The sequence below is a fragment of the Strix aluco genome, chromosome W (genome assembly GCF_031877795.1).
Source record: "Strix aluco isolate bStrAlu1 chromosome W, bStrAlu1.hap1, whole genome shotgun sequence".
In the NCBI taxonomy this organism is placed as follows: Eukaryota; Metazoa; Chordata; class Aves; order Strigiformes; family Strigidae; genus Strix; species Strix aluco.
This window is the reverse complement of record NC_133970.1, coordinates 43405014-43477102: the sequence shown is the minus strand read 5'-3', so window position 1 is coordinate 43477102 and position 72089 is coordinate 43405014. Positions and strand designations below refer to the sequence as shown.

The following is a 72089-nucleotide window of genomic DNA, read 5'->3' as shown; positions in this document are numbered from 1 at the left end:
CACTCCTCCAGATGTTCAGTGACTTGGATGCCATCTGTCAAGATGGATGTTCAGGACAGGAGCAGTATGTTTGACTGTTGGACTCCAGCACTGGCTTGGTTTGGGTCATCATCGCAAGTATCTGGTTCACTCTTCGTCGTTCCTACTTCCTCCATCGCTTCCTGCAACATACAACTCAACCCACAGATTATTTCCCCCCCAAGGTTAAATCTCCTTGAGGCACACACTGAGTAGCCCCATTGTCCCGCATTACCCACCAAGTACATTCAGGTCCCTGAGCAAAAACAATCCCACGAGTGGGCTTTCCTTTTCCCAAGGGAGGAGCAATCCACACTGCCTTCCCCAGCCATTGCCCTGTGTGTACTACAGGGACCTTATCTCCTCCCACAGTATGAAGGGTTTTGGTTTGGGCAGGACCAGGACGGTTAACAGATCCTCTGGTGTTAATTAGCCAAGTGGCTTCTGCTAAATTTATATCCCAGTGCTTCCATCCCCCATTGTCCAATGCTCTCAACATAGTCTTCAACAGTTGTTCAATCTTTCCAGACGCTTGTGGGTAATAAGGGATGTGATACACCCACTCAATGTCGTGTTTCTTTTCCCAGGAGTTTATAAGATTATTTCAAAAATGGGTCCCATTGTCTGATTCGATTCTTTCAGGAGTACCATGTCGCCATAAAATTTGCCTTTCAAGACCTAAGATGGTATTTCGGGCAGTGGCATGATTTACAGGGTACGTCTCAAGCCAACCAGTAGTTGCTTCCACCATGGTGAGTATGTAGTGCTTGCCTTGGCGTGTTCGTGGCAGTGGTCCAATATAGTCAATTTGCCAGGCCTCGCCATATCGAAAACTCAGCCATCGCCCTCTGTTCCAGGGAGACTTTACTCGTGTGGCTCGCTTGATTGCAGCACATGTTTCACATTCATGAGTGACCTGTGAGATGGCCTCCATGGTCAGGTCCACCCCTCGATCACGAGCCCATCTGTACGTTGCATCTCTCCCGAGATGCCCGGATATTTCATGGGCCCATCGAGCTACAAATAGCTCACCCTTGCGCTCCCAGTCCAGGTCCAGCCGAGCTACTTCAATTTTGGCAGCCTTGTCTACTTGCTCATTGTTTTGATGTTCTTCGGTGGCATGGCTTTTGGGCACGTGAGCATCTACATGACGTACCTTTAGAGCCACGTTTTCCACTCGGGCAGCGATGTCCTGCCACAGTGCAGCAGCCCAGATGGGTTTACCTCTGCGCTGCCAATTGGTCTTCTTCCACTTCTGTAGCCACCCCCACAGGGCGTTAGCCACCATCCAGGAGTCAGTGTAGAGATACAGTACTGGCCACTTTTCTCGTTCAGCAATCTCTAGGGTAGTTGGATCGCTTTTACTTCTGCAAACTGACTTGACTCGCCCTCTCCTTCAGTGGCCTCAACGACTTGTCTTGTGGGGCTCCACACAGCAGCTTTCCACTTCCGATGGTTTCCTACCACACGACAGGATCCATCAGTAAACAGAGCATACCGCCTTTCATCTTCTGGTAACTCGTTATATGGCGGTGCCTCTTGGGCACGAGCCACGTCCTCAGGCAGTGCTCCAAAATCTCTACCTTCTGGCCAGTCCATGATCTCTTCCAGGATCCCTGGACGGTTGGGTTTTCCCAGTCGAGCTCGTTGCGTGATTAACGCTACCCATTTACTCCAGGTAGCACTGGTTGCATGGTGCGTAGAAGGGATGTTTCCTTTGAACATCCAATGTAGTACAGGCAATCGCGGTGCCAAGAGGAGCTGTGCTTCTGTACCAACAACTTCGGAAGCAGCTCGAATCCCCTCATATGCTGCCAGTATCTCCTTTTCAGTCGGAGTGTAGTGGGCTTCTGATCCTCGATATCCCCGGCTCCAAAATCCCTATGGTCGACCCCGAGTTTCACCTGGTATCTTCTGCCAGAGGCTCCATGTGAGGCCATGCTCCCCAGTTGATGTGTAAAGTACGTTTTGCACATCTGGTCCTGTCCGAACAGGCCCAAGAGCTACTGCCCCATCTATCTCCTGTTTGATGTGCTCAAAGGCTTGTTGTTGCTCAAGACCCCACTCAAAATTGTTCTTCTTTCGGGTTACTTGATAGAGAGGGCTCACCAGCTGACTGTAACCTGGAATGTGCATCCTCCAAAATCCCACAAGTCCTAAGAAAGCTTGTGTTTCCTTTTTGTTGGTCGGTGGAGACATAGCTGCTATCTTGTTGACAACCTCCATAAGCACATGGCGGCGTCCATCTTGCCATTTTATTCCCAAGAACTGAATCTCTTGTGCTGGTCCCTTGACCTTGCTTTTCTTTATGGCAAACCCAGCTCTCAGAAGAATCTCAATTACTTTTTGTCCTTTCTTGAACACTTCTTCTGCCTTGTTGCCCCACACAATGATGTCATCGATGTACTGTAGATGTTCAGGGACATCACCCTTTTCCAGTGCAGTTTGAATTAGTCCATGACAAATAGTGGGGCTGTGCTTCCACCCCTGGGGCAGTCGATTCCAGGTATACTGGACACCCCTCCACGTGAAACCAAACTGTGGCCTGCACTCTTCTGCCAAAGGAAGTGAAAAGAATGCATTGGTGTCCTGTTTTAGCCAGGATAGGGTTAAGTTTCCCCAGCAGTGGGGGGAAGCTCTAGACGGGTTATTCATGTACCATGCTGACGTCACATCCGGGCGCCAGAGCGCGGGAAGAATCGGTGATCGCGTGAGTTGGCGCAGCTGGTTCTCTCACTGCTGTGTTGGTAGATATCTTGCTCTGTTCATTGTTATTACTATTACTGTTATTGTTATTGTTGTTGTTTGTTGTGTTGCTGTTGCACTGTTTTATTAAACCTCTCTTTATCTCAGCCCCGGGGCTTTGTATTTCACTCCCTTTGTGGGGGAGGAGCAGAAGCCGCGTGTTCTCAGACCCCAGCAGGGCCTAAACCACCACAGTTGGCAATGTCGATTGTGGCATACCACTTGGCTGCCTTTGATTCCAGTTCATATTGGAGCTCTAACATATCTGGTACAGCAGCACTCAGTGGTGGCGTCACTTCGTTCAGGCCACGATAGTCTACTGTCAACCTCCACCCTCCGTCAGACTTTCGCACTGGCCATATGTGGTGGTGCAATTCTTACACACACTCCCCCCCCCCATCTTTGTTGATCTGCTTGGTGCTAGGTGCTATTCCACCCACATCCCCCAAGCTATACACCAGTCTGTGGAGATAAGGACTGACAATGTTAACGAGCCTGGCTCCTCCCCCTCCCGATTGCTCGGAAACAGCTATAACGGCCCATCAACTCCTAAGGGCCTGGCACACCTGTGCCTGGGATGTGGTCAAATGGGAACAATAACAGAGTCGCACATTAATCAAATTCTTGTGTAACTGCTGGAAGGCACCAGAAGGTATCTGACAAAAGTCAATTATCTTGGACCCTATAAATGGCGACCACCAGGGAGACCCTTTTGAGCTCTCCTGGATCGCAGCAGGCCTGTGACCAGCACCTCCCCTGAGCTGGGATGCCTCTCAGGTACCAAACCCTTAAGGTGTCGTCTGCTCCAGACGGAAGGCCAGGGCGAAGTCCCCCGCTCAAGTCTCAATCATCGCCCGTTGAGGTATGCCAAGGCATTGGGAGTATTTGCTCTAAACTCGAGAGGGAAATTTTCTTTGAGCTAGCTTCTCTTTACTCTCTGTGTGTGTGTCTGTGTGTGTGTGTGTACGTACCCTTGTTTCTGTGTGTGTATGTCCGTTCTGTGTTCATTCTACTGAATCCAAACACCTTTGTTTCTGTATGTTTGTCCATTTTGTTATGTGCATGCATGTATATATATAGGTACCGTTAAGTAAGTTAGTGTGAATCTTGTCATTTTAGAATTTGAATAAGTCGCTTTTCTTTCTTTTAGTATCTCTGAATTATTTTATAATAATAAATTGCTGTTAGTTATTAATAAACCTAGATTTCTTATTAAATATTACCGTGTCAATACTTTCATCCGCGACACCATATTGGGCTCTTAAAACGCGAATGTGTCTTACTGATGACACCTTGGGTCTCCAGTTGATGGATCAGTTCTTGGATGGGAGCCAGAGAGTCTGGGTTCGTGCGATACTGCCGTCGGTGCACGGTCCTCGTAGCAATTGGCACCTGTTGTTCTTCAACTCGCAACAGTCCTACAACAAAAGGATCTTCCGAGAGGCCAGGCAGATTAGACAACTGTTTGACCTTCTCTGTGTTCACACTGGCCACACCAAAAGCCCATGGGTATCCTTTTGGGTCTTTGAAATACCCCCTCTTGAGGTAGTCAATGCCCAAGATACAAGGGGCTTCTGGGGCAGTTACAATGGGATGTTTTTCCCACTTGTCCCCAGTCAAGTTAACCTCGGCCTCCAATACTGACAGTTCTTGACATCCGCCTGTTACTCCTGAGATCCAGATAGGTTCTGCCCCTCTATAACTTGATGGCATTAATGTACACTGAGCCCCGGTGTCGATTAAAGCCTGGTACTTCTGTGGATTTGATGTGCCAGGCCATCGAATCCACACTGTCCAATACACCAAATCATCCCTTTCCTCCTCCTGGCTGGAGGCAGGGGCCCTCTATTCCTGTTCTTGGTCAGAGTATTCACTGTCTGACCCTTGCCGTGCGAGGCCAGAGACTCCTTCGTCAGGGCCAAGGGAGGTGATCTCAGTCTTCCTGTATCTGGGAGATCGCTGATTACTTTCTTGTGGTTTCACACCAGCTACATTAACAACCTTCTTGGATGTCTTCTTCTTGGCAGGGGTCTTTCCTCGCAATTAATTCATGTACACGAGCTTCCAACTTGAAGGTGGGTTGACCATCCCACTTCCTCATGTCCTCCCCCTGGTCACGCAGGAAGAACCAAAGTTCGCCACGTGTCATGCGCCTGGGTTTCCCTTTCCCTCTGACTGGGGCGGAAGAGAACTGATTTCTTGGGGTGCTCCTGACATCTAAGGCACTCGCCCGTAGAGATGAGGAGGTACCAAGACTCTCTTCAAAGTTGTGAAGCCAGGAAGAGACTGCCTCCACAGTTGGTGTACATCTTAGTCCTTCTCACATATCCATTTCTGGATAGTACATCGCAGCCAAGCCCGCAGAATACGAGGATGGTGCACCTTTAATCACCTTCCTCCACATGGCCCGTGTGCACAGGACATCCTCTGGATTTTTAGGGGCTTCATCATTATCTGGATCACCATAGATGACTTCCAGCGCTGCTAATTCTCTCAGGTACTGGACACCTTCCTCTGCAGTAGCCCACTTCCCTGGGGAGTTTTCCGTAAGATCTTCCTTGAAAGGATATCTTGCTTTAACACTTGAAAGGAGCCGTCTCCACAGACTGCAAATTCCTGTTTCTTTTCCAATTCCCCTTTCAATTCCTCGATCTCTAGCAAGGGAACCCAGCTGTTGGGCTTCCTTGCCTTCCAGCTGCTGAGCATCAGCCCCATTATCCCAGCATCGAAGCAGCCAGGCAGCAATCCGCTCACCCGGCTGGCGGCGATAGTCTTTCCGCAGATCTCGCAGTTCTGATGACGTCAGGGACCGGGTAGTTTCCGCCTCCTGTTTGAGTTCTGTTATTCCCTCTTCTGACCCCTTTGCTGAAGGACCCGCTTCTTCCTCTTCTTTCTCCTCCCTTATTAATCGAGGGTATGGACCTGTTGTTCTCCTTGTCCACTGCTTCTTTTTTACTACTGGGGCAATCTCTGCTGTTGTTGTTTTTGTTTGAGTTCCCATCTCCACCACAGTCCTTTGAGAGCACTGAACTGCAGCTCGATAAGCACAGGCCAGGCCCCAGTACAGTGCTAGGAGTTGCTGATTTTCATCGGGATAGACAAGGCACCCTTCTATCAGGTGTTGTGTCACTTTTGTGGGGTTGCTTGCCTGTTCAGGGGTAAGATCCCAGGCTACAGGAGGTGATAACCGTCCTAGAAATCTGCCCAAATCCTTCCACTCCCCCTGCCACCCAGGGACAGGCCGCCTCAGGGCACATTTTGGTATTCTCTCACCCAAAATTTGCTTTCTCTTACACCAAAAACCTACCGAGCTCCACACAGCCCACAATAGGCGAATAGCATTAATGAACAGTATCAAAGAGCTAACATAAGGATTAATAAGTACTTCGGGAGCTTGCAGAATAAAACCACTCATGATGTTCCCAATTTCTTCAGGCATGTTCCTGAGCTTAGCAAAATAATGATAAGCAGAGCAATAAACAAACCCGTGACAAGCACAAGAGCTTGTCGCTTACTAACTGCTATAGCTATAGCACAATTAATATAAAACTGCCGTTGTCATGCCCCACGTTAGGTGCCAAAAAAGACTGTGGTGGTTTGACCTTGGCTATATGCCAGGCACCCACCAAGTTGCTCTATCACTTCCCCCCCTTCCCCTTTTTTCTCAACAGGGCAAAGAGGGGAAAGAAAATAAGATAGGAAAAAAAAAAACCAACCAACTCTTGTGGGTAAATCAAAAGCAGTTTTAATATAAGCAAAGCGAAGCAAAGATCCGCGCGCGGAAGCAAAATAAAGAAAACAGATTTATTCTCTACTTCCCATGAACAGGCAATGTCGGGCCTTCTCAGGAAGCAGGGCTCCCATACGCGGAGGGGTTGCCTCGGAGGACCAAGGGTGACCCCACCCCCTTCCTCCTTTCTCCCAGCTTTATACTGAGCAGCCGTCAGATGGTCTGGAATATCCCTTTGGTCAGTTGGGGTCAGCTGTCCTGGCTGTGTCCCCTCCCAAGATCTTGCCCACCCCGTCCCACTGTGGGGGGGGGGAAATGTCGGAAAGAGCCTTGGTGCTGTGTAAGCACCACTCAGCAGTAGCCACACCACCAGGGTGCTATCAACACCCTGCCAGCTCCCAACATCAAACACAGCACCATGAGGGCTGCTACAGGGGAAAACCAATTCCGGCTCAGCCAGACCCAGTACACTGGGGGAGAAGTAAAGATCGCAGTGGGAGATCGAGACCACTGACTCAATTCAAGACTGAAAAAACCTGCCCCCACACACCTGTAAGGAGCATGCGTGCTAATTTACACAGCAAGCGAGGCTAATTTAAATATAACTAACCAATAGCAGATGGAACAGTAATTATAGACCAATGAGTGTAAACTTAGATAGGTTTTTAGTAATCACGTAACAAGATAAATAGGCTGTAGTTCCTTTGTGTAGCATACTAGCTTTGTGGAATTACCACCTAGCACACATCATTGCACAACTATGGAATAAAACTGATATCTCGGCTCTGTGTGTGAGATTGGCTTTTGCACACTGGATAATGAACCCTGTTTGAGGGACACACTGACTCTGGAAGCAACCGGTCTCTCAGAAAATCATCACACTGAAGCTAATGGAAATATCACTGAGTAAGAACAACAGAGAGAGTTCCCAATATTGATGTTTGTATTGGCTTTCATGAACCTAAGATAGCAGATACCTGTAAAACTTTGTAGAAAGTTTGCCAAGTTATCTGTGAAGCTTTGTAACAGCATACCATCCCAAGATATACAATATGGATTTTTTAAAAGAAGCTGCGCTGCAAATTACATTTTTGATGTTTCTTTCCAGCCTAAAAACTGATGATAACCTGTGAATTTGGAATTCTTTCACACCTTCCCTCGTTTACTCACCTCTACATTCCTAAATGGCTGCACTCTATTTCAGTTTGCTGATTAATATTGTTTATTTTTTTTCACTTTGCCTGCAGAAAAGCGGTGTAAATATAACTCCATACTGAGACAGTTTAAGTTCCAGGAACCAATTCAGCAAAAAACTTGCATGTGTCTAAGTATGCTAATCAACCCTGCTTTAAAGTCAATGTTTCACTGCTTTGCTGAATTGAGATGCTAAATGTAATCTTCAGAGGAACTTCCTTTAAGATCACACACATCATTGTGCTTCAGAATCTTACTAACTATGGAGAGCTCAGAGATGTAGGCAAGAACATGGTACAGTACCCCATGCTTTTCCTTGCTGAAGAAGATAGAGGTCTATGTATGATCCACACAAAGACTTCACAAAAATCAAAGCAAATGTGACTGTCTTCCAATGATTTTAAAAGGAGCCTGATATAAATAAAATACGTCAGTTTGCATTTTTGTCCCAGATTACAGCCCCAAGTTTTCAGAACTTTTTTCCTCACTGCTGAAGATGATTTTCAGATGGGTAAGTTCACAGTTCTGTTAATAATTGGTATACCTATTTTTCATGTGAGCTATTTCCTCTAAATTTATAACAAGTTATAAGTCTGCTCTGTGAAAGTATATTCATGAATGTCTCTTTCTGAACACAGAAGCCAAAGAAATACTTCTGATTCTGATGTCGGATTACTAAAAGAGATGTTCAAAGGTCAGAGGTCAGCTTTGTTAGGAACACTGTAGAACCAAATGATTAGCTGTTGGGATAATGGTAGAAACAAATTATTAAACTTGAAACAATCCACTATTGTATATGCCTGACAAAAAGCAGGAGCCTAGGTAGGATTAATGAGAAGTAGAGACAGTGAACTGCGACGACCTGTCTATGTCTGTCAAATTATGAGGAAACTAAGTAAAAGGTAATTCCGGCAGGGGGAGATCGCGACCACCAACCCATGGACCACCGACTCTAATTACACCCCAGACTCAAAAGAAGAAGGCAGAGAGGGCAAACTGGGCATGCGTGCTAATTTACTTGCTAAGTGTAGAGATTATGACCAATCATTTAGTAGAATATTAATACATATGTATCAGTATATTGAATATATAAAATTGTGTGTATAAATAGTTGTAGTTTTTGGGACCGCAGCGTGTTGTCTTGGGACAGGCACCCGTGCATGCGCATCCACGTAATAAAGGAAAATACCTCCATCCTGTGTGTGAATTGGGCATCTGCACACCAGTGAAAACGCCTGCTTTGGGACAACAGTTCCAGTAATAGTGAAGTTTTCCCAATGTAAGCCAGCATGTTTAAGCATTACAAGCTGATGGTAAGCACACATTATAACTGTTTTACAGAAAAAGATTTTATGCAAACATTGTCATAATTCCACATTCACAAGAAGGAGAGAAAGAGTATAACTTAATTGTCTCTGATATAATATACTTCACATTTGCTAGTAGCCATGGTTAATGATTATCCTAATAGCTATAGTTACTGCACATACAGGGAGTGATAAGAAATTCATAAAGAATAGGCTTTGATCTCCAAACCCTAGAAAATAGGTACAACGTCCTGGACCATAAAGACAATGTATAGAATTGTGTTGAGAATGAGTTATTTGACAACCTGGCAAAGTGACTATTCGATTACTTAACTTGGCAACAAAACTAACTTTTGAGTGTCCTAAAGTGAACTACCTTCATTATAATACTAAAAAACACACCCACAGGTCAAAAAGACCCCTGCCCAGGTTAAGACCCTTCCCCCGAGCATGCGTAGTAGTAGAAGCATTAGGTAAGCCCTATTATAATTGTATGTTAATCACTAACCAATCAGTATCTAATAGGCGTGTTCTGGAAAAGTACTAACTTCTGGGTTTTCTGTATAAAAGGAGCATGAAAACCTGCTGTTGGGGTGCTTGATTTGTGGAAAGGTCCACCGAGCACCCAAGCCTGAATAAATACAATATCTCTCCTGAGCGTGTTAAGATTGGTTCATTGCACGCCAGGCATGAATCCACTTTTTTGGGTAACAATACCACAGATTCCCCTGTGGTGTATACCGGTTCTCTCAGGCAGGGAAACACTTGCTCCTAATAGCTGAGGTACTAGTCAGTACAGGTGGGGAGTACCACATATTCTCTTTGAATTGCTGGAATTCTTGAGATAATTTCTCCACAGCCGCAGCGAGGGAGGAAGACAGACTTTCTTCATATTGTCGTAGTCGGTGAGCCAGTTCATCCACTGTTGGTCCCTCTTCGTCTCTCCAGTCCATTACTGCTGATGCATTGGCATATGATGATGGTGTGCTCCGTACAAACTTCCGCCACATGGGCCGGGTGCATCGGACTTCATCTGGATCTGTGGGTAACTGTGCATTATCTGGGTCATAGTAAACCATCTCCTGCATGACTAGTTACCTCAAGTATTGGATACCTCTCTCCATAGTGGTCCACTTATTTGGATGACATATAACATCTTCCTTGAAGGGATACCTCTCCCTCACACTTGACAGAAGTCACCTCCAGAGACTGAGATTTTATGTCCTTTTTCCAATGTCTTTGTCAATGCCCCCTTCCCTAGACAGGGATCCCAGCTGCCTGGCCTCCCTACCCTCTAATTCCACACTACTTTATTGCACGCCGGGCATGAATCCACTTTTCGGATAACATCTCTACATGACAAAGCACACATAAGCAAGGAGGAAATTTATAGACTAGTTGTTGTCATAACCAATCCCAATTACTATGTGTCTCTGCTTACTCTACCAGAAACATCTGCGTATAATCACCCAGGCTAGGGATAACCACTGCTATCTGACATTCCTGTGATTTACAAGGACAATGCAATTACAGCTGCAAGTCTGCCATAAGCACACAGTTGAATACTCTGCTGAATGTATCACAGTCATTCAGACTGCTAAAATGTTTCTTCCTATCCTCAGTAACAGGCTAGGAGGGAAATTTGGCCAGAAGAACCAAGCTTCTGCTTCACATCTTGGAAAATTTTATAGTTTTTATTACCAACTCAGCCTGGCCGAAGTTAAGTTTAACAAACTAATGAATATTTCTGAATGACCTTCCTTATGTCTTACACTAACAGCAGAATATAAATTCAGAAACATGGAAAAAACTCTTAGGAGAGAGAATCTAAATGGAAAAGCCCACTGGTTTTGCAAAATATCACTACTTGTTCCCATTGTCTCTCTGCATGACTCCTCTTAGCTGCTTTCAGCACACACATTAATGACCTTCAATCCTGACAAATATGTTGCCCTTATGCTTTTATGATCTCCTAATCTCTCAGAAGGTGACACATTCTGAGATTATAGTAAATACACCAGGATCCCAGTGGCAGCATAATACAGATGCAGCTGTGATGAATGCCAATTAAAACAGTAACAGCATGTGACAGCTGTTTACAATTACTTTTAATTATCAAGTTTTAAACATTCTGTTATCAGGCTCCTCTTTGAAGTATGCAGTTAGAATAGGCTTTGAGTTTGTGTTTCCTTAGTCTTTTGAGTAACCTTCTGCTAGAGAACTACTGCATGAAAAGCTTTAGTAGAAAAGCTTTACATGATCTGCTAGTATTTCCCTGAAAAATGCCTCCTAAAAGATAAAGAAACTTCAGCTATGGAGGGAATTTGGGCACGGGAAACTGCCCAGATGAACTGTTCAACACAATTTGCCTACAGTGTTCTCCATCCCCAATAATAAATGTTAAACTTATCTATAAATATATAAGCTAATACAAGCAGGTATCTACAATAAAGTTTTGCAAATATCTACCCAAATTGAAGAAAAGTTAAGGTTGCTTTTAAATCCCATTTGCCACATCTCATTAATTTTAGAAACAGGGTGTCTTCTCTCCTTGCACTTCAGCAAGAGAAGAGTCCCTGCTTAGGACTTGTTTCCATTGCACTGGGAGGTCTGCCTGAAGCATATGGAGACATGCTGGCTGCACCTATCCCAAGAAAATAAACACTGCCAGGGATGCTGCCAGGCCCAACCACTAATACTATCGTGCTGGGAGACCGGTCACTGGTGTGCTGGGGCCTGTGCTGTCCCAAGCAATCTCATCCCCACAAGGGTGCAGGAGTCTACAGGGACCAGGAGCCACCCCCAAGGCTATGTGTGTGCAGCCACCCTCTCTGGGAGGGAGGGGGAAGGATGTAGTCAAACGGCAGCAGTTGGCTCCCAGGCTAAAGAACAGACCTTGGCACTGGCTCACAACAATTCTAAAAAGCACAGCAATTATGGCCAGTTTTAACTAGATTGCTTGAGCAATGCAGGTAGTGAAGGGAAGCTGCTACAAGTATACCTGAAATTGCTAATGTACAGGGACCTGTAATATAAGCCATTTAGTTTTAACGTTAGACATCACTTGAGTTTTACTAGCTTTTATTTTTCCTGTATTTTTCCTGTATTTTACTGTAATGTATATAATTTCATTTATACTTTTTCCTAACTACCCTCTGTAGTTATTACCCACTTGTAAGATGTTTTGAAACCTTTAACTCCTTGCCTAGTAAAGATAAGACAGACCTTGGACAGTCTGAAAAACTCCCTGAGTACATCCCTAATAGCAGGAACCTAAAGAAAACAAGTGCCTAAGAAGATGCCAGTGTTGAGATAAGTGCTGAAAGCTGGAACAAACAGGAGCTGAAGGACGGATGAAGTAACTCTATGACCACGTATGGACACAAGAAACCTAAAGTTCACTAAGGGACAGTGTGAGAAAGGCTGTGTGGACCCCTAAGGAGGGGAGAAGACCCTCACTCTATTTTTACTATGCATGCTCAGACTATGTAAATGAATTCTGAGAACCCATTAGCATAAGACTGCCTTTTCTAAGAAATCTAACGCATATGTATGCTTTTTGTGTATATTAGTCAGAGAGTTTTGTTAGTAAGTGTGGCACTTGTGGTGGAGCGATCCCCAGTGCTGCCCAGCGCTGCGAATAAAGAATACCTGCTTAACACTTATACTCAATTCTGACTGTTGAGTGAACCTCTTTGTTTCAGTAGTCTGAGCTCCAGCACAGTCTGGGCGCCTGAGCAAATCTGCATGGGCCCCAACAGACCTGCACTGCCCAGGGGGATATCTATACTGCCACATTTTCATTCTGGTTCTTATCTAAATTAAGTTCTCACCTCTTGCCCAACAGTTGAGTCACCATAATACACATACCACAGGATGCAGAAATGGCAGGTCCAGAGTTGGATGCCAGTGCAGAGCAGAATGGCCACCCATGTCCCCAAAACACATGAATTCATACAAACCTTAATCATCTTGAATCAAAGAAAGGGAATGAATGCTCAAAACTGAGTTTCATGCAATGGCCCAATCCTGCAGGGACCTCCTGCAGGTCCAGGGATGACCAAGGACATTCGACATCACACAGGATCGAGTGGCTGTAGCCCAAAACTGCTTTTCCAGAGGTGCAGCAACTTGGCACATTTCCCTGGTACTCAAGATGACTTCCAAGGGAACTTGCTTCAACAACAGCGCAATCTCCTCTGTTACTAATACCAAAGAAACAACCACTTATTGCCTGAGCAGTCATACTGTGACTAAGAAATCATGTTTCATATTTCAAAGGTAACTTAGAAATTACAATATGGAGTGCTCAACATCATGTTGACACATATAAACAAAATTGAGACCATACTGCATAATGTCAAGCAGCTTTTTAGCTTGTTTTAAATAAGGCAACCTTTACAATGTAAAGACACACTTTATTTAGGTCTGAACGGGTCATTTTTCTCTTTCTGTTTTTTTTCCTGACAGCAGTTCTTTTTTTTTCTTCACCAAAAACTGTTTTATCTCAAGCAGCTCCTAATCACTTCTGCTTAAAAATTTATGACCTCTATAGAAAAATATAATCAATTCTTAAGTTTTTGTAATTTTTTAGCTTTTAATAGAACTATGGAAATTTTATAGTGGCTACTTACATTTCCACAAAATAAGAGTGCACAGGGCTATCAGTAACCCTCCTTACGAAGAGACTTGCAATAGTGGTGCAGGGAGAGACAGGTACGTTATTTTTGTGATTAAGAACTAGCAGGATGTCCTGGTTCAGCTAGGATAGGGTTAAGTTTCCCCAGCAGTGGGGAGGGAGCTCTAGCCGGGTTATTCAATACCATGCTGACATCACCTCCGGGCGCCCAAGTGCAGGAAGATCAGTAAACGCGTGGTGTGCAGTCGCTCTCCTCACTGCTGTATCGGTATATCCCTTGTTCTGTTCATTGTTATTACTGTTATTGTTATCGTTCTTGTTGTTGTTCGGTTTGTTGCTGTTACACTGTTGTATTAAAACTTTCCTTATCTCAACCCCGGGGTTTGTATTTCACTCCCTGCCCTGTCCGGTATGAGGGTGGGGGACAGGCAGCAGCAGCGTGGTCTTGGGTCCCGGCAGGGCCTAAACCACCACAGCCTTTTTGGCGCCCAACGTAGGGCACGAGAGGGTTTAGATAAGGACAAAAGGAGAAGGTGTGTTAGAGCAATCTGTTAAGTGCAATTTTTCTGGTTTTATTTGTATTGTTTGATAAGGAACATTTGCAATGCTGGCCAATTTGCTTGCGTGGTGGGGCTGGATTAATCCTTATATCCCCTGTGTGTTCCCAGTGCTGGTGTTTGTTATCGGTGGAAAATGTGTCAAGAGTCTTGTTTTGCTGTACTGGCTACTGACTGCTTGTAATGTGCTTGCATCACTGCTTGTGGGGGTGAACCGGTACCTGTTTGCTGCCTGGGCTTTTGTTAGGGGTCTCACCCCCTCTATGGGTGAGCCAGGGGAAGAGATCCTCTCGGTTTTTGAGAGTTTCAGCTATCCCTGGAGCATCCTGGCCAGTGGGCTTGCGGCTCTGTGCTTTCTGAATGTCTGCCAGATCTTGTTTTGGGCCATGTGGTACTTCTCCAATAATAGCACCACCCAGAAACCTGCCCCGAGGGCAGATAGCTATGAATGGCAAGGTGTGTGGGAAAAGATGGGCAAGTGCCTGAGTCAGTGGTCACCACCGACGTTTTGGAATTTCACTCCTGAACAAGTGCAGAGTCCTGATGAACTGGTGCAGTGTTTGGAAAAGGTGTGTTGCCAATCTGACAAACGCCGGGAGACACAACTCGCTGCGATGTGCTGGGGACTGGCCTATGCTTACCGTGTCATCCTTAACGCTACTCATTGCCCTCAAGGGGGAGAAAGGGCTGCAGGATCTGAAAGTGAACTTACTGGTACAGCAGCTGGGCCAGGGGGACAGGCAGTGCCAGTATCAGTCGCCCCGATACAGAATACACCAAAAAGTCAGCTCGCATAGTAGGGGATGGAGATGAGCCAGGGCCAGCACGAGAACAGGGGAAAGAACCGGAGGTAATCATCCGATCTCTATCCCTGAGTGAGTTGCGAGATATGCGGAAGGATTTCAGCCGCCTTCCAGGTGAGCAGATTTTCACCTGGCTGCTCCGATGCTGGGATAGTGGAGCTGCTGGTTTGGAATTGGAGGGGAGAGAGGCCAAGCAGCTGGGATCATTGTCCAGGGAGGCAGGCATTGAGAAGGCGATAGGGAAACAGACTCAAACCCTCAGCCTTTGGAGGCGACTCCCGCTCAGTGTGAGGGAGAGGTACCCCTACAAGGATGATGCTCTATGTCGGTTAGGCAAGTGGACTGACATGGAGAAAGGCATTCAGAACCTCAGGGAATTGGCTGTGTTTGACATGATCTATGGTGATCTGAATGATGAGCGGTCACCCATGGATCCAGATCAGGCCCCTTGCACACAGTCGATGTGGTGGAAGTTCCTGCAAAGTGCACCAGAAGCACATTCCAAAGCATTAGCAGTAGCGTCCTGGTGGCGAGACACCCAGACTCAAACAGTGGACGAAGTGATTGGCCAGCTCCGGCAACATGAGGGAAATCTCCCTTCCTCCCTACATGCCTGGGTTTCAGCTGTAAGGGAACTGTCTCAGAGGCTCCAGAAAGTGGAAGAGGACATGTCCTACATTCCACCTGCACGGGCCGACGTCTCAGCCATTAGAAGCAGACGTTTCCCCACCCAAGAGAAGGGCAGTGGAAGACACACACCACAGGGCACCCTGTGGTTCTTCCTCCGCGACCATGGAGAAGACATGAGGAGGTGGCATGGGCAGCCCACTTCCACCCTAGCTGCACGAGTACAGCAGCTGAAAGGGAAGACCACCATGAAAGGGGAGTCTTCCAAGAGAAATGCAGCTCCAGTGTCCAGTCGGAAATCCCCCAGACAGAATAGAATGGCCAACATTATGCCTGACGCTCTTGAGGGGACCTGTGAGTCATTCCCGCAGGAGTCATTCTTACAACAAGTGAGTGATGATGAACAGGATTAGAGGGGCCCTGCCTCCAGCCAGGTGGAGGAAAGGGATAATCGGATTTACTGGAAGGTGTGGATCCGATGGCCTGGCACATCAGAACCACAAGAATATAAGGCCTTGGTAGACACTGGCACACAGTGCACCCTGATGCCATCAAGCCACAGTGGGGTCAAATCCATCTGCATCTCCGGAGTGACAGGGGGGTCCCAACAGCTGACCCTATTAGAAGCTGAAGTAAGCTTAACTGGGAAGGACTGGCATAAGCACCCCATTGTGACTGGCCCAGATGCCCCGTGCATCCTAGGTATAGATTACCTCAGGAGAGGGTACTTTAAAGACCCAAAAGGGTACTGGTGGGCCTTTGGTATAGCTGCCCTGGAGGAGGTTGAACAATTGTCCACCTTACCCAGCCTCTCAGAGGATCCTTCAGTCGTGGGGTTGCTTAAGGTTGAAGAACAGCGAGTGCCAACTGCTACCAAGACGGTGCACCGGCGGCAGTACCGTACTAACCAAGATTCCCTGGTCCCCATCTATCAGCTGATCCGTCGACTAGAAAGCCAGAAGGTGATTAGCAAAACTCATTCACCCTTCAACAGCCCTATATGGCCAGTGAGAAAGCCTAATGGCGAATGGAGACTGACCGTGGACTACCGTGGCCTGAATGAAGTTACGCCAGCGATGAGTGCTGCAGTGCCGGACATGCTAGAGCTCCAGTATGAGCTGGAGTCGAAGGCAGCCAAGTGGTACGCCACGATTGACATCGCTAACGCGTTCTTCTCCATTCCAATAGCACCAGAGTGCAGGCCACAGTTTGCATTCACTTAGAGGGGTATCCAGTACACCTGTTATCGATTGCCCCAGGGGTGGAAACACAGCTCCACCATTTGCCATAGACTGGTCCGTACTGCACTGGAGAAAGATGGGGGCTCCAGACACCTGCAGTTCATTGAAGATATCATTGTATGGGGGGACACAGCTGAGGAAGTCTTTGAGAAAGGAAAGAAGATAATTGAAATCCTCCTGAAGGCTGGTTTTGCCATCAAGTGACAGAAAGTTAAGGAGCCTGGAAGGGAGACTCAGATCCTAGGAATAAAATGGCAAGATGGGCATCGCCACATCCCAATGGAAATGATAAACAAGATAACAGCCATGGCCCCACCAACCACTAAAAAGGAGACTCAGTCTTTCCTGGGTGCTGTGGGGTTCTGGAGGATGCACATCCCAAACTACAGCCTGATTGTGAGCCCTCTCTACCATGTAACCCCCAAGAAGAACGATTTTAAATGGGGCCCTGAGCAACAACAAGCCTTTGAAAAAATTAAGCAGGATATTACCCAGGGAGCGGCCCTCGGGCCAGTCTGGGCAGGGAAGGAGGTTAAAAACATGCTCTACGCTGCAGCCGGGGAGAATGGCCCTTCCTGGAGGTTCTGGCAGAGAGCACATGGGGAATCCCGAGGCCAACCTCTAGGCTTTTGGAGCTGGGGATACAAAGGCTCTGAAGCTAACTATACACTGACTGAGAAGGAGATACTGGCAGCGTACGAAGGAATTCGAGCTGCCTCAGAAGTGGTCGGCACTGAGACACAGCTCCTCCTGGCACCTCGACTGCCGGTGCTGGGATGGATGTTCAAAGAAAACGTTTCCTCCACACATCATGCAACAGATGCCACGTGGAGTAAATGGGTTGCATTGATAAGACAACGGGCTCGAATAGGGAACCCCAACCGCCCAGGATTAGTGGAAGTGATCATAAACTGGCCAGAGAGCAAAGATTCTGGGATGTCACCAGAACAGGAGGTGAAACGTGCTGAGGAGGCCCCACCATATAACGAGCTGCCAGATGAGGAGAAGCGATATGCCCTGTTTTCTGATGGGTCTTGTCACATTGTGGGAAAACATCGATGATGGAGGACTGCTGTGTGGAATCCCACACGACGAATCACTGAAGCTGCTGAGGGACAAGTTGAATCGAGCCAGTTCGCAGAGGTGAAAGCCATCCAATTGGCTTTGGAGATTGCTGAGCGAGAAAAGTGGCCAAGGCTCTATCTCTACACTGACTTGTGGGTGGTGGCAAGTGCCCTGTGGATGTGGTTGCAGCAATGGAAACAGAACAACTGGCAACGCAAGGGCAGACCCATCTGGGCCGCTGAAGTATGGCAGGATATTGCAGCCCGGGTGGAGAACCTCGTTGTGAAGGTGCACCATGTGGACACCCATATACCCAAGAGTCGGGCCACTGATGAACATCAACACAACCAGCAGGCGGATCAGGCTGTTAAAGATCAGAGTGGCTCAGGTGGACTTGGACTGGCAGCGTAAAGGTGAACTGTTCATAGCCCGGTGGGCCCATGAGACCTCAGGCCACCAAGGCAGAGATGCAACATACAGGTGGGCTCGAGATCGAGGGGTGGACCTCACCATTGACACCATCGCAGAGATCATCCACGGATGTGAGATGTGTGCTGCAATCAAACAAGCCAAATGGGTGAAACCCCAGCGGAATGGAGATCGATGGCTGAAATATAAATATGGAGAGGCCTGGCAGATCGACTACGTCACACTGCCACAGACCCGCCAAGGCAAGCGCCATGTGCTCACAATGGTGGAAGCAACCACTGGGTAGCTCGAAACTTATCCAGTGTCCCACGCCACCGCCCGGAACACCATCCTGGGCCTTGAAAACCAAGTCCTGTGGCGACACGGCACCCCAGAGAGGATTGAATCGGACAATGGGACTCATTTCCGAAATAACCTCATAGATGCCTGGGCAGAAGAACATGGCATCGAGTGGCTCTACCACATCCCCTACCACGCACCAGCCTCCGGGAAGATCGAGCGCTACAATGGACTGTTAAAAACTACGTTGAGAGCAATGGGGGGTGGAACCTTCAAACACTGGGACACACATCTGACAAAGGCCACTTGGTTAGTGAACACAAGAGGATCTGCCAATCGAGCTGGCCTGGCTCAGTCAAAACTTCCATGTGCTGTAGATGGGGATAAAGTCCCTGTGGTGCGCATGAGGGATCTGCTGGGAAAAATGGTCTGGGTTAGTCCTGCGCCGGGCAAAGGCAAACCCATCCACGGGATTGTTTTTGCTCAGGGACCTGGGTGCACCTGGTGGGTGATGCAGAAGGATGGAGAGGTCCGATGCGTGCCACAGGGGGACTTGATTTTGGGTGAGAACATAGCGTGAATTATATTGTGCTTTTGTTAGTTGTTTTTTTGTTATTGTTAATTGCTAAATGGCAGCTGGGCATGACACAGATGGTATAGAATAAAGGGGTGGATTATGTCCTGGTTCAGCTAGGATAGGGTTAAGTTTCCCCAGCAGTGGGGAGGGAGCTCTAGCCGGGTTATTCAATACCATGCTGACATCACCTCCGGGCTCCCAAGTGCAGGAAGATTGGTAGACGCCGTTTGTGTGCGGTCGCTCCCCTCGCTGCTGTATCTGTACGGTATATCTCTTCCTCTGTTCATTGTTATTACTGTTATTGTTATTGTTGTTGTTCGTTTTGTTGCTGTTACACTGTTGTATTAAAACTTTCCTTATCTCAACCCTGGGGTTTGTATTTCACTCCCTGCCCCGTCCGATCCACGGGTGGGGGAGGGGCAGCAGCAGTGTGGTCTCAGGTCCCTGCAGGGCCTAAACCACCACACAGGTTTACTCTCCATTTATTTCGACAGCTCCATTTATTAGTGCAGCTAAGACATCTGTATAACATTTCTTTTTGCTATGGTTCATGTGAGTGAATTGCTAAGGCTTGGACAACAGGCCCAAGCCAGAGTTGACCTATAGATGAATCCTGTATATTTTATAACTGATAACCATTGTGCTAGTAGGTATTGTACTAAGTTATAACAACCCACTTATGCTGGTGTAAAAAGTGCTAAAGTGTTGAAGTACTGAAGCCTGAACTACAGGCCCAGAGCTGAAGCTGCTAACTTAGTATGTAATCATTAACAAAGTAGGTAAGCTCACTAGTGAAAGATGCAGCTTAGACAGAATATAATCAGTAGTGAGGATGAAATGCTGAGAGAATGTATCCAGCTTCCCTTGTTTAGCCTTGTTCAAGGCTGAGAACCCAAGTGTTTGGCCTTGTTAGAAACTCTCTTGGTCTCCCTCTCCGAGCCCTGGCCAGGCTTTGGGTGGAATCCAATAGGAGAATGAAACCTGGAATTTTCCGCTCAAAATAAAGGTGCCAGCTATTCTGGCTTGCTGATTTTTAGCATATAAGGCTGGACCCGCTCACAGCGACTTTGGATGCCTCACCTACGGGTGGACGCACCGCGTAGGATTTCCCACTTGCCGGGACAGGCTCTCCAAATCCTCGCTGTAACCGGGGCTGCCCAGCGACTGCGGGTCTGGATGATGGTAACGTATGCAAGTGGTGATGGATCTTTCTTAATCACTATTCTCTCTCTCTCGTGTAGTAATGATTTGATGCATTACCCTGTATTTTCCTATTTGTTTGCTTTAAGTGCATTATTCTGCCTTTCTTACTGCATGTTTTCTGTATTGGTCTGTTACACTATTTAGTTATCCCCAGTAAAATATGCCTGCTCTTTTCACTCTGGTGTCCGAGTTTAATTGGTATCCTTAATCAGCAAAACAGTGAGCTAAATTAGGCATATGTTAAAAACTGGGCGTTCAGCAGCAGCTTTTAATACCAAGCAAAAATAAACTCCTGCAGTATTACAGATACACAATATCTGCCTTGGCTTCATCTCCTGATGTTATTTTAAGAAAATTAGTGACTTCACACTGACAAAACCTGTGCAAAGGAATAACACATTGAGCTCATTTTATCCAATATGTGCAGTAAAGTTTTAGTTAAGGGTCTTTTAGTTAAAATACTAGGACTCCATCTCACTGCATGTTAACAAGGTAACCAAGACATTAATTTCAAAGTTTCTCAGTCCCCGACCCCTAATAGAGGTACCACGTTGCATCCATTCCTCTAACCTTTCTGCCTTCTCTGTTAAGTCTGGGAGCTGGGAATGGCTTTTTGTGCATACGGCACTTGGTGCATACAGCACTTTGTGCATATGGCATTGTATTGGGTTTGCATGGCCAGGTTTTGGTAGCAGGGGGGCTACAGAGGTGGCTTCTGTGAGAAAATGCCAGAAGCTTCCCCCATGTCCAACAGAGCCAGTGCCAGCCGGCTCCAAGACAGACCTGCCGCTGGCCAAGGCTGAGCCAATCTGCAATGGTGATAGCACCTCTGGGATAACATATTTAAGAAAGGGGAAAAAAAAACCTGTGCAACAGCAATTGCAGCCAGAGAGAGGAGTGAGAATATGTGAGAGAAACAACTCTGCAGCCACCAAGGTCAGTGAAGAAGGAGGGGGAGGAGGTGCTCCAGGCACCAGAGCAGAGATTCCCCTGCAGCCCCTGGTGCAGCCCATGGTGAGGCAGGGTGTGCCCCTGCAGCCCAGGGAGGTCCATGGTGGAGCAGATCTCCACCTGCAGCCCGTGGGGGACCCCATGCTGGAGCAGGGGGATGCACCCGAAGGGGGCTGTGACCCCGTGGGAAGCCCACACTGGAGCAGGCTCCTGGCAGGACCTGTGGAGCCATGGAGAGAGGAGCCCACGCTGGAGCAGGTTTGCTGGCAGGACTTGTGACCCCGTGGGGGACCCACGCTGGAGCAGCCTGTTCCTGAAGGACTGCACCCTGTGGGAGGGACCCATGCTGGAGCAGTTCGTGAAGAACTGCAGCCCATGGGAAGGACCCACGTTGGAGAAGTTCATGGAGGACTGTCTCCGGTGGGAGGGACCCCACACTGGAGCAGGGGCAGAGTGTGAGGAGGAGGGAGCGGCAGAGACAACATGTGATGAACTGACTGCAACCCCCATTCCCTGTCCCCCTGTGCCACTCAGGGCGAGGAGGTAGAGAAAATCAGAAGTGAAGTTGAGCCTGGGAAGAAGGGAGGGGTGGGGGGAAGGTGTTTTAAGATTTGGTTTTATTTCTCATTACCCTAGTTTTCTATAGAGGTCATAAATATTACCTACTTACCCTATTTGATTGGCAATAAATTAAATTAATTTCCCTGAGTCGAGTCTCTTTTGCCTGTGATGGTAATTGCTGATTGATCTCCCTGTCCTTATCTCGGCCCACGAGCCTTTTGTTATATTTTTTCTCCCCTGTTCAGCTAAGGAGGAGCTAATAGAGCAGCTTGGTGGGCACCTGGTGTCCAGCCAGGGTCAACTCACCACAGTCCTTTTTAAGCGCCCAACGTGCAGAAAGCCCTGGGCAGGGAGCCAGGAGATGGTCCCACCTGCCTCTGGGCTGGCCGGGACATACACATGGGAATGTGTCAGAGGGGAGAGGAAGTGAGGGTGTGATAAGAGACATATAGTATTTGTTGATCAGATAAAGGATGAGGTGATAAGAGACATATGGTATTTGTCAATCAGATAAAGGGTGGGAGCCTGGGTATGTGCATGTCTGTTTGATGTGATTTACGATTGCGATAAGAGGCAAATGGCATTTGTTGGTCAGATAGTTTACAAAGGGTGAAGGCCTGAGTGTGGGCATGTCTGTTTGATGTGATTTATGCCAAGTCTGCAATTAGTGATATCCTATAAAGTAGGCATAGAGATGAGCTATGCCATGTAAGGGAAAAACCCGAGAGGGTCAGCAGAAGATAAGGCAGAGGAAGACTACGAACCCCTAGTAACAAAAGGCGCAGCCGCAGATGAAACCAAAAAGGCCACGTCAGCCCAGAACCTGAAGATTATAAAAAGAGACTGCCAAAGAGGAGGGGCGCACGCCGTTGGTGGAGCAGTGACTCCCCGGCCGCCCAGCGCTGCTTAACTTGCTCAACCGCTTGCTGAATTTAATAAATTTTATAAGTCACTTGATTTGGCTTCTGAAAGTTATTTTCCCCAAGTTATAACAAGGGAGTATGCAGCAGACGAGGTGACCCAGGGGAGACAGAGTCGGGGAAAGGTAGCCCCCAGTGCCGCTGGCAGTGCCCGGGCGGGACGAGCCAGCAGAGACGGCCCCGGCTCGGCACCCACTCCCCGAGCTTCAGAACCCCCTAGCGGCAGCCGTGGCCTCCCCCGGGGGCTGCTTGCCTTTCTTGAGAGAGAGGGACGAGCCGGTGTACACACGTGTGAATGCACGACCATAACCACACACATACACACACCCGGGGGGGGAGTGTTGCTAGAAATCCGCAGCCAGGTTACAATTTTTCGGGGGCATCTCTGCCGCCGGCCTGGCCCAGCCATGCCCAGCGCGGGGCCTCCCGCCCCCCACGGCGGTGGGCTCCGGGCTCCAGTGCTCGGCGCTGTACCGGCGCGGTGCGTTCCGGGAGCGAGCTGGTCTCCTGAGGGTTTCGCTGTTCCATCCCTGACCCTCCTCCCCAATATCCAAAATAAAAATAAAATAAAATAAAATAAAAAAAAAAAAAAAAAAGCAGCACCCCAGAGCGGACGGAGCGCTTTTCTAGCCGCCGCACAAAACCCTGCGCGTTCCCCAGCCGCCCGCCCAGGCTGCGACGCGTTAATTTCATAGCACCGGCGACGTGAGGACCTAATACCTCCGGACAACTGGGTGAGTCATAAATACACGGCGCAGGGCTGAAAGCCGAGACTGTTTACAGACACTTTGCACCAGCCGGGCTGTGCAGCGCGGGTGCCGGTGGGGGGGACACCCGCTGCCGCGCCGGCGGCACCTGCGGGCGGCGAGGGACGAAAAGGGGGCGGCCTCTTCCTGCTGCTGTGCGTTCATCCATCCACGGTGGCGTGTGCCCCTCCGGGTCTGGCGGTGGCCGCGGCGGGAACGCGAAGGAGCGGTGCTGGGGAGGGGATGCGCCGCCGCAGCAGCGCGATGTTGGATTACCCCTGCCCGGCCCCGCCGCCGCGGGGCCAGCGGCTGCCGCGGGGCTGCGCCGGCGTCCGCACAGCGCACAGTATGTCGGGCCGGTGACTTCAGCCGGGAGATATTTGGAGGCTCCGCGGGGTCCGGTGCGGGGGGCCAGCGTGTGTTTGGGTCTGAAAGCGAATCAGCGGAGGGCGCGTCACTGCCAAAGGGCCCTATAAATCCATCTGCGGCGCCGAGTCGCCCTGGCAAAGCCCCTGCGTCCGAGAGTCCGGCTCCGCGCTCCCCTCTGCCCGCGGGTGCGGCGCTCCCCGCGCCTCGCCCAGCCCCGCCGGCGCCCCGGGAGCTGGGCAGGCCCAGCCGGGGCAGTCGGAGCGGGCGCTCCCCGGCACCGGCCCGGCCTCCCGCCACGCTCTCCGCTTGGATCTAAGCTTTCGCCGCGACGGGATCCCCCGATCTGGAGGAGGAAGCCTCGCTGCTGCTGCCGCCACCAGCTCTACAAATCCCAGCGCCGGCCTCTTGATTCTCCCATCAGGCTGAGGGGGGTGGTTTGATTTTTTTTTTTTAATTTTTATTTTTCCCTCCCCTCCTCAGCTGTGGTGGTTTTTTTTTTTGTTTTTTTTTTTTTTTTTTTTTTTCTTTCCTTCCCGCCGTTGCTTGCGTGTCCGAGCGGTGTGCGGCTCCCCGCGGTGCTGGACCAGCTGGCGTTACAGGAGCCCTGATGTCTTCATCTGACTCCCCGCAGTTGTTGATGGAGTGTCTTTCTCAGGTTTCCAGGCAGGGTCCCAAGAGCAGCACCCAGCGCCAGCTCCCGCTGCCAGGCGGCGCTCCCCGCGGTTCGGGCCGCTCCCGCCGCTGGTGAGCGGCTCAGGGGCCGGAGCGGGCAGAGACCCCCGCGGCGCCGCTCCTGCAGCGGCCACAGCACCTGCGGCGGCGGCCGCTGGGGCTTGTGCTGGTGGCTCCCCTCCGCCTCCATCCAGACTTGCGACCTTGGTCCCCCCGCATCCCCACACCTCCCCCTTCGCAAAGACAGTCCCAGCGGTCGGACCCTGACCCGGCCCACATGCAGCGCCCGTCCGGCCGCTCGGCTCCCCGGCGTTAATGTCCATCTCGGGTCCGGCGAGACCAGCTCCGAGGTGAGGGCGAGGCGGGGACCGTGACGGGGCTGCCGGGCCGGGGCGGGGACCCTCCCCGGGGACACAGGGCCGCCCGCAGCCCCCCGGCTCCGACGAGGTGTGAAGGCAGCGGCCAGCGGGGAAAGCGCGCAGCTGGCGGCAGGCGCCGGCGGGCCCCCTGGTGGCAGCCGCGCCCCGAGCCCCTCCGGGTCGCGTCGAACAGGGCTGGGGGCAGCTGTCATCCCTGGGCGGCGACCATCGGCGTGCGTGCCTTGGCTGACTGGGGGCGGGGCGACCGGAAAGCGAGAAGAGAGGTAATGTGAGAAGAGAAAGAAAAGGAGAGAAAAGAGAAGGAAAGGGAAAAGGAGAGGAAAAGGAGAGGAGAGGGAAAGGTGAAGAGAGGGAAAGGAAGGTTTGCCTGTAGCATGGCAAAGCTGTGCAGCACTGCACCCCAGATCAGCCCAGTACACCCTGTCCCAGCCTGGGGACAGGTACCCTGGTGCTGCCCGGGTGTTGGAGGTGACCTGTCTGCCAGCACAGGGACACGGTCACACCCCCACATCCCTGGGCGAAGGCTCCTGAGACCTGCCTACCCACATCCCCCAAAGCAGCTTGCTTGGGCATAGAGGGGCTGGAGGCCATCCTGCACCGCCCTCTTCCCACACCTCTCCCTCGCTGGGGAGAGCCCACCTCCCTTGCTCTGGGAGACGACGGGGATGGGAAGAGCTGGGCATAGGTTGTTTCCCCCTGCTCTGTCCCTGGGCCTGGCCAGGGTTGACCTGGCTGATCTGGGGTGTGAGGCTGCGCAACTTTGTCTCAGGGATGGCAGGGAAGGGGGACAGGACTGGGGGAGCTAACCCTGCCTCTCCTCTCTGCCAGGGGCCCATGTTGGAAGAAGATCTAAGATGAAGTTATGGGATGTTGTGGCTGTCTGCATGGTGCTGCTCAACACGGTGTCCACCTCACCCCTGCCCACCGGTAAGATGCCTCCCAAGGGGCCCTCTTCAGTGGTAGAGGGGCCTGAAGGTGATCTCTCTCCTATCAGCCTGCTGCCTCCCTATGCTGTGCACAGTGACCATAAGAAACATTCCCCTTTGTAGCTACTGCTGTCTGTCTTGCTAAACCTGCTCCCTTTTGCTGAGGCATCAGGATGAGGAAAGGACCCCTCACCTTCCCCCCCATTTTCTGCCCTCACTTCTCCCCCAGCACAGTCAGTAGTTCTGGTCTGGCTCCAGCAGCTCCCAACCAAGTCATCCTCCAAAGCTTGGGGTTGGCAATTGCAGCGGCAATGCCCCTCACACACACCTCCAGCCCTACCTTCCTGGTGGTCATAAGATCCCTTTGGTTGAAAAACCCAGAGAGATGGGAAAGTTAGTTGTATGCAAAGGATCTGGGAGGAGGATCAGGTACATACACATCCCAGTACAGGCACTGAAACTCCTTCCCTACTGCTTTAAGCTCCTCTCCCTGCTCAGACCTGCCAATGCAATTATTCACTGTCTGTAGTGGGTGCAAGTCCTGATGGAGATGGGGCTCCATGGTGGGAGGCACTGTACACATCCTGGAGTGCTGCTGAGTTTCATTAAATCCTCTTTGGATCCTGATCCCAAAATTAGTGTGTCTGTGTGAAAATTTACAGAAGAGTAGTAGTGGCAGGGTTAGGAGCTTAATGCAGAGCAATCCACATGAACCGACTCACAGTAAGACAGCTTACAGTCCAAATGACAGATAATAATAATGCCTCATTAATAATAGGTCTCCTACAGTAGCAGATACAGGATTTTCACAGCAGTATGTGAGTGTTATGCTAACACCTGTGGCTTTTTAAATTGAGAGTTATGACTCAGTAAGAAGTGGCAAAATACATGAATTGTGGAGATATTCACTTAGCAAAGGCACAGACGCAGCTTGGAGGTTGCTCCCTTTGCCTTTCCTCAGCCCTCTCTGTTCAGCTCATTGCAGGATGCAGACAGTATCCAGTAATTGGGATTCATTTTTATCTCCTTATCTGGAGTCATGTCCTTTCCCTGTGCCTGCTGCAGCTCCATCCATGGGCAGCTCCACTCTGGTTTTTCCAGGAGCAGCCGGACTAACGCAGTGTGGGGGCACCAAGCAGGGAATTGTATGTCGTGACTCTGCTTTGCATCCCCTCTCCAACATCCATCTCCTCTTCCATCTGTCCCCACGCACACATATCTATGTCCTTCCCCATTTAGTCTTCTCTATTTCCTTTCTCTTGGTTGTGTTTTCCTGTTTTGCTGATCAGGGATATCAATTAAACTCAGACACCAGAGTGAAAAGAGCAGGCGTATTTTACTAGAAATAAGTAAATAATATAACAGAATAATACAGAAAACATACAGTAAGAAAAGACAGAATAGTGCACTTAAACAAACAGGAAAATACAGGGTAATGCATCAAATCATTACTACTTGAGAGAGAGAATAGTGATTAAGAAAGATCCATCACCACTTGCATACGTTACCATCATCCAGATCTGCAGACGCTGGGCAGCCCCGGTTACAGCGAGGATTTGGAGAGCCTGTCCCGGCAAGTGGGAAATCCTACGCGGTGCGTCCACCCGTAGGTGAGGCTTCCAAAGTCGCTGTGAGCGGGTCCAGCCTTATATACCTAAAAATCAGTAAGCCAGAATAGCTGGCACCTTTGTTTTAAGCAGAAATATCTGGTTTTCATCTCAGGTTAGGTTCCCCCCAGAGCCTGGCCAGGGCTTAAGGGAGAAGCTAAGGGAGTTTCCCTGCTTATCTAGTTAATTTATGAGCAAGGTCACAAGGCCAGACAACTGTTTCCGTGGCTCCGTTATCTTGCTCACACATAAAGAAATATAAGGATACATTCAAGATAGACATGTTTTATGATGTTTAAGCTACATCTTCTATGCATATTTCACTAATGACTACATACAGAGTTAGCAGTTTCAGTTCAGGGCCTGTTGCTCAGGCTTCAGTACTCCCACCTTTTACATCAGAATAGTTGGTTTGCTATAACTTAGTATAATACCTATTAGCACAATGGTTATCAGTTATAAAATGTACAGGATTCATCTATAGGTCAACTCTGGCTTGGGCTTATTGTCCAAGCCTTAGCACTTCATTCGGTCCTTTGACCTACAGGTGAATCATGGCTCTCAAACCATCTCTATGGTTAGTGACATTAGTTTTCATTCATCAGTTGATGATGTTTTGTCAGGCGTGTCCCGATCCAATATCAGGGAGGGTTCTTAAACGATCTCAGTAGTGATCTTAAGACACAAATGAGGTTAGATACCATGCAACCTTGTAAACTCTATTTCCTGTAACAAGCAGTAATAGCGATAGGACAGAGGGAAGAAGAAAGAAAAAGTCAGAATACCTAAGCAAGCAAACAGAAGAGATGCAGCAAAATCAGTTACCACCACCACGAATCCAGTGATGTCCTGTTGGTTCAGTCTCTCCTGAAATCCCAGCTCTGAGCCCTGAGAGAGGAGTACGCAGTCTTTTTATTGTCCAAGTCCCCACAATTTCTCCAAAGAGTCCGCCCATTTCCACGGAGCTCATTGTCATACGTGCCGCTCCGTGTTCCTCCAGGTGCGCATGTCCAGGTGTTCTCAGTGGTCGTGCTGGAGGGGGGGTGTCGGCCTGTGGCGTCTACAGCTTCCGCACGCCTTCCTCGCCCTGATTTCTTCTCCACCTGGCTCGTGCGCAAGCGCAGCTTGGCAGGCGCTGCCAAGGATGTTGTTGTTCTGGCTTCAGGCAGATATGGTGGTTTCTTTGGGGACAATTCATCTCCTTCAGAGCGTACTCCTTCATGGCGACAGGATGTTGAGGCCAGGTAGTGGTAGTGGTGTGGCAGCAATGTCGAGGCAATACAGTCTCTCACACTGCCCCATGGCTTGACATTGCTGTCCTCGTGGTGGCACAGAGGATAGAGATATAAAGAGAGAGAGAAAGAAAGGACAGAAATAGCGTGCAACATGACAACTAACGATATTTTTGGCTAACATATAACTAATAACATCTTTAACAGATATATAAATTTTCCATTAATAAACATGTAACTAACAATATCTTTAACAAATATGAATATCTTCAGTTGACAAGCATATAGCTAACAACATCTCTAACAAACATGTCATGCTCAAAATTAACTAACTCTACAAAACCAAAACATTCTACAAACCGATTTTAAGGTTGCAAGGAATCAGTAGAAGAACACAACGGCAGTTTACATGATTGACATTCACAGGGACAAAAAAGATGTATTATAAGAACAAATAAGAAAATGATTATCAAGGCTAAGGCTATAAAGTGAATTGAAATTATTACTAACATATTATCCATTATTTTTCCGCGGTTCTGGTAATATACCACTGAGTGTTTGCGGCCCTGGCAGTCCACGCAGTCTGTTGCCCTGCTCTGCCGAAGTTGGGGTCAGCATACGCAGCAGGAAAATCGCTTTCCACGCCCCTTTATCCTAAAGCGTATGTGTCATCTGGGCCTAGAAACTTCTATCCCAGATTTAAACAAAGGTAAATGAGCAATGACACTACAAATAACAAATAAAACAATATTAACACTGACAATAGTTAGCAACATCCTAACCAAACATATAATAAAGGTAACAGTGACAATAACAATGTCAATTAACAATATTTTAACCAAACATATTTAACTAAAATGTGTCGCACGCTGGGCCTAATGGATGTACTCCCGGTCCTTGGGGACTGGGGGAAGAAGGTGGTTGTCTGCATGAACAAGTACAATTACAGGATGTTTTACATGGACACTTATAAGACCAACACATACATATCACAAGGGAAAATATTCTGGTTGTTGTTGTCAATTGTGGAGCTGAAGATGGTCTGGCTCGCTGGAGCTGGGGTCTGCCTTTGCAGCAGGAAAATGAATTTCCATGCCCCCAGCCCAGAGTGCATGTGTGGTTTAGGTCTTGGTATTTCCATCTTGCCTTCATGGGCCCAGTAATGACTTTTTAAAGCCCAGGCCCCATTAGCAAAGGGCCCTTCCCCTGATTTGGTGTCTGTTGTTTGCTCATAATACTGGTAACTGACTTAAATCCACAAATTCGTTTTCCTCCCATTCTTGGTTAACACTTAGGAAGCCGGTGCTTCCCCCAGAACCAAGGGAGAGGGGAACAGTCACCCAAAGCAATTTTTGCAATGATAGACAATACATCCTAGAAATATTAATAAGACAATGAACATCAACACTGTATAAAAATTTAAATTCACATAAGGATCCCCTGTCGTGACTCAGAATATCTTTCTCCGGGGGGGTTTACCTGCAAGAAAAAGGAAAGAAAAGCTTCTCGGTTCATTTTGAGAACCGCAAGTGGGTTATAATTAGAAAGATGGGATAATCCACCTTGTATTAATTTTGTGCTCCTTTCCATGAGCATCTTTGGCTTTCCAGGTGTACTTGTTTATTGGGGTATCCAATACCAATGGTACTGCTCCCACCACAGGGAGTTTGACTAAGACAGGTTGTCCTGGCAAAGGAGATGGATTTCTGGGGTGGTCAGGGCCACGTGGGGCTGGCTTGATGCCCGCAATGCCACTGAATTCCCAGAAACTTCACTGTCTCAGACGGTCCTTGGATTTTTGCAGAGTTAATTTCCCAACCCTTCTGTTTCATATGATCTACCACTAATTCAAGAACTTGTTGTATTTCCTCCTCATCATTTCCTTGAATCAAAATATCATCTATATAGTGGCTTAATTGTGTGTGAGGAGGCAGCTGTATTTCATCTAAGTGTTCAGCTACAATTCTGTAACAGATAGTGGGGCTGTGCAACCATCCTTGGGAAAGCAAATGCTTTTCTGCAATTGGGATAGTAAAAAAAGCACTAGTTAAATCTATTACAGCGTACCAAGTTCCTGGATGTTTCTGAACTTCTTCTATTAAAGTGACAGTGTCTGGCACAGCTGCTGCAAGCGGTGCAGTATGTTTGTTTACTTCTCTAAAATCCACTGTCATTCTCTAGGATCCATCACTTTTCTTGACAGGCCACACCAGATTGCCACCTCAAAACTTCTACATCTAATAAATCTCTAATTGTCTGTGATATCTCTTCATGTGCTCCCAGAATTCTATATTGCCTCATTGTGACTAACTTAGTTGCAGCCAGGATCTGCACAGGAGGCATTTTTTACTTTGCTGACCTTAACAGGTCTGGTACTAATACAGGGTTTAACTCCAAATCGATACTGACTATCAGAAAGATTTAAAGTTAGTCTTTTTAGAATGTCTATAATGATTTTATATTCAGGAATGGGGACAATCGTGACTGAATATAATAATTTTTGGAGGTTTCCTGTTTTCATTTCCATTTGTGTTTGTACAGTTTTAATTTATTTTCCTCCCAGACCTATAATAATTACAGGTTGTCTTTTAAATTTCCTGGGATTCCCATATATTAAGGAGGTCTCTGCTCCATCCTCAATTAGGGTATTTACAGTTTGTGGGGACTGGTTGTTCTAAATAAAAAACAAACAAACAACAACAAAAGGAAAAAAACCAAAAAAAACCCCCAAAACTTTAAGTTCTACATGGGGCCATCGGTCCTTCTGCACTCACTGCCCTGGAACTTGGCCATTAATTCATATGTGCTGATTATAATATTGATTCACCTCCCTTGCCTCCTGCAAAGGGTACAAGTCAGAAAATGCTGCCCAATCCTCTTTCACCCCCGGAACCAGTGATCCACTCACGGGGGGCCCTCCGTGGGCAGATGGAGGGTCCCGTTGAGGTTCGAGAAGGGGTGCCGTAGGCTGAGTTGTCCCTGGATTCTTAGTTTTAGCACTCTGCACTCTCTTGCTAGGTTTATTCAGCCCTCTCTGTGTATATATTCGCCACGGCTCGTTAGTTGGAACACCATAAATTTTTTCATGAGACATGCCATGTTTTAACAAAGCCGTAAACATTTCCTTACGAGAAATCCTGTTTTCACTGCCTTTAGGGCTGTCTCGAGTATCTCGATTCCCTGCACTCCCTCGGGGGCCCCACTCTTCAAGGTCACGTAGCTGTTGCACTTTTTCTATTACCTCATCGAGGGGATCCCCCATTTCATTAATGCAAAGGGGCATAATTACATTTTTATATGCCAGTGGAACGGTTTTAATCACTCTGTTTCTCATAGTGACCGACAAAGGATGTCACATCATAAAGTCAGCATCTCCTACAAAAATAGCTGCTTTCATCCCTTCCTCTTTCATTCGCTGTATACAATCTCGCAAAGTATACCACTGACGGTCAGATGGCAGCCAATCATTCTCTGGAGGATATTTGGTATTACATCCCAGAGCAGCCAGTGTTAACAAATTAATATCCTGAGTGTTGTTTTGAAATGCATCCTGCACAAAAGCATTTGAACTTAAAATCAAAAACTTTTTAGAATCTCCTGCGTCTAGGGTTACCCCTGCCACTCCCTGATCCTGCAAACGCACCATCCAAGAGAGCAAGGATTCCCCCGGTCTCTGCTTAAATCTTTCAATTATATCATTTACTTCATACTGTGTATAATCCTCTATCATATCCTTCCTCACAGCTTGCCCACTATTAGGATCTCTACCAGGATCCCACTGCACACCCGCTTCTGCAATCACCGCATGCCTTTTCTTACACTTTCTCCTTTTCCTATACTTATATTGTGCTACTCGCACTGTGGCTTTCTTTGCCACTGTCTGATAAGTATCCAGCTTATCAGCAAACACCTTATTCTGGCATTGCAACATCACTATTTGACTCTGCAAATCACATATCTGTCGCTCCATCTGGGAGCGCTCTAACAACAGCCTCTCTTTACTCTGGTGGTGTTTTCTACATGCAGTTAACGAAATCCACCCTCGTTTACTTGAATTTGTAGTTTCTTTTCCTTTTTCAATAGGTACCTTTTCATACAATTTAAAACATCCAATGGTCACTTTAAATAATGGCATTTTTGTCGGATCCCACTTCTGACACCAATTTATGTTTTGCTGATCAGGGATATCAATTAAACTCAGACACCAGAGTGAAAAGAGCAGGCATATTTTACTAGAAATAACTAAATAATATAACAGAATAATACAGAAAACATACAGTAAGAAAAGACAGAATAGTGCACTTAAACAGATAGGAAAATACAGGGTAATGCATCAAATCATTACTACCTGAGAGAGAGAATAGTGATTAAGAAAGATCCATCACCACTTGCATACGTTACCATCATCCAGACCCGCAGGCGCTGGGCAGCCCCGGTTACAGCGAGGATTTGGAGAGCCAGTCCCGGCAAGTGGGAAATCCTACGCGGTGCGTCCACCCGTAGGTGAGGCTTCCGAAGTCGCTGTGAGCGGGTCCAGCCTTATATACCTAAAAATCAGTAAGCCAGAATAGCTGGCACCTTTGTTTTAAGCAGAAATATCTGGTTTTCATCTCACGTTAGGTTCTCCCCAGAGCCTGGCCAGGGCTTAAGGGAGAAGCTAAGGGAGTTTCCCTGCTGGTCTAGTTAATTTATGAGCAAGGTCACAAGGCCAGACAACTGTTTCCGTGGCCTTGTTATCTTGCTCACACATAAAGAAATATAAGGATACATTCAAGATAGACATGTTTTATGATGTTTAAGCTACGTCTTCTATGCATATTTCACTAATGACTACATACAGAGTTAGCAGTTTCAGTTCAGGGCCTGTTGCTCAGGCTTCAGTATTCCCACCTTTTACATCAGAATAGTTGGTTTGCTATAACTTAGTATAATACCTATTAGCACAATGGTTATCAGTTATAAAATGTACAGGATTCATCTATAGGTCAACTCTGGCTTGGGCTTATTGTCCAAGCCTTAGCACTTCATTTCCCCCTGCTGGAATCTTTCCCAGGCTGCCACCTCCTCCCATCCCAGCCTGGTCTCCTGCCATTCGCAGACCAGCAGCCCCTGACATCCTTTCAGCCCCTCCATGCATGGTCAGCCAAAAGCGCTTCCTCCCAGGGCTCCAGTCTGCCAGGGCTGCGGGGCTGTTACACATGGTGATCGTCTTCTCCATGGCGAGCTGCATGGCAGGGAAGGTACCAGGGCACTGAGCTGTCCTATGAAGGGCAGTGATCAGCTTTTCAGGCTGCTGTGCTGGTCCTCTCTGAACGGGCATGCTGCAGTGTTGGTGGCAAGAAGAACGTTAGGGGAAAAGCAGCGTGGGTGAGAGAGCATTAATGCTCTGTCTTTCCAGGGTGGGAGTATTTGTATGATCCTGCTTTTATCTTGAAACTTACTTCTGGGAATATGATTCCTGGTGAACTGATTTCTCTGCGGCAGCTTGAGGGCGCAGGTAGCAATAGCAGTCTTGTCTGTTCCTAGTGTCCAAAACTTCTCATTGTTTCCTCCTTTTTTTCTGTGTATTGGGTAAACAAGAAGTGGGAAGAAAGATGACCTGTATTTTACCTGAGCTATGGTAGTATCAATAGACAGCCTCTTCCAAAAATCTTTGTTTCCAGGGTACAGATACAGGCTCTGCCAAGCAGAGCTGGGTTGCAGGTTATTGCCCAGGATAGTAATTTCAGAAAGGGTCGATAGTTTGGTCTCAATCTTTTAACTATGCAGATCACAAATAGATGGCCCTGGCTACAAGGGGAAAGTAAACAATGCTGTTCTTCGCAACAGAAATTGGGGAAAATCCAGGGAGTTCCTGAGATCTTTACACAGCAGTGGTTTACACAGCACCTGTGCCCAAAAGTCAGAAACTCTTCTCTCTACTACATTGACAAGTCAGATGAGTCAGGGGACATCTGCAGAAAGAGGGAGCTGTAAGAAAGCAGTGAAATACTTTGATCCACTTTTATGCTGTTTTTAGTTGATTTAAAAGTGTGTGGTGTCTGGAGAGCAGTCTGCAAACACAGAGCCCATGAGGTTGATCCTATCCTGGCAAATCACTGCCTTCCCGTCGCAGCAGCACTTTGTCCAAGTCACCACTGTCAGTGTCTTTGACATATTTTTTTCTCTCTGCTTACTATTTGGTGGCTCACACCCTTCAGCACACGAAAGACGTAGAACGAGGTATACAAGAGTCACGTCTACACCATGTAGACTTCTCTCTCACAAGCAGAGGGCAGTGTGTCACGAGCATCCAGGCGTGCTTGCAGCTCCCCGGCTCATCTGCTGGTGGACCTGTCGTGTATTAATATCTCTGTGGATACTGTTGGTGAGCTGCTTCACTGAGGGCCTTTGCAGGGCGCAGCTCACAAAGCATCATCACCCATGTTGGCTCATCTGCATAGGGCAGTGTGTGGGTGTTGAGCAGGACTGTGTGCTGTGTGCGTTCAAAGAGGAGTGCACTGCTCTCCCCTAAAGCGATCCCTGTGCAGGCTGGGTGGGGAGTAGCAGTTGCGCTCCAAGGTGTGCATTGCTCTTACTCCAGGGAGGTCAGGTCTCCCATACACCACCAGCAGCAGGGGTTAGTAGGGTTGTGAGATCATGTCCCACTCCTAGGCACAGGCCAAACACATTGCTGGAGCACAGATTTGTTTTCCCAGGCCCTCTACACCTTTTTGTGTTCTCATCTGATGGGACTTCTTTCTCTGCAAAGTGCTCTGAGGTCACCTGATGCTACCCCATCTCTTTCAGATTGGCTTGAAACCTTCCTTTGTTCCAGCCTACAGGCAAGGTCCTAACCTCCTGGGCTTATCAGGTGTAATGTGCTGACCTTTGATCTTCAGGGCAGTAATTAGAGATGGCAGAGGGTGTTGGCAATTGCAGTCTTCTGCATTTTTTACTTGACTGGACGCTGGAGTGAGAGTAGCCTCCATAAATGCAGTGCATTTGAGATTAATCCAGTGTTTGTAGGTCTTTTAGGCATCAGTGTTCATGGGATAGCTTATTTCACATGAAGAGTAGTTGTAGCATTTGTAAAGTTAGAAAACCCTTTATTTCTTTCATGCTACAGTCTGCTGGGGGAAGGACAAAATTAGATTAAATAACAACTGTGAACAGAACAAATATAAACCAAATTACTATAAGCTAAAAACTAAGTTTTAAGATTATCCTGAGTACCATCACACAACACATACGGGACAACCAGATGCTCAGGCCCAGTCAGCATGGGTTTATGAAAGGCAGGTCCTGCTTGACAAACCTGATCTCCTTCTACAACAAGGCAACCTGCTTATTGGATGAGGGAAAGGCTGTGGATGTTGTCTACCTTGACTTTAGTAAGGCCTTTGACACTGTTTCCCACAGCATTCTCCTGGTGAAACTGGCTGCTCGAGGCTTGGATGATCGCACGCTTTGCTGGGTAAAAAACTGGCTGGATGGCCGGGCCCAAAGAGTTGTGGTGAATGGAGTTAAATCCAGCTGGTGGCCAGTCACGAGTGGTGTCCCCCAGGGCTCGGTTTTGGGGCCACTCCTGTTTAACATCTTTATTGATGATCTAGACGAGGGGATCGAGTGCACCCTCAGTAAGTTTGCAGATGACACCAAGTTGGGTGGGAGTGTTGATCTGCTCGAGGGTAGGGAGGCTCTGCAGAGAGACCTGGCCAGGCTGGAGCGATGGGCTGAGGCCAACTGGAGGAGTTTCAATAAGGCCAAATGCCGGGTGCTGCACTTGGGCCACAACAACCCCCAGCAGCACTACAGGCTTGGGGAGGAGTGGCTGGAGAGCTGCCAGTCAGAGAGGGACCTGGGGGTGTTGATTAACAGCTAGCTGAGCAGGAGTCAGCAGTGTGCCCAGGTGGCCAAGAAGGCAAATGGCATCCTGGCTTGTATCAGCACTAGCGTGGCCAGCAGGGACAGGGAAGGGATCTTACCCCTGTACTCGGCACTGGTGAGTCTGCACCTCGATGACTGTGTTCAGTTTTGGGCCCCTCACTGCAAAAAGGACATTGAATGACTCGAGCATGTCCAGAGAAGGGCAACGAAGCTGGTGAAGGGTCTGGAGCACATGTCGTAAGAGGAGCGGCTGAGTGAACTGGGATTGTTTAGACTGGAGAAGAGGAGGCTGAGGGGAGACCTCATCAACATCTACAACTACCTGAAAGGAGGGTGCAGAGAGCTGGGGATGAGTCTCTAACCAAGTAACAAGTGATAGGACAAGAGGGAATGGCCTCAAGTTGAGCCAGGGAAGGTTTAGACTGGATATTAGGAAGTATTTCTTTCCAGAAGGGGTTGTTAGGTGTTGGAATGGGCTGCCCAGGGAGGTGGTGGAGTCCCCATCCCTGGAGGTGTTTAAGAGTAGGGTTGACATAGCGCTTAAGGATATGGTGTAGTTGAGAACAGTCAGTGTTATGTTAATGGTTGGACTAGATGATCTTCAAGGTCTTTTCCAATCTAGATGATTCTGTGATTCTGTGATTCTGTGAAGTCAGCAGCTTCAGAATCATGACAGTGCAGAGGGAGCCAAACACTTGGTTTGACTTATATGCAGTTCCCAGTGAATACATTTTGTAACTGCTTGCTGCTGTATGGCCATAATCAACATGTATGTGAGGACTGGAGTATCCTAAGATCCAGGATATGATATATAGTCTCTTGATCAAGTGGGCATCTTTAGTAAGAACTAGCGTTATATGCATGTAGAATTAAATGAAAAATCTCACTATAGGCTTTTCCCTCTTAATAGAAGGAAAAGATATTTCTTTGTATTATAACAACACAGTTACTCCATGGCTACTGGATGGTCAGTTGTTGGAGCTCCTTTGGTATGTTATACCATAACACACTGTGTTATGTGTGCATTATACCTCTGTTAAACATTCTTCATATCCCTGCTAAGGGGTATTTAATGTTAAGTTACAGTATTTAGCTGCAACATTATCAACTAGTATAAACAGTGATATTGTAGGGGTCTTTAAGGCAAAAATGGTATTAAATTATACTTTCAAATGAATGCATTTCCTTCCCTACAGTATTTATTAGGCACGTTCAGTGTTATGAACCAGAACTCATGTTTCTGTCCAGGCTTTCCTGCTCAACACACTTATGGTGTGTCATATGAGCTTTAGTCTAAGACACCCAGAAGCTACAGAGGTAACCTGCCCATGCATGGTAAATCCAATGCATCGGAGAGGTATCTGCCACACTGGGCAGGTGCCACGCTACATCATTTGATCTGTGTGTATCCAGTACAGCCAGTGCATCCAGCCAGTGTCAGACTGAGTATGCGTATGTCCCTGGGCCAGCATATATATATAGTAAAGTTTGTTTGCATGGGCACACCCAGGTTATCTAGGGTTTTAGAAATCTTAAGCATTCAAAGTCGCCTTTTTTCATGCTCAAAATTCTAAAAAGAAGAAAGAACAGGACACATCTGGGTAAACCCAGATGCATTTAGCCCTAGAAGTCCGCAGTCTCACTATAACTACTGAATGTACTCCTGTGAAGGGTGTTCTGAGACTTAAGGAGGAAAGGACTGAAATGCAAGAGAATATGGGTTTATTCTCATTTTAACAGTTATCCTTTGTTTTATGTCTTTGCTTCTTTTCAATTTAGGGACCTCAAAAATTTCACAGTGGAAGTGTGGATCCTTTTAGATGTTTTGCAAGTGTGGGTTGCTAGATAACATACCTGAACATGCTTTTCTTGGTCACCTTTCATAGGCCTCTCCAATATATTTTAGAAATCCCTGTGTTCAGGGTCTGCAGATAACAAGCTGTGAAACCTTTCTTGGAAGGCTGAAGAATTCAGCTGTGTAATGACTGTTGATGAATTGATGGGGGAGGCATTATTTGTCCACTAGAATAGGATCCTCAGATCGATAGGTTGTAATGTCTTTGTAAATTATACTGTTCCTGATTAGGACTGCATAAAGTAAGTTTAAAATATTTAAAGTTACAGAGGTTGAGAGAAGCCATTGGGGTCATCGAGTCACATCCCCCTGCAGATGATCAGGCATCATCTAGTGCAAATATCCAGTCCTCATTTCCCACGCACACTACCAAGCAACTGCAAATTAAAACTTATAGTACATAGGCAAAACCCCATATAACTACACTTGTTGAGGAGTCTCATACTTCTGAGGTAATAAGTTAATGACAAGTAATAAATGAGGAATACTAAACATTGCAACCCAACCATGTTCAGGATCATCAGACATCTAAATAGGCCACTGCCACATTAGTGCTGGTAGAATGGTTGACACTGCACAATTGTAATTTTTGACAAAAACAGCTGTAGTTTCTGATCAAATAATATTTGGTAAGGGGAGCCAAAGGAAAGATTTCAATGATTCTTGGAAATCCAGTCCTGATTACAAAGGGAAGAAAGAAAACAGAATCAAAAAGATTTATTTGAGAAAGGTACAAACAAAGCATTAAGACACAAAATATGCATTAGGGTATGTCTGTTTTTAAGATCAAGGACAGAAAATGAATTATATACGACATTTCAAATATCAGCATTCTTTTTAAGGAATAAAGCCACATTGTATGACACTAGAAGATATTTAGGCTTTTGCCTTAGTCTGTATGTATTGGTACAGCACTTAAACTGAAACCTGCAGGTACATTTCTTTGAAGTCAGTGGGACTTGTACAAATGCTTTAATGATTATTGAACATGAATAGGCTTCAAAAGAAGCAAATGCTGAAATCAAAATACTTGTTTTCCTGTGTCTGGGCCAGGCAGTGTTACAGCAGGTATGCCAAAACTTCTCAGGTGGCCATTTTTTTAGAGGCAAGCTGGTCATATCCACTTTAACTAACAAGCTACATACAAATATCTGGACTACCTCTGCTCTTATCCCAAGCATGTAAGATTGTCAAACCATCAATTACTCAGGAAATTTCTGACAGGGAGGTATGGATCCAGCATATCGGCTGGGAAGGGGGCAGAGCCGTTTGGAGGCCAGCTGCCTCTGAGCAGCTGCTGACGCCATCTGACAGGTTGTGGTCCACGCATCCCAGCGTGAGACCTTCTGCAGTGGAGCACGTAGCACCTGTCCTAGAGCGAGGGACTGATTATTATAAGAACATTTTCTGAACTGCAATATTAAAACTTTTCATATTCTTCCTATTGTAAACAGGTTTAAATGCAGATAGTAAAAGGTGACAGTAGAAGAACATGTGGTATTTATAGGTGAGATCAAAATCTGATAGCAGCAGAGATTGTCACAGTAGGAGCATCAGCCATGGTTTTGCCCAGACAGTTCTGCTTTACTGCCCCAGGGAAGAGACTGGGATAGGATCACTTCCTGCTGCTTTGCTGCCTGTGTTTGTTTCTTGGGGACACTCCTAAAACCCAACGAGAGATGCAGTGTAAGAGCACAGGCAGCCTGGGAACAGTTGCTTGATTGAAGTAGGGTTGAGCTGTTGTTGCAGTGACACTTCTGTTATGTTGTTCCTGTTCAGTGAGCTGGCACTAAAGTGGGGCTGGGTGACTGATGTGGGGGTTTACTGATGTTGTGTGAGGACTGGACTGGATCACTTCTGCACTAGGAACATTAAAGATAATTTCTTTTTATTATCAACAGTATTTCCTCTGTTAAAGTCTCAGTGCCGTGCTTGTTAGCTGGCTGCATGCCTTCTTGCAGGTCCCAGTCATACATATTCATTTGAGGCTCTTGCAGGGATGGGACAGAACCAAATATTAAGCATAAACCCAGGTTTTACTGGGAAGCTGGAGATTTATTCAGCATGGTATGGTTTTGGAGGGGTACAAGGCCTTAGTGAGGAGACATGGTGGGCAACAAGGCAAGTATGTGTTTCACCCAGGTTTGGCTCCTGCTCAGTCAGTGGCTTCAGGCAGGGCACTGCCACTTTTTCTTTTTCCCCCTTTTATACTGTTTATGCCATGACTTCTTCAGATGCAGAGACTGCCTTGTGGGTGCTCAAGTACCCACACAGCCCCGTACAACAAGGCCCTAGTGCAGACGGGCTCCTGGCAGCTACTGCAGGAGCTGTCACAACACCTCAAGAGTGACTGCTGAAAAGCTGTCTGCTCCTCCATGTTTCAGAGCTGGTTTTTCAAAGCTTTGAATCAGAGGTGAGACCACATCCTCTTGCTGCTCCTTTGCTGCTTGACTGCCAGATGAGGTACCCCTTTGCCCAGGAGCCAGAGGAGGGATCCAGTCCTGGGTGCTAGCCCAAAGTGGGGCAGGATCTTGTGAACAACTCCTGCCTGGACCTGACAAAGAACAAGAAACTCATGTGGACAGGTCAGCTTGCAAGGCAGCTTGCTTTACTTCACTCAATTCACCTGACCTTGCTTTTTCCCTCTGTTACCAGGTCATTTCCCCCAACTGGCAGAAATTATGATGGTCCTGTTGTTTCTCCCCCTTCTTCTCCTGGTAGGAACCAGTATTTCATACCTGTGAGAAAGCAGGCAAAGGATGCAAGGGGACGCACTGCCAAGCATGGCAGTGTGAAAATACGAAGTACTCCGAAGTACTCTGCAGATTTTCCATTATGACCAACACATGGGAAGCAGCAGGGTTAGCTAGTGAGCTACAAACACAAAACTTGGCCGCTCCGTTAGGAACAAGCACACCAGGTATGTTAACCCTCTGCCTTTTTCCAGTGCTGCCTTATTGTACCTGACTGGTGTGAGTGGCCCCAGAGTCATCCTCCAGGTTACTGAGCACTTTACCTTGATGAGAGATAAGTGACACCGGTGAGAAGCTCCATTTCTAAAGGCTTGTAGAGTTGGAGGGGAGGATGCAGTGTTTTCTGGGAGCTGGCGAGGCAGGGAGTGAGGTAGAGAACCAGAACTGTATTAAAAATTTAAAGATGAGCTGACCCTGGTATGTTTGATGCTCTATTTACTAATGGACACAACCGACTGGTTTCCATTTCACTCTTAGCCTCACAGATTTTCATGCAAGTCATGAAAGCAAAGTCATGCCTCAGAGAGGTGATATTTTAATTGTTTAAATCCTGAAAACTTTTCAGTATAACTAGTTTTAACACCTGCCTTTGCTTTGATGCCTGCATGATAGGCTTTGTTTTTCATTAAAAGTATTTAATTTTTAATAAAATAAATGCTTTATCCCCACCACAGTTCACACCTTTTTACTTTACAAAGCAGACTGATCATCACATTGGTAATTTTAACCTCACTAAGGTCATACTTCCAGAAACAGGTTACTCTGAGGGTCTCTTAAAGTACACCTTTGCAGTGTGAGATGGGGAGATTCTGTGGATAGGCCTTGTCCACTATAATAAGTACCTGAAAACATTACTGCAAAGCAAGCTAAATACAAAAATAATTAATGAATAAATGATATATCACAGTCATCTGCATAAGCAGCAAAAAATGAGGATGATTCATTGCAATCACAGTTAGAGGCACATTAATCGTGTATTTCTCACTAGCAAATGATCTAAGAAGAAACATCTTTGTGAGTATAACTTTGGAGGAAACTAAAAAAACAACCAGGAAAGAAAGGAAATTAAAATATTTTAGTTAAGAAGGTCCCAGATTAAAGTGCCAGAACTGTTTTGAAAAAGGGCTATTTCATCCTAACTCAGATCTGGATCTGAATTTTCTAAATAATGCTTATCATTATAATGAGCTGGATTAACCTCCTTGAACTTTGAAATCATACTTTAAACAAGAGTCTGAATGCTGCTGTTCGAACTTCTCTAATTGAAAGACCGCTGTGCTTAAGTGAAATATCCTGGTAATTTTATTAAATGTTTGGCCTGACCTTTTGATGTAGTAGCTATGCAATCCCAAAAATGCATGCATAAAAGCTACAATGTAAAATAAAAATTTAATTTTATCATTTTTAGTATACCTTCCGTGACTTTTATTATATCACTTTAACTCAGGATATGCAAAGTGCCAAATGACACTGCAGTGATGTAATTACATTTTCCCAAGATCACTATATAAAACTATTCCTTAAAGTACAGTTTCCAATAACTTAAAATGTCAAGTTTTATGAGATTTTTTTTAAAAAAAGGATAACCCGCTTATATACATTATTATTTTGCAATTAATAGAATTTAATCTTTTCTTGTAAACCATAATAGACAGCATGGTCAGAAGAGACTATAGTTAGCCTTTTACATCCATAACCAGGCACTAAAATGAGTAACTGGATTTTTTTCGCAAAAGCTGGAGATCCATCTGTTCCCACTGAAATCAATTTGTGGTCAGGTACAAACTGATGGTTTCTTGCTCTACCATGCTGGGTTACTGCTATTGTGGGAGAATATTTGACTTTAAAATAAATCTGTTGCTAGTGAAATCAAAGTTTTACAAAATGTAATTGTGGTCAGATTTGAACAGACAGAAATAAATTGTCATTTTTCCTTAATGGAAACTGTTTTCTTGAAAATGTGACAAGTTTGGTTTGGATATTTGTTTAGACCTATTTTATGTAGAAGTCTGTCTGAACACTGTATAATTTATTCTTCTAAAATGTGCAGGCATCAGATCCCGATCCTGCTGGCACACGGTGTCTCTAATTAATTAATTAGAAATGCAAAGGCAGGCTTGGGGAGGGTTGCAGTGGGGAAGATGCCCAGAGGAAGGAATGTTTCCCTGCATGCCCAAAGCAGAATTCTGGGGTGGCTTTCTGCAGAGGTTGGTGGGGAGCACCACAGGAGTTTGGCTGCAGGAGCCTGCACCTGTACACGCTGCCAGCTCTTGCAGTGCCCACAGGACAGGGACTGTGTTCAGGAACAGGCAGGTCAAAGCCCCAGGTTCCAGAGAACAGCAGTGAGGTGAGAATTTTAGTTTTCATTCAAGAGGGACATTCCTAACTCGAGAGGCTGGGTCAAAACTATGATCTGAGTGTGCCCTAAAGGTTCAGAAAGCAAACAAACAGCAAACAGATGATGCAAATGTTCTTTTTTTTTTTTTTTTAATGTCTTTTAAATGAGTCTCATTTCTTTATTTTTGTTTGACTATGGAGTTTTGGATGTTTGGTGTTGACCAACTCTGTGCCCAGCCTGGTCACTCTTCTGGATTTCTGTGTTCACCAGTCTTGTGATGTTTTGTTCTTTCCTTCTTTGCTTTTTTATTCATTTTCTGATCCTGTGAAAAACTCCTGGCAGATCAAGAGCTCTGGTTCAGTTGGACATGGAAGACCAATGGGGTCTGTGAGCCTTTTTGCCATGTTGTGAGCAAGATACACAGAGGCCCTGTGCCCCCTGGGGGAGGATTTTACATTTCCAGGATGTATGGTCCTTTCTCTTGGGGAATGCCTGCTTTGAGGTGCATCACACTCATGTATGTGTGAGACAACCTTCACTAACCTATATTGAGCATGTGCTGTTGTGGGCTATCCTATCCTATCCTATCCTATCCTATCCTATCCTATCCTATCCTATCCTATCCTATCCTATCCTATCCTATCCTATCCTATCCTATGTGGCATCAGATTTTTAAATTCTAATTCCTTCACACCCTGAATCCAGGGACTACTGCTCAGAGAAGATCTTTACTGCCTTTATTGCCATAGTATCTGAGCATTTTCCACTGGCACTCTGTATGTGTGTACGTGTAAATACAATACACATATACACACATCCAAACTGTATATTTTATAAGAAGGGATAATAGTATGTGCTTTTCCCAGGGATGTGAAATCCCCACAGAAAGCTGTCTGCTGCACAGTCAAGTCAGCACAGTCCATGAAGTATTAGAGAAGTGAAGCTGCCAGGCTGTTGACCTTCATTCTGAGACTATAAATGTTCTTTAAACAGTGTTTGAGACAGAGGGGTAACTAAGTAAAGCAGATCATGGCTCAATCAAGTGGCCTTATTCAGGTTGCAAACCAGCACTTGATGCTAAGGCAGCCCCTATGAGTACGGTGGTGTTCCCTAGCCACACAGCTCAGCTCAGCACCCTCTTCACCCCCAGCAGCGCTTACTGCAGCACAGAGACCAAACAAGTGCTCTACAGGTAGAGGGTGTTGTTGCTTACAGCAACTTGAGAGGACTCACTGGGTAGCCCAGTAATGCAGCTGCCATTGTGATTAACGTCATGTACACACATAGTCCCATAACAGCATGTGTGGTTGTAGGTGAGCAGACACTGACCAGGGTCGATAGGTCCAGCACATTTCCTTGAGGGGGGCTCTGTGCTCACCTACCAGTTCCCTAATATCACCCATGTGCCTTGTGTCTCCTCAAGTGATGTAATCTCCAAATACTGAGGGTCACTGCAGGAGTCCTCTGGACAGATTTGGATATCTGTTTGGGATATTTTCCAGTCTCCTGGGCTGAAGGGGACATCCACCCTGGAGACAGAAAACTGGCATTCATCTTACTCATAGTGCTGACATCCCTCCCAGCAAATAGCCCAAGTGGCCTGATGTTGCAATAGGGGATGAGCTGAGTAGGGATCCTTGGCTCTGTTAGATGTATCAGCCATGTATGCTTCATCCCAGGTTACAGCTTGGAGCAATTCTTGCATGGTTTGTGTTAGAGCCCCAGTGAGATTAGTGGGATCAGACATGCTGCCAATTATCCCATCTTCTGGTTGCAGCAAATCCATGTGTGTAGATAGGCCTCCTCTAGTTGGATACCCCGTTGGCTTGATTAATTGATCTACTTTTTCCCCTATTGCTTCCACCTTCTGCCATGTTGACACCCCATGCCTGCATTAGCAGCGTTGCATAGGGCTTGTATATGGTGTGTTTCCTCCACCTTAAGTATCATAGGCCCCTCACAGTGCAGAAGGCTCTCAGCAACATTAGCTCCCTTGGTGCAGTTGGGGGAGTCATCATGCATGAACCAGGATATATGTCAACATGGGCTCTGAGTAGAGACACAGTCCACAACAAGGGCCTTTCCCTCTCTTTATCTACCCTCTAGGGCATACTTGGATTGGATTGGGCAGGACACTGCTTGGACCCTATAACTGATTAATATTTAACCAAAGTAGACTCCTGCATATAGCACTGTTGCAGGGGTAGGTGACATTTTTGCACCTGAATTGCAAGCAGTTTAAAAACAGTGTGCCTAGTTGGTTTGTTATCTCTTCAGGTAATCCACAGTTTTGTTTCTCCCTTCTTAGGTGGGGGGAGACTTACTTCCCTCACTGCAAAGGCAGCATACCAGATTTGGGATAAATATGAGGCTGAAGGTTGAAGACAGGAGTCTCCATGTATAGGTTGGGTTTCTCTGTAACAATCTTCCAGCTCTTTCCTAATGGCTGACCCTTGCATGGATTTCATTAAACCCTAGTATACTTCCCTGATGGTTGTATTTCACTCTCCACAGCCAATGTCTCATTGTGTCATACTGTTGCAACAAGTACTGGGCCAGAAATATGTGACGGAGGTGTGGGCTGGGGTAGTCACAGTAGTATGAGGGGGTAATTGGAAAGTGAGAGTGGGGAATGACACAGCTAGAGCCATCTCCTCAGGGCCATATCCTTCCCCTATTGGGTTATAAGCTAAGAAACCTAGCTTCTGCATAAGAAACCTAGAAACCACCCGCAACAGGAACAAGTGCCTCCTGCCGAACTCCTCTCCATCTGTATCTGTGCCAGGGCCGAGGTGGTACTTCAGCAATGGGAGCTGTGCCAGCTCCATGTGGATCATCTTGCTTGATTGAGTCTAGCAAGGTATCTACCTCTTCTTGCTTTTAAGGAACGTAGCCCACCCATTGCCTTGACCTGGACCTTGCTCAGTAGGGCAGTATTCGTATGGTGTAGGCAGACCAGCCTCTCCTGCAACAGAGCGAAGTAGTAGATCCAATGGACACATATATCCAAGCTACCCCCTTCTAGTAGGTGTGGTTCATAGTGGGTATTTTGGTACCTGCTCCAGATTTAATGACAGAGGAGTGCAAGAAGGGTGCACTTACCATTGGTTTCACAGGCTTATGGGGCTTGGCTCAAGGTCCTGCTTTGTTCGGGTCCCATATAGCTGTATAGGTAGCAGCTATCCCTCCTTCATGTCTTTTCACAGTCACTAGTCTGGGAGATTGTTGCCATTATGATTGAATACCTGTAAAACACAATGGAATTCACTTTTCCCAGTCCCAAACTCTACAGTTTATAAGATTCCGCTTCCCACATGTCACCCTCATTATATGAAGGTACAAGATTGCCTGTAGAGTCTTTTACCAGTCTGCACTATTTTTCTGGAGCTGTCCATGAAAAACCATATACTTCTGATCCATCCCTATTTTATCATGGAAAGGGGCTTCTAGGATGTGGCTGCTTTGGAGTGGAGTCCATATTCCTCCTTAAGTGCAGATGCACTGTGTTTCAGCAGGTTTTTGTGCTAACGGAGTTATCCTGCTGCCCCCATCTCCTGCATATTTGGTGCTTCTGTTGAGGATATAAAGGTGCACCTTCGCTAGGCAATGGGAGGCAGCCTTGTGTCTTCTTCTCTCCTGTTAACAGAGTCCATGCCACCACATGTGGGCTGGGTACATTTGCTGCCTGGTCTCCCATCAGGGCTCCTGTCTGTTATAGTGCTTATTAGGGAAATGTGGTGCTGAGCCTTTGCCTAAGGGGCTGTTCCTATCTCAGCACCTGACTGTCACGGATGAAAGTTTTGACACAGTAATGATTTAGTAAAAAAACTAGGTTTATTAATAACTAACAGCAATTTATTATTACAAAATAATTCAGAAATACTGAAAGAAAGAAAAGCGATGTGAGAAACACTCAGTTGCCAATTATCCATAGCTCAGACAGGATGCGGTGTGAAGCACTCTTTATTACGCTCTTGCAAGACCGGGCGCCCCCATCAAGTGGACGCGCCTAACAGCCATCATGCAATGGTTTATATCCCTTTCTCCCAACCGCCAGTTCCCTCCCCTGATTCCTCATTGGCTGAGTACTACAGGGTGTACAGACTTCCCGAACCGCCTACCGATACGCCCCTTCATGTATGTGTTCATACGTCGCATGTTCATGGAAATGAACCTTGGCTTTCTCCAGGGAGGAGAAGTTAATATGCATGAGCTCATCACGCAAGCGTACTAAGATGGAAAAGTTCGAAATTCAGGTTCCCCAAGTCTTTCCGTATCTGCATCCATCTAAAGCCAGTTCCAAGTACTGGGTCATCACAGTTGACAAAAAGACCACTTGCCTTCTAGCCCTAGGCCAGGGATTTCAATGGTTGTGAATTGCTCTTGTTGATTGCTTTGGTGAATCGCTCCTGCCCTTCCCATCAGGCTTATTATGCGAAAACAACATTCTTTCCCTTACAATTCCCCCCTGTTTTTATTTATACTCTTGTTGCTTTTCGCATATTCTCAGAGTATTGTTCTATGAACATTTTTCCAGTGTTGACAACATGAAATTTACATCTTTTCTCTGATGACAAGTCATCTCTTGCATCTTCATCTCCCTCTTCCTCTAGTAACAGCATCTTGCCAAGATAGGGGGGGTGGTTCCAGAGGCATCTGTTTTGACAAGGCGGTTTCAATGAGATGCTGGACCAATCCTCGGACGCAAGGGATTATGTAGCATCCTACGGAGACAGTGGAGAAAGTAGGTGGTATCTTGACATCCTTGTTCTTCCCCAGTCCGCACATGCGCAGTAGAGTCTCTCGAACTTTCCTGGGGTTTCTGGTGTTGCTGGGGGCTTCTGACAGGGGTCCCTCCAGTACTTTTCCATTGCACAATAGCAGTCCATAGGAGTCTGTGTTTACAGAAAAAGAACTCCGAACCATTTTAACAACAAAACCACAGTAAATCACCTTTAACTTATGTACATGGCAAAATACCAGCAGCATACCTGCTCCTCACATTAAAGTCACTATATTTTTAACACGAATCACCACCATATTCTTCACAATCCCTCGCATTTTATTAAATTGATTCGTGTTTGGGTTTATCCCTTGAATGACTAAATGAATCAATTTAATAAAACATGGAATCATACATGGTATAAACATTAGGGTAGCAAATGTACACAACAGATAAAATAAAAGCTGTTTTACCCACGGTGTTCCAGGTAACCAGGACCATAGATTGCCATTCCAGCCATTCCACGTTTGCTATCTGTGATGGGGAGGCGGTATAGAGACCCACGGCCAGCTTGATAATCCCAAAGGTCCCCCACAAACCCAGCAGTGACTTAAATTGAAGGTTTTACTTCTAGTCTTTGTTAATAAAACAAACTCATTATTTTCAAAAGGGTCATATGAGTTGGTAGCATTTTGACTCTTTTTAGCCATTATGAGGCTAACATACACAGTGAGGAGAAAAAGCCAGCTACCATAGTGAGGTCCGGTATGGCACATTTTTCTGTTTACCCCTGGACCCATTGGGTTGCTGCCAACGGTCGGGTTCGTGTCTTCTTAACAGCAAAAATGGAGGCCAATCCGGTCTTGCCCTCACTTGGACTTATCCTCAGCTTTTCCCTCACTCCCTTTTACTTTTGTTTGGTTTTTTTTTTCCTAATTCCTTTGTTCAACTGATTTATGTTTTTATGCAAAACAGTCTAAAACCAAAAATCATAGGTATTACAACTTTTTAACATATGTACATACACACAGGGTTCATGTAGATGATTCAGGATCTCACTACTATTGGTGTCACTCGGTCTGTTTTAATAAGTCCAGTCTTATTTTAGCTCCATCATATTCGAAGCTTCAGATCTCCAGGTGCTGACTCGATCTTCTAATTGGGTTCACCTGTAACTGGTCCTTTCACCCTGGAAATCTGAGTCCATCCTCTTTCAGCAGTTCTTACAGCTGTCTCCGTAGTCAACAATACCAGGAATGGTCCTTCCCATCTAGGAGATAAGCTTTCCTCCTTCCAAGTTTTGATCATTACTTTATCTCCAGGTTGTATTTTGTGTACTGCAAATCCTAAAGGAGTTGTCTGGGCTAACATTCTTTTTATTCTTAATTCTTTTAGGTTTTTCTCAATAGTTTTAATATATTGTTGAATCCTCATGTCTTCTATTAATGGATGCCCTAAAGGCATACCTTGGGAATATGGCATCCCATATAACATCTCAAAAGGTGAGAGGCCTGTCTCTGAATTTGGCATAGTCCTAATATGAAGTAAGGCTAAGGGTGAGCATTTAATCCATGAGAATTTGGTTTCTATCATTAATTTAGGTAACTGTTGTTTCAAGGTTTGATTCATTTGCTCTACCCGTCTATAACTTTGTGGATGCCATCGAGTGTGATATTCCCAAGTGATGCCCAAAGCTTCTGTATTTAACTTTATAATTTTTGATGTAAAATGAGTACCCTGATCCAAATCAAATACTTTTACAATTCCAAATCATGGTATAATTTGTTCCAATAATATTTTAGCTACTGACTGGGCAGTCGCTCTGGTGGTAGGAAAAGCTTCTACCCAGTGAGTTAATTGATCTACTATTACCAGTAAATATTTGCATCTCCTAACTTTCGGTAGTTCTGTGAAATCTATTTGGATCCTTTCATTCATTGCAGAAATTGTTTTGCTGGTAGAAATGCATGACATACGTTCAGTTTTCTCAAACATATTGATTTTAGGGTCATATTCATTAACATTTGTGTCACCAGGTAAAAGATCAGAGTGCCTGCTTTTTATCCATGATGTGCCATTAATGGTACGCACTGAACAGCTATCAAGATCTTTCTTATTGTTTGTGGCTCAAATACTTAACTGGTTTTCATTAATCTCTTTTACACTGTACCTATCACCCAAAAGTTTCGTTTCAATTCTGGTCTGGTTTGCAGAGTCCTCTGCAATTCTCCTTCTATCCCTATTGTCTAGAAGGATCCACTTCCCATTCACCACAGTGGTCCCCAATTTTTGAATTTCGGTGAACTCCTGAGGGTTATATATCTTTTTTCCATAATCTACTTCTTGTTTCATTACATATAAACAACCTTTGAATTCAATTCAGTTTGTTCTAGATCAGGTCTTATCTTTGTTTGTAATTCTATTACTTCAATGCAGTTGTGACTTAATTCACCCCTAGGATCTCCATATAAAAACTGAGTAGGGTTTTGAGCACCAGTTACTCTCAGTTCTAATTCTGGTGCTCTCATTAAGACAGTCTCATATTTCAATAGCCGACTATCAGTGAGCCATTTCTCAGCCTTTTGCTGCAGCACCCCACGCACATCATGAGGGGAAAACACTGTGATAATCGCTCCAAAAGTCACCTTTCCTGCCTCTTCAATCAGTAAGGCTGCTGCCACTAAAGACTGTAAGCATGTTGGCCAGCCCCTGCTTAAGGGATCTAATAATTTTGAAAAGTATCCAATTGGTCTCTTACTTCCAGCCTAATCTTGGGGCAGAACCCCATAAGCAGTTTGATTTGAGGTAGTTATAAATAATTGAAAAGGCTTTTTAACATCCAACAAACTTAACACTGGAGGCTCAGCCAGTGTTTCTTTTAGTTTCTGAAACCTATTCTCATCTCTTCTAACACGCACCTCCTGCGCTTCTCTTAACAATTCCTGTAGACCCCGCTCTTGCCAATCATCGAATTTTTCTAACTTCTTTCTAATATCTCCCCATAATTTGGTCACGAATTGAGTTTTTAATAAAGCCTCCCCCACCGGGGATGCAGGGTCTACTCCCGAATACATTTGTAACTTTTTTTTTTTTTTTTTCTTCTTTTCTCGCTGGCCGCTTTATTCCCCGGCCGGGCTCCTCCAGCAGCACGGTCAGACCGGAGCGGCCGGGCCCCCTCCCTGCGGCACCGCGGGGGGGCCGCGTCCTGGCGTGGGGTCGTGCCGCGGTCCTAGGGCCGCCCGCCGCCGCCAACGCCTTCCCAAACCTCTGCCCCACTATTTTCTAATTGTTTCTGCTTTTCTCGATTACGGGTTCGGCTGCTGGTGGAGGGGAAGGAGCACTAGGTTTTGGTTCCTCATGCAGGAGTTTAAGATACAACCCCTTTGTTTTCTGTGCATAGGCCTCAATCTATAGGCGGCAATGCCCAGTCAATCCCCAAAACTTTCTTAATTCTTTCTTAGTTCCAGGGAGCGGTAATTATCCCTTGAATCCCTTCGGGATTTATTTTTTTTTTATCTCCCTTCTGTAATTAAATGGCCCAAATACTTAACTTCATTTTCTATATATTGGATTTGGCCTTTGAGACCCTTAACCCTTGTTTTCCCAGAAAATTAAGGAGTCCATCAGTGGCTATTTTCACCTCAGACTGCCCCTCCCCTGAGAGTAAAATGTCATCCACATACTGTAGTAACATGACCCCTTCAGGTGGCTTAAATTGTTCCAGAGTTTGTTCTAATATCTGCCCAAATAAATTAGGGGATTCTGTAAATCCTTGAGGTAGAACAGTCCACCTCAACTGTTGTTTGCGCCCTGTCTGGGCGTCTTCCCATTCAAAGGCAAATAAATAATTATTTTTTTTTAAGGGAGGGGTTTTTAGTCCTCCCCTATTACCCTCTTTGACTCACACGATGGGGTTTATATCTACCTCATCTTTCTCTGTCAGAGTATTCATAGTAATAGTCATACACATTCCTTATAAGTGTGGATTTGTAATCCTAGTCGTATCACCAAATCCCGGCCCAGCAGATTACTGCCTGCCTTTGGGAGATATAACAGTTGTCCCACAACTGTCCCTTTTTTTTTTTTTTTTTTTTTTAAATACAGAAGCGGTAAACCCTTCCCCTTTTATGCCCATTGGTCTGCTAGTTCCAACCCCAAGGGAATATAATTTAAAGAAGTCTTGCTTGCCCCGGTATCACTCCCGGGGTCCCACCCTCCAATTTATCAAGGGCTCTTGGTGGGATTTATAGCTAAAGAACCCCTGACTGCTCTATTCTGTCTTCAAAGTTCATGATTGGAATTACTTTAACTCTGGGCATTCTCTCTCAAAATGCCCCAGTCTCCCACAACGATAGCTTCTGGAGGCTTTTCATCCCCAGTTTCTTCCCGTTCCTCCTGTTCCACCTTTAAGGTAAAAAGGTGTTCAGTCCTTTGTTGGACCCAACAGGAGGTGTAGTCAGACTCCTCTTGTGAAAAAGGGGTCTTTGAACTCACATAGAAGTTTAAGTCTTGACATAACCAGTTCTTAGTTGACCCATATTTTGGCCAAAAAGCCTTACGTCCCAAAATGGGCTCCTTTGTCCACACAAAAACACAATAATGTGTCATTTTCTTTTTGTCCTTCCCCTTGTATTCGGAACGTTCCTTCATCGTTACAACATTCTCCCCAATGGACTGTACGGGGGAATGTTTTCAGGGACCTTCCCTGAATTCCCGCTAAACTTAGTCTTTTTGTTCCCCATTTTTTTTTTTTTTCCCCGAAACTTCTGGTCGTTTTCCTCGCGGCACAGCAGAGCCGCCACTGCAGACTCCGCCCTCAGCCCGTACTGACGTACGGCTCACTCGCTCCCACCCACCAGAATCTCCCAGACCACCAAGGCAGTACTTAACAGTCCAATTTTCTTACCTTGGTCCGTGCACAAGAGTTGCCTGGTCTAACAGCGCTTTCCAAAGTTCCTCTTTTTTTTTTTTTTTTTTATCCTTTTGCCCCCAGTGGTTCACAAGGCCTGTCTATATTATCAGTCTCAGGATCTCAGTCGGTCCCCGTGGAGTCACCGTCGATGATTCGCGAGACTGTTGAAATCAACAGGGCGCGCCTCCTCGCCCTCAACGGCGGAGACTCCCAGGCGATGACTTCGATCCCGGACGAGCCCCCAAATTGTGAGAAACACTCGGTTGCCAATTATCCATAGCTCAGACAGGATGCGGTGTGAAGCACTCTTTATTATGTTCTTGCAAGACCGAGCGCCCCCATCAAGTGGACGCGCCTAACGGCCATCGTGCAATGGTTTATATCCCTTTCTCCCAACCGCCAGTTCCCTCCCCTGATTCCTCATTGGCTGAGTACTACAGGGTGTACAGACCTCCCAAACCGCCTACCGATACGCCCCTTCATGTATGTGTTCATACGTCGCATGTTCATGGAAATGAACCTTGGCTTTCTCCAGGGCGGAGAAGTTAATATGCATGAGCTCATCACGCAAGCGTACTAAGATGGAAAAGTTCGCCCCAAGTCTTTCGGTATCTGCATCCATCTAAAGCCAGTTCCAAGTACTGGGTCATCACAGTTGACAAAAAGATCACTTGCCTTCTAGCCCTAGGCCAGGGATTTCAATGGTTGTGAATTGCTCTTGTTGATTGCTTTGGTGAATCGCTCCTGCCCTTCCCATCAGGCTTATTATGCGAAAACAACATTCTTTCCCTTACAGCGACTTATTCACAGATTCTAAAATGACAAGATTCACACTAACTTACTTAACGGTACCTATATATATACATGTGCATACACAAAACGGACAAACACACAGAAACAAAGGTGTTTGGATTCAGTAGAATGAACACAGAACGGACAAACACACACAGAAACAAGGGTACGTACCCCCCCACACACACACACACACACACCCCAATAAACAGAGAAAGAACGGGTGAAAGAGAAGCTAGCTCAAAGAAAATTTCCCTCTTGAGTTTAGAGCAAATACTCCCAATGCCTTGGCATTCCTCAACGGGCAATAATTGAGACTCGAGTGGGTGGACTTTACTTTGCCCTGGCCTTCCGTCTGGAGCAGACGACACCTTAAGGGTTTGGTACCTGAGAGGCGTCCCAGCTCAGGGGAGGTGCTGGTCACAGGCCCACTGCGATCCAGGAGAGCTCAAAGGGTCTCCCTGGTGGTCGCCATTTATAGGGTCCAAGATAATTGACTTTTGTCAAATACCTTCTGGTGCCTTCCAGCAGTTACACAAGAATTTGATTAATGTGCGACTCTGTTATTGTTCCCATTTGACCACATCCCAGGCACAGGTGTGCCAGGCCCTTAGGAGTTGATGGGTCGTTATAGCTGTTTCCGAGCAATCGGGAGGGGCAGGAGCCAGACTCGTTAATGTTATCAGTCCTTATCTCCACAGACTGGTGTATAGCTCGGGGGATGCGGGTGGAATCGCAGGTAGCACCAAGCAGCCCAACAAAGAGGGGCGGGGGGGGGGGGGGGGGGAGTGTGTGTAAGGATTGCACCACCACACTGACCCAGTGATAGCCTTTGTGGCTCAGTGGAGATACCAACCCCTGGCCAGGTGCACTGTGTCAGATATCATCTTTGCCAATGTTTTCAGTTCCTGGGACATTTGTAGGGGTCCTTCTGGAGATGGAGCCCCCTTACATGCAGAGCCAGGTGCGTGACACTGGTCTGTTATGTGGGTGGGCACTTAAGAGTTAAGTACAGAAAGAATCATCCTCTTAGGTCTTCATGCAAAGGAAGTGAATCCTCAAAGAGTCGATTTTTGGCACTATGACTGAGAAAAAAAAATTTCAATGCTGCAATGTTGTTTACATGTTTAAGAGACAATCATTAATAATATAACATAAGGGCACCCACACACGAGCTTCTGACAGCCTGACCCTCCATTAAATCACTGTATTCACTAAAGCAGATCACATTAAGAGATTTAGTCCATGAGGAGTTTAAAGATTTCAAAATGCTATTTTATTCCAAATCATGATGAAAAGCTGAAATCTCAGAATGTTTCAGAAGAACAAGTTCAATTTCACTCTCTTTGAAGCAGTTCATTCTGCTAGTATCAAAACATTTCATTGACTTCAACATTTAATTTACTTGTATAATTTATCTCTAGTAGAGTATATATCAAATGAAAAATTAAATAGATATTTTAATTTCATAAAAAGAAAATGTATTAATAACATTTCCCTTGAAAATTGACATAATACTTATATTCTGACCTATTTCTACTCAACCTAATCAGCATCTTGTGATATGAAGTAGTTCCATGAGAATTTTTTCAAAAGCTCTGATAATAATTATCCCGTAAAAGCATTAAAAAAAGCATGCATTCAGCCAGGAATAATAGCTCAGCCTGGCACCCCAGAAAATTCCTCCTTCTGTCCTGCCCAAAAAACCTTATCGATAGGTGACTTTGTCAATGCTGGTGTGAAAAGACAACAATTAACAATTATTATCACAAAATTGCTTTAAAGAAATCTTGCCCTTTTGCCGCTTTGCTGGGAAGAGCCTGTATAACCTCTCTACAGTAGCTTCATACACCCATTAATTAATATTTGTATCGTGACATGCTTTTCTTTCCCTTGATTTTGACAGGGCTCATTCAATATTGAAAGATGTGCCAGAGTGCTACCAAGCATCAGCAGACACCTACAGAGATACATACATATCTCATTTCTTTTTCCCCAAATGAGTTTCCATGATGATCTAAACAATTCCAAATTGTCCCTGATTTTTGAGTATCTTGGGCGTCCTCTCTGAAGTAATGGGCAGGGGAACTTGCATGTGTCTAACATTTTTTGGCCACAAATGGATAAACTTCCATTAATGAAAACTGACATGTGACAAAGCCTTTTCTCTCTTTCCCAAACAGTTAATATGCCAGAGGATTATCCAGATCAATTTGATGAGGTAATAGACTTTATTCAAACCACCATTAAAAGACTGAGGAGGTCGCCAGATAAACAGACTCCAATTTTTTCTAGGTGGGAGAGAAACCAGCAAAACGCAGCCACAAACATAGCGAATTCCAGCAAAAAGGGAAGGAGGAATCAAAAGGGCAAAAATCGAGGATGTGTCTTAACAGAAATACATTTAAACGTGACTGACTTGGATTTGGGATATGAAACCAAAGAAGAGCTAATTTTCCGGTATTGCAGTGGATCTTGTGATGCAGCTGAGACAACGTATGACAAAATCTTAAAAAATTTAACCAGAAAGAAAAAACTAGTCACTGACAAAGTAAGGCAATCTTGTTGCAGACCCACAGCCTTTGATGATGACCTGTCCTTTTTGGACAATAACCTGGTTTACCACATACTGAAAAAACATTCCGCAAAAAGGTGTGAATGTGTCTGACTGCTGCACGCTGGAGGCAGATCCAGTTTTGCATTCCTGCTACGATGCAAAGAGAGGGACCAAGGTTCCCAGGGAAGCATCTGCTCAGAGTGAAGAAAAGAGGACCAAGAACGCAGAACAAGGGGTCGTGGGAGCCTGGGTAGGGCGTGAGGCAGTGTAGGAGGATAGAGGCTTTTGAAGTCCTATGGGAAAGTAAATAAAAGCTCAGGTGGAGATGCCAACGGCTAGATAGCGTGCATGCTCCCTTTCTCATTTAACACAGTCCAATGTCAGTGAGACTCATATCCTTGAGGAATGTCCTTAAAAACACAACCCTGCCGTACCACACTGTTGTAGTTATACCATTCATGCCAGGAAGCTTAGCTGAGTAGTAGCTTAGGAGTACCTTACGCATCCCCTGCATCCTCAGCTTTACTGAAAGACACATTGTACTATTGCTCATTTAAGGGCGGTTCCTAAGTACTTAGGACAACTTCTAAACTATAATAAGATTAATCTTGTAAGTAAGATGATATTGGACAAATATCAAAATTCCCAGGCTCAAGTTCTCTAGGGCTGGTATCAATACAAAGCAAAACAGTTCCACTAACTGGTTAAGTTTGGTTATTTCCATCTCATGTTTCTTCAAAATGAGTGTAGGATTTTATTCTTCTGCTATCTATGAAAGTTGAGCTTTTAAGCACTTCTTCCTAGTATAGTAAGAAAAATAACAAGCCTGGCCTACACAAAATGTGTTTCTTTAGGTTTACAGAGGACTAACGTCACTTGCATAACTACATTTCTATTTGGTCATTGTGAGTGAGCAGAGACTATTTGATGCAATGCATCCGTTCAGAGACATAAATATACAGAATATATTTATTGAGCTTAAGTTATTGTTATTTATTACAGATCAGTAATGAATCTCCGTATTTATTAATGTTTCTTTTCAAAGGTGCCAAATTAGAAGATGCTTGAAAGATGCAGAGACAATTAAGTTGGTAACAACGGTCCATGCTTTTGATTGAAAGTGTTAACTTGAATGCAAAAAATCACTTACTTTACCTTTTTTATTTTAAACAAAATCCTGAATATGTTCACAAAATGTAGTGGCAAAGTCTGCAGCCCTTCATCCTGTTCACTAATACTTTTAAAAATTACTACAGTCGTACATGTGTAGAAGCAGCAATGGCTCTGCATGAGTGAGGGTTGCAGGACTTGGCTCAACAGTAGCAGTTTGTTATAAAAACTTAATTCTAGTCATATTTTAAATGTAGCCACATTTTTTTCTCACACTTTTTGCCAACTGACCTCATATAACTATTGACAAATGGAAAATAATCACATTTAGCTTTAAAATTTCTTGTTATATTTATTTCAGCTTTTCCTTCCATATTTCCATATAGAAGAGGTTAAATTCCTCTTACTAGTTAGCCCTGGATTTAATATAGCCTGCAGGTAAACATTTCTGTTAAATAACCAAAGTGTTTTGCATAATTTGCTGAAACATTACAGGATTGTACCCACATAACAGAACAGTCTGAGTTTCCTCAGGATGAGGGACGTTGTACAGCAAAGGCATTCATACCTGACTGCTAATGCAAGCTCTCCTTCTGGAGACTTTTTTTCCCAAAGGAGCAGCAGTGCAGGTCATTAGACATACCTGCCAACCAGTGAAGCATTAACTCCCACAAAAACGAAGAAAAAAAATCCCTACTGAAAAACAAAAAACAATAGTTGGTCTGACCTTTTATCTCATGCATGCAATGGCTCTCCATGCTCATTTTGCCCTGGGCCCCTCAGGGTGTCACAGAAGAAGGGTCTAGTAGCAAAAAAAGTCCAGAACAGGCATAGGAGGATGTACCAGGTGTATGAAATGTAATTCAGCCCCAACCTCCATTGTTTTCCTGGTCTGATGGAGGGCAGCCTCTGAGCCTGCCCACAGGGTCCATGCTCACACTGCCACAGGGGCACCTTACCCTCCACATTGGGCAGGGGTGGTACAGCTGATTGGCATGATTTGGGTAGTAAAGACCTGCTAAGCCCAAGGGTCAGCTGCGCTGCTAGGTGGTTATCTGGGTGCAGCGCCCAGAGGTGTGCTTTCGCTGGCCCTGGTACAGCCCCAGTTGCTGAAAACTTGCCCCAAAGCATTTTCTGTGCAGCTTGAAGAGGCTGCAACCAAAGCAAATCACTACATTCAAAATACAAAAGGGTAAAGTTTGTGATTTTTTAAAATTTTTTTAGACCTTACTGAAAACAGGAGTGTGCTTCTCTGGAGTTTTTTACTTCACCTGCGATTTATGTCTCATCATTTGTGTTAATCAACCAAAGTTCTCTACAGACTTTATTTTTGTATAATATTCATTTTATAGATTTTTACAAAATAAAACTAATTTCTATTGTTACCTGGTTGTTGCTTGTGTTTCTTCCCCTTTGTACCACTTCCAAGTTATAGTATCGCCCAGTTCCCAACCCGCATGGGGCAATGCTCAAGAAACAGCAAGTCCTTTACACAGTGGAGCTTTCCTCTTCCATCTCACTCTGGTCTTTAATGTGGATCAGAGATGTCTGTAGCTTCTTAGCAGAACATAACATTAATGGGTGATGTGACTACAATAAGTGACTCCAAAATACATGGTAAGCAATGGCACAATAAGCGACCCAGTGGCAGGCTTGAAGCCTGGTGTTACCCAAGCTGTCCCTTGCTTGTGCAGGGCTGTGGTGGCTTTGTGGTGGCCTTGGCTATGCACAGCCGCAATTCCTGTAGTCAGAGGAGTTTTGCATTTTGCTTTTCTAACCCCAGTGTTACATCAGTTGGACTAAATTCCATCCACTTTGGCAGTCCTTTTCCCTTCATCTTTAAATAGGAAAATACAACTTGAAGGATTCTCTTTTCTGCCACCATCATGGAAAAGATGAGGGCAGGTTTTGTGGCTGTGGCCAGCAACATCTTCTCAACTGTCTTGTGTTAAAAGTGCTGCAGTTCCTATCACAGAGTTGATAAACACACATAGAGTTACAGGTTTTGACACCGGGATCTGTACTCCTCAAAACTGCTACGGAGAGGAAGAGGGAGCATCTGATCACTGAGTCAGTGAGCAGGAGATCAAACACTCTTTCTCTTAATGTACAGCATATGGATGCCTTGGTTTCATTTGTTCTGAGTGAGGCCATGCACGCAGCTCTAGCCCAGCCGCTGGAACGCAAAACAAAGCTCACAAGCACTGCTTTTGAAGCATGTGGTATTGAAAGCATTCCTCCTCACATGCCACCATCTCTGCTCCTTGCACCAAAAACCCATCCACCATGCACAAAGGCTGCTGATTGCAGTCTGGTTGAATATGGCACACATTAGGCATTTGGCATGAAAATGACCTGCAGCTTCGTGTTCAGCAGAGATTGTGCACTTTCCCAAGAGCTGGAGGGGGTGTATATGTAAAACATGACTGTGAGGTGTTCTGAAGATGAATCTCTGATCTTACAGCCCAAACCTCACATCTTCTCTTATGTGGATCGAGAAGCATGAGGCCAACGCTGAAGTCCTGCTTGGCTTTATCAAAGGCTTCAAGTGGGCCATGCAATAGCTGGCAGGAGCAGGTTTGCTTGCATGGAGCTCTTTCACCCTCCTTCCCCAACCTTCCTGGTGAGGATAAATATTGGAGAGAGCAGATGGGGTTTTGCAATTGCAACCTGAGGCTTGCCACTGCTGGGCTGGCACCTTCAGCCTCATTTTCTGGTTAAAGTAAGGATCGCAGTAGTTCCCTGGCATTCTGCATGCATTAAAGCAGCTTGAACTCTTCAGCTAGCAGGTTGTGTAAAAGATTATAAAAAGGGCTTAAATTTTCATCTGTCACTAGGTAGTGCCAGTGCTGGGACAGATGTTATGTCAATGCTTGTGTAGCAGGGACAGCACTACTCTGGGTCCCTTCTGGAAGGAGAGGACTGGTCTCAAGTTGAATTATTTACAGGGAAGAGGATGGACCAAAACTCCATAACCATTTACACTTATTTGATCTTAAAATCAGGAGGATGTTAAGTTTTGGGTTTTGTTGCATCAGTTAGCATTGTGCTGTCAGACAAGAAGGGCTGATGAGAGACTTGGGATGTATTATGAACATGTCTAAGGAAAATGCAGGTATTTTGCAGGAGGGCATATTCAGTGATGCAACCTGGAAATTTGGCCAACCCTCAGAGTGTCCTCTTCAGCAGAAGGGACTGTGGCCATGTACATCCCACAGGCAGGGCAGTGAGAAAGAAAGTGTAATAATACCAGGTCCTTCTGCAAGCTCTCCGTGCGCTCCATCCCACAGCTGTCTGGTGGTGCTGGCCTCAGTGCAGAGAGGATGAAGTAGGCAAAACTGTGTTTGATTTTGGGTTGTTTCACACAAAAGGGGAGAAAGGCCGAAGGCAGCCAGTGCCTCAGTCTGGAACAGCACAGGAGGAAATCATCAGTAACCTTGCTCCTTGAAATCTGGATGGCTAACCAAAAATACAAAGGAAAATATCAGGATGAAGAAAACAAATGAAGCTGACACATTGTATAAGTAGGTCTTCAAATGTCATGCATAGCTGGAACAAAGATGTTTTGTTCCAAAGCAAGAGACAGCTTGAAATGGCCCAGTAATACACATTGAAAAGTTTGCTTATTTGGAACAGAGCTCTTCTAATGAAAAGGTTAATTGTGTTGCAATAGAAAAGAAAAAAGGCTAAGCGGATGCCAGGCCTGCACTCCTCACCCTAGCAAAATTTCCCACTGTCTTGAAGTGAAGATTTTCTATAACAAACATCAAAGGACTGAACTACTAACATTACAACAAATTATACAGTAGGTATATTCATGGGTCAATAAAAATAGCTAAAGAAACCATATATTCTAGCAGTATTAATCCCAGTGGCTTTCAGAAGAGCCACAACAGCAGCCAGAGAAAGAAACACAGTGCTCAGCTCAGACTGATTCCATGAATTTTCCTTGAGCAGGCACCAAGCACCGGTACTTGAATTCAGCACTGAGACATCTTCACTCACCATTGGCTTTTTCACTTAGAAACTGTGGCATTTTGTTCACTTCTCCCCAAAATAGTCATTCACAAGTGCGGAAACCTTTCTGCTTTGCAGCTGAAGAAATGGCAAAGAAAACGATGGGCTTTTGAAGGCTGCAAAGAGCTGCTGTAATTACCCACAGGGCTGAACTTTTGTGGGCAACTTCTCTAGTTTTTTGACAGCGATCCCAGCCCTGGGCCGTAGGTGCAGGTTTCCTCCCACTACTCCCAAGACAGTTTCCTGTCTGCCAGCATATTGGAAGAGGAACGCTCCCTTCTCTTGTCACCGCAGAGAAAATACAAACATCAGTCCCTGGCCCAGAATTGCATGCCTTATCCCCAAGTGGTCCTAGGAGGTCTAAAGCAAACAACGTTCGCACCAGAGCTGCTCCACTGACTGCCATGGAATTACTCTAGTTTTGCAGGAATGTAAATATGTGCATTGGAGCTGTTGATTTTGTTGGCAGTATTCATATAAAACTACAAAGATTGAATCCTTGTATAATCCTCCTAGTCTTTTTGTTTCTGTTCCTCCCAAGTTTCTCTTACTGTAAGCCAAACCATCTTGCTAATATTTTTTTTCGTCTTGCTAAACATTTTTTTTACTGAGAATAAAGTAGGTCAATGTCAATGTATCTTCTGGAATGTGCAGGAACAAGGACAGGACAAACTAGAACGAACCAGCTCAAGACACAACACAGCTGCACAAGACCTCCTAAACAGACCTTTGTGAGCATGCGTGAGCACTGAGGTCAACCAGCAGACACGGTGAGGAAGACTGCCAATGACCACCAGGGACCCCTCGAGACCACCACCCAGCAAGAAAGCACATGCGTAATTAGGATGCAGATATTGGAATTAGTTCCAGGAAATCTAATGCATATGTAACTCATTTCTCGGAAAAGTTATGAATATGCATAATCTCACTGTATATTAGCTGCCACTTATAGATCTGGGGTGCGCTCACCTTTGTGAAGCAATTCACGTGTGCGCCCAGTGCTGCAATAAAGAATGCCTGCTTTCTAAACTCCAAAACGAGTCTTAGAGAGTTCCTCTGATGGCTTTTACGGTAACATTTTGGCGCCCGAACAGGGACCCTCTGCCGTGTTTCCCGCGGATCCGGGGAGTCTCTGGGACCTTCACGCCAGCGTTGGGAACTTTTCCTGAGAAGGAACCACAGATCCCTGGACCGACTCGGGACACTGGTAAGACCCCTGATTTTTTTTTGTCTCTTTTGAAAGGCATTCTTTAAACTTGTTTGCCTACCCACATTAGTCACAGGAGACATCCTGTGCAGTGGATAGATGTTTGTTCAGTTGTCCAGACATTGTATTTGAATGGAGGTCAGGATCATGGGTACCACTGCCTCCAAAGGGGGATCTTGAAAAAGTCCCCATTGGGTTGCATTTTGCGACATTGGAAACAAATTGGTGGACCCCTGGGTGGCTCGGTTACTCGGGAGACTTTGATAAAATATTGTAGTCAATGGTGGCCTTTGTATAAGCTGGAATCTGTGGAGAAGTGGCCGCTGAATGGAACATTGAATTATAACACCTTGCTACAGCTAAAGTTATTTTTAAGATGAGAGGCAAATGGGATGAAGTAGCTTATGCGGATATGTTCTTCACTTTAAGGAAACATCCAGAGTGGCAAAAAGATTGTGGGTTTAACATCGCGCTGCAGGATCCGCTCATGTTATCTTTAGAGAAAGATCTTAAAAAGCCACTCAAGTGCTGTTGTTCTCTGTGTAGTATAGGACAACTATGTGCTAAGCATTTGGAAAGTCCAGAGGAGGACTTGGATTTAATGACAGCCCTCAGAAGGCGGGGAGTTGTGAATGGAGTTGTGGATGGTGAGGCAGGAGCCGTGGGTGGTGTTGAGAATCAAAATTTGGAGCAAATAATGAAAAAAGAAGCTGAGTCCAGGGAAGCAGACAGGTCTAGCCCAGTGGTCAGACGAACAAGGGGGAGGCTGGAAAAAAACGATAATTGCGTCCCTCAGACAGGCTGTGGGAAATGCTGGTCCGGTAACAGTAAAAGTCCCTTTTACTATCAGTGATTTGAATATTTGGAAGCATACTGCAGGAAATTACAGGGAAAATCTGATCAGGTTGTGAGTGCATTCGAAACTATGATTTGCACTCAGGATCGTGACTGGCAAGATATACAAGCCATGATGCACCACATCTTTGAAAGTGTTGACAGGAATATGATTATTTGCACTGCTAGGAGTGCAGTGGAACAACATATAACAGCAGGAAGCCTACAAGGGAACGTAAACTTACATGTGCCTGTGGCTGATTCTAGCTGGGATCCTAACAAAGAGGAGGATCAACAGGCTTTAAGACAATACCAAAAGTGGATTTTGTTTGGCATTAAACATGCGGTTCCTAAAGCAGTGAATTGGTCTAAGCTTTATGAAATTAAAGAAGATGTTAATGAGTCACTATCCAGTTTTGTTGAAAGATTAAAGGAGGCGATGCGACTCTTCTCAAACTCCTCTAATGAATATAGAAATAGCATGAAGGGGACTGGAGACCTCTACCCCAGCAGAGCCTCTGGTTACAGCCCAGCTGAGGAAAAAGGAGGTGGAATTTTTAGTTGATACTGGGGCATCCTATTCTGTGTTAAACACTTTAGAAGGACCACTTAGTCAAGAAACAGTAACAGTTATTGGTGCCACAGGGTCTGGGGAAAGCTGTCCATTCTTCAAGGCAATTAAGTTTAAATTAGGAAAACATTGAGTAACACACCAATTTTTGTATCTATCTGCCAAATTCGCCTAGGGCATTGTTAGGAAGGGATTTATTGGAAAAGCTAGAAGCAGAAATCAAGTTTTAAAAAGGGGAAATGTCTAAGTACACACACTAATGTGTACTCAACCTGTTTCACGTGTTCTGGGATTTCCAGAGCTTCAAGACCTTTCACTGTGCTCTTACCATGTTAATTCCCCCTTCTTTTCTCCCTCTCTGTTGCTGCTCTCCCATGGCTTTCTCTTCCTTGACTGTCTCATCACTCCCACATTAATCTCTGACATCACAGATGCTATAAACATGTCCAAATATTCCCTTATTTCAGGTTAAAATCATTCCCCTCTGAGATACAAACAGGGGTCAACAGGCACTCCTTGTTAGCATTTGGTATTATTTTTAATAGCAGTTTTAATCTGGAGATGAAACATATCCTCAAAAAACCCCCACAGCTTAGAGATCAACTTTGGGTAACTCCCTCTGACTTTCAAAAGATACAGACACTCCTTTCCCACAGGAGTAGGCAGGTCCTTTGTGGATGAGAATGGCTGCACAGCCAGGGCAAGGGTGAAAATCTCCCAGTACCTAGTTTCTGGCAGTCACCCTCAACTAGGAAAGGAAAGAATAGAATAAAAAAGCAAATTCGGAGTGATATTTTCCCTGGAAATCCCACCCCACTTCCAACAATTTGCAGTTCAGGAATTTTCTGAGACAGATGTTTTATTGGTGTCTAACAGCCCTCGGCAAGTCTGTCTTTCCCTGGGAAGGCACCCACCCTCCTCTTCTGTGCTCTGGGGCAATCTAATTCTGTGCAATGCAAGCAAGCGCTTCTCTGCTGGCATTAAACCTCTGTTTCATCGATTGCCTGCTCATTCCTGTGTCCTGATGAGTTGCTAATACTCCTCCACAGTCATAGTCCCTTGAGTGTCTCCAATCGGAGGAGCCCTGATATTTCTCACCATTTGTGTCTCCTCTCTCTTGTCTCTCTGTCTCTCTCTCCCAATTGGACCACATTCCTCCTGAGAGGAAGATGCTCCCATCAGGATGCTGGATGGGAGCAAACCCCCGATTTCCACAGAGGCACAATAAAATATTCTGTTCTGTTTTCCATTCTTTTTCCAGTAATCCCTTTCGGGTGCTGGATGGGGAAGTCATCAGAGACATGACTTCAGAGGCAACATGTTGCATCCTTTTGGGAATCCCCTTCATTTAATGACAAACTTTTTTCCAAATATCAGGTCTGAACCTGACTAACTCCAATTGTGTTGCTCTATACAAGATATCATCTAGCAGCCAAAATAAGATTTCATCTTGCCGATGTGAAACTGTTGTGTGCAGTTGCTGTGGAGCCAGAAGGCGTTGCCCCAGGGCTGTGCCACTGTGCAGTACCAACAGATACCCAACTCCCAGAGCTGTATGAAGACCCCAAGTCTCCAGATTTGAGGCAGTCATCTGACTTAGGAACAAATTTTGTGTCTCATTGCTCACAAAGTTAAAGGGATCTTGTCTTCCAGAAGCTACCCAGAGGGCTGCCTTAAACCAAAAAGGATTGTAGACAATGAGTTGCTCCTTCCTGAAGACAGTAACTACTGGAGGAAGGGATATGGCAGTAGCCCAAGGACAGGCAACCATGACCAAGTGCTGCTGTGAACAAGGGAGACCAGAAATGTGGCACAGGCCATCCCCCCAAGCTTTTATGATCTGATGATCAGTGGAAAAGGGTTTCTATTAGGCCAGGAAACAAGTGAGTAAATGCAAAAATGGATCCAAAAGAGAAAGTTTCTCTGGCTCCCACATGGACCAGGTGCCTTCCATGATGAAGAAATAAAGACTACCTAAGGGGCAGATGTTTGGGAAGAGCTGAAGAATGTCCCACAGCAGTTTTTTCCTGGTGTCTATATAAGAGCTCAAATTCTGTTACCAGCGAATCTTTTCCTATCAAGGGTATCTGGTTTCTTTTCATTACAAGTGGGAATCTCATTTAAAAACCCACAGCAAGTCAGTGATAGTGATAACGAGGCATTTTTGCAAGGAGTATGAAAACCTCCCTTCTGAATCTGACAACTGGTGGAACAAAATTTGGAATAGTTAAAAAAAGTTCTCAAAAGACTTGGAATTTGTTCCATTAATCTATTAAGAAAGGCTTGGTAAGACATTAGGCTGGTTTCTCAGTGTCAGTAATATGTGACTTATAGGACAATTCAAGTAAGTCTCAGTAGCACACTGCGCTATATTTGACTGTGAGTAAGTTTGTATATTATGTGCTAGTATGAACCAATGAAGCACCTCTTTGGCTAGCTGCACTGGGGCGATGGTTTTATGCCAGGTCATCCCATTAAATTTTTGCCTATTCTTTTAGAATAAATGTGATATTTGCCATATTTAACGTAAACAAATCCCTCAGATTTTTTCCTAAATGACATCAGTGACATTACATTTCCCTACATGACATGCTTTTTTGCACAAGGTGAAATAATGTACAGCCTAAAATTGTTTCCACATCCCTCAGAGGCGACAGCAATGCTATTGCATTTAGAACAAGAAATTTCATTAAAAGTTTCATGTATTGGTTTAATTTACCCATCTCATGATAAACCATAAATCTCCTCTATCTTCTTTGACACTAACTACAGACTCAGAAGTGTACTTGAAAATTACACCACGTGAAGATTTTTGAGCAAATACAGTAAAGCCTCTCAAAATCAAAGGTAATCCCTCTGAGCGCACATGGTCTCAGTCACATTTATTCACCTCTTCCAGTGTTATAACTCAATAAATACTGCTATAGCTTAGCTAGAACAGCTACTAAATATATAGTTTTATGGCTGAGTCTGCTCTCTGGTACTCATTTAATCATGTGTTTTATTGTCAGCTCTTCTCAAACTGTCAAACATTGTTCCTTATGAAAGAAAGACCTGCTTTCTGTAACACATATCCCCCCTAGCCCACTCATCATTTGATACTATTGCCTTTCTTTTCTCTAGGCTGTTGATGACATTCAAGGCTAGGGGTTTTTTTCCAAAAAAAATATCATATTTTAAAAACAGGGCCTCTTTTTCACTTTTTAGTGCTTTGGCTCAATAATTTCTCACATATTAGAAATGGCCCAGCTGATGTGCTGATCTTTATATCCATCCCTATCCAAGAGCCATAAGCAGCAGTGAAAACTCATTGTGTGTTATACTGATTTTGCCTTTCTTCAAGAGGCCCCATGGGAAATCCATTTTCTGCTCTGCTCAGTAACACAAATGCAGAAGCTGCACATGCCCTGCTCCACATCACCGGGCTGCTCCTCTCTGTGACTGGCCTCTGCCACCCCTCCCTGAGCATGGACACTGTGACCATGGGCAATAAGGCCAATGCAATGGAAAAATACAAACATTTGCCCACATTCACATTCTACAGAGGTCTACTTCTCATGGGAACATGACAGAAACTACCGGTGGCACGACACTGCAAATTGGTGGTATGTAAATGTGTAGTGGCCTCCACTGTGCATGTGCCTTACTGACACCATAGGGCTCTGTGTGTGTGTGTAGTCCTCTGAGCCTTGTCCAAAGAATAATGCAAGGATCAGGGAGGAGAGATACCACTTCAGTGGTTACCAGACTCATTTAGGCCTAAAGGGATTCACAGACACAACTGTTTAGCAAGAAGAACCAGGCAAATAATCTGCTTCTTGGACTTTTATGTATTTCCACATACAAATATTTTTAAAAGAACAGTAAAGATTGACTGTTTTTACTACAGTTTTTCAAACTCAACGGTTTGTTTTTCCATCAGAAAAAGTCAACTCAGCAAAATGGAAACCTTTTGTGATAACTCGTTCATTCAGCCAACACTTCCGATGGCAACTGATAAAGGGAGCTGCAGTTTACCTCTCCTGTGGATCTCACACAGCACGTCAGTCTATATGGCAAAGCTGATACAAAGCGCTCTGGCATTGCAGAGATTAAATATCCCACCAGGTTTTAAAAGAAACCCTTAACTACCCCCTCCTGTCACTTCACTTTTGGCCCACACACCCTTCTTGCCCTGTGTGCTGTCACAGAGCAGTCCAGAGGCCCAGGCACAAGCCCTGTAGGCCACAGTTGCCACTGGATTGTCACCAGCCAGCCTGGGACCCTCTAGCAGTGTCAGAGGAATAGCTCACTGATAACACCAGAGTAGTTTCCCAAGTCCAGACATGTAGTCTGGCCTCACCTCTACTGTGTGGACACCTTCAGAGCAAAGCCCTGTTCTACCAAATTAATATTTCATCTAATTAGTAACTCACACAGCCTACTGCAATGACACAGGAGTAGAGGACAGCAAGATATTTGGCCTTGTAGGGGCCATGCTGCTTCACCTTCTGAATAAATGTTTTAATAAAAAAAGAATCACTTCTATTAGTAAAAAATGCCATTTTTCAATCCAATATTGGTCTACAAATAGGTTGTGTTCATCCTGATGTGTCCTGTGATCAGCCAGCTAATGGGATGCTAATCAGGGCATACATATTCACACTTTATGGGACAAGGTGAAACAAAAAACAAAACAGAAAAAAGCCACTCCTTTCTGATAGCAAACCATTACAGAACAGTCCTGCTGAGGATAATGTAAGATAACAACTTTCACATCATCAGTTTAAGCAGAGCAAAATAACTAGAAAACAGAGTCCTAACACCATGTTAAGTAAGCTGCCTGTGCTGGGGAGAATTGCCGAAACTACTCAGCAACTGGGACAGATGAGAGTGCAGCAATAAAGCAGAAAGGTGCTTGGAGCTGGGAGACCAGGCTGTAATATCACTATTTCAATCCAGTTGAAGAAAACCCTCTTTTTGAAATCTTACAGTTTCCTGACCTCAGCAGGGCTCTGGCTGCAAGGACCCCATTTCAGTTGATGAAGCCATGTGCTTTTCAGATTTGCCAGCTCCTTCTGCAAGATGGCCTGTAACATGTGTACACATGGTATCTGGCAACAATAATTCTGAGAAAACGAAAAATGCTTCTCATTCATTGCAAACAACTGGGTACAGTGCAATCCCAGGCAAACTTTCCTGAAGCAAGCAGCCTTCTGGATTAAAAAAGAAAGGAGTGAAAAGTGAGTGTGGGCGCCTGGAGAACCTCTGTCAGGAAACGCATGGGAACGGTTACTTCAAAGAAGGGAGTGGATATCTAGGAAAAGAGCAAGTTTCCAAATATAGCCTTTGCTTTTTGCTCTGGAAGAGTAGACTTCTGCCCACATGGGCACTCACATGTGCACTGCCAGGGCTACACTCTGCAAACCATAGACACTAGCAACGTCCTGCTCCCAGAATGGACCCTTGTTGCTCATCTCCAAGTTATCCCCAAAACAATTGCTTCTGTCATTTTAAAGCTCTGTGACTCTGCAGGTCTGGGCACCTTCTGAGAAATAAACAGGGTTTCATTTTCTTCTACTCCAGGTTTCTTCCTTTTAGAAGCTTTGTCTGTCAGGGCCTGTGATTTGGATTTGGATTGTATCTGGCACTGCTCACCTGGGCACTCCACCTCCCTAGCACAAGGCAATTGGGAATGGACAATTGCTCCCATTCCCTGCTCCCAAGCTTCCCAGGAGGGTTTAAAAGATAAGTTCTCATCCTCGGAGTTTTATTCTTTCTCTTCCATGGAAGAGATCTGGAAAACTAGCTGTATAATCATCAGGAGGCATTACATGTGAAGGCATACAAAACATCTTCATATCCAACCTCACATTTCATTCTTTTGTTCATTTCTTAACCGGTCTGAAAAACATGTCCCAGAAAAAGTTAATGCCCAGGAAGGCAGATTAGAAAGGAGCCAGAGGAATTTTCAGTGATACCTTGGTAGAGCTATATAGAATGGTTTGGGTTGGAAAGGACCTTTAAAGATCATCTAGTCCAACCCCCCTGCCATAGGCAGGGACATCTTCCACTAGACCAGGTTGCTCAAAGCCCTGTCCAACCTGGCCTTGAACCCTTCCAGGAAGGGGGCAGCCACAGCTTCTCTGGGCATCCTGTTCCAGTGTCTCACCACCCTCATCATAAAAAATGTCTTCCTTATATCCAATCTAGATCTACCTTCTTTCAGTTTAAAACCATTATCCCTTGTTCTGTCACTACAAGCCCTGATAAAAAGTCTCCCTCTGTCTTTCTTATAAGCCCCCTGTGCTGGCTAAAGAGCCACTCCGGTTTTGCCTCTGCCGATATATATAGCTCTTAGATTGTATTGAGGAAATTATTATTCCTCTCTTTGCTACACCTTATCTCCTGCATAGATATGACTACGTATGTCCTGTCCCACTCATGCACCATCCTGAAAGCCATTCCAAGCTGTGATTCATATCCTTTCCCAGGGGCTCCTTTAAAAATTCCTGGCCATGCTTGCTATGGGAATCCTTTCTGTCTTCGGGCCATGAAAAAAGTTCTGCTACCCTGTGGTTTTTTAAATGGTATCCTTGCCTGACTTTCAGAAACAATAGCAATTGTGGAAGAGCTTTTAAGACTGAATGTCATTCACTTCATTAGTGCTGCTTCATAGGAAAATTAGTTTGGCAAAAATAAGCACCAAGTGGAAAACAGATGTTAAAATTGGTTTGTGAGTTCCTCAACCATCTATGGCCCCATTAAAAGGTGCATATAGCCTTCACGTTCAGCCACCTGCCTTGTAACACTGGATTTCTATATCAGTCCCACATAGCCAACTGCACCAGGATTTTCTAACACTTTTCAAATCAGAGAGTAAATCTATCATTCTCAAGGCAAAACAGACAGTATCCTGAATTAGTCATATGGCAAATCCACTGGTGGCTAAGACCTCTTTCTCCAGCTTGTTGAAAAGTTACAAGTTGTGAAGCTTCAACAAGCTTTCCTCATTTTAAATGAACCCCTCTCCACACACACATTTCAACGTGACACTGATTTTTAGGGGAATTTCTGAGTAGGTCTAGTATTTCATTACTGTATGCAGATTATTTCAGGAAAGTGAAATCAGTCTTAAAAGGTAGCACAGCCTGCTAGTGTCTCTTTTCAACTCTTGCTCCATTCAGTCAAGTTTTGCATACAGAGGGAAGTGATTCAGAAAAGATTCATTTTCTGTGGTAACTGGTGCTGCAAAAGCATCAATGAAATTACTACCACATCAATCAATGCTCACTTACAACCTCTCCAAAGCAGATGCAGGCAGAGGCAAAGCACTCTGCTCTGGAGGAGTTCCTGGTATAGGACTTCACAGGAGGACTATAGTATTGATTCCACAGTCTGAAACCATCTACTCTGGCCAGCTTTAATTTTATCCTCTTTATCTTTTGAAGAAGAGGGGGAAATACCCAGCTCACCTCTCAGTAAGCCAGAGAGAGGCACCTGCTTACCCATGGAGAAGGACTCTTTCATGAAGCCAAGTAGCACATATCTTCTTAGAAATGCTGTTTTACTTACGTCCTTCTGCACAAATTAAATAAAATGCTATGCAAATACTTCCTACACTACCACATACATAACCAAAATATAACTTAGTATTTGAAGATATAATTTCAGACCTTGTACTCAGCATATATCGGAACATAGTTCTGTATATTTATATGATTTTCTAGATTCACAGATGAGTGACAAACTTCAGAAATGTTATTTTTAGTGAAAAGAGAAGCAGACAGACAA

The 72089-nt window shown here is 45.5% G+C and overlaps 1 protein-coding gene across 2 annotated transcripts; it reads left to right on the top strand.

Annotated features, from left to right (window-relative positions):
- The first annotated feature begins 25867 nt into the window (after positions 1 to 25867).
- Positions 25868 to 56688, top strand: LOC141917579 (glial cell line-derived neurotrophic factor-like). Of its 2 annotated transcripts, XM_074810895.1 has the most exons (3): positions 25868 to 26033; positions 39979 to 39984; positions 56204 to 56688. In XM_074810895.1, the coding sequence occupies exons 1-3, from the start codon at positions 25868 to 25870 to the stop codon at positions 56686 to 56688; spliced, it is 657 nt and encodes a 218-aa protein (XP_074666996.1). The 2 variants fall into 2 exon arrangements, with proteins under 2 accessions (XP_074666996.1, XP_074666997.1); XM_074810896.1 differs by lacking the exon at positions 39979 to 39984 and having other exon boundaries at positions 25868 to 25940.
- The last annotated feature ends 15401 nt before the right edge of the window (positions 56689 to 72089 follow it).

Coding starts and splice junctions, on each gene's coding strand:
- LOC141917579 (XM_074810895.1), top strand. CDS start 25,868: ATGAAGTTATGGGATGTTGTGGCTGTCTGCATGGTGCTGCTCAACACG.